General features: G+C 35.6%; 2 protein-coding genes across 2 annotated transcripts in view; both read right to left on the bottom strand.

Moving 5' to 3' along the window:
* Positions 1-5,250, bottom strand: part of EFCAB8 (EF-hand calcium binding domain 8) — a 122,846-nt gene extending 117,596 nt beyond the window's left edge. Inside the window, exons 1-2 of the mRNA XM_044659787.1 lie at positions 5,161-5,250; positions 2,659-2,775 (exon numbers count right to left, since the gene is read on the bottom strand). Coding sequence (XP_044515722.1) covers positions 2,659-2,775; positions 5,161-5,250 — 207 coding nt within the window. The remainder of the gene's footprint in view (positions 1-2,658; positions 2,776-5,160) is intronic.
* A 21,878-nt stretch (positions 5,251-27,128) lies between these two features.
* MAPRE1 (microtubule associated protein RP/EB family member 1) lies at positions 27,129-60,404 on the bottom strand. The gene is made up of 7 exons (XM_044664299.1): positions 60,305-60,404; positions 55,534-55,657; positions 46,969-47,114; positions 43,002-43,209; positions 39,577-39,698; positions 31,627-31,779; positions 27,129-29,160 (listed from the first exon to the last, which is right to left on the bottom strand). The coding sequence occupies exons 2-7, from the start codon at positions 55,652-55,654 to the stop codon at positions 29,104-29,106; spliced, it is 807 nt and encodes a 268-aa protein (XP_044520234.1). The 5' UTR covers positions 55,655-55,657; positions 60,305-60,404; the 3' UTR covers positions 27,129-29,103.
* Between the last annotated feature and the right edge of the window lie 11,685 nt (positions 60,405-72,089).

The raw sequence follows: 72,089 nt of genomic DNA, 5'->3' as shown, positions 1-72,089 counted from the left end.
ATATGCCTAGAAAAACATTGGTTTTGCTTTCTTTCTATCTCTTCTATTTCCCTCTTATCTCTAACTATTTTAGTTAGAAGATTTTTAGGGGTACAAGATGATTATGACATATGATCAATTGGGGAGATTAGTCTCACAAATGATCACAGTGGGGATTGTGATAATGATAAAGCCTACCCTGTCTGTCTTTAGATTTAATAACCGAAGGTGAAAACATCACTACTTAATTCACAAGTTGGAAAGTCACGTGTGCAAGAGTGGGCGATGAATCGGAATTAACTGACTGCCCCCTGGGCAGTCCTAAGCAAAGCGTCTGTTGTGATTGAACACATAAACTAGGAGGAAGGCACAGGAAGTGATGAAAAAGAAGCGCCTTTAAAAGGGAGTAACAACTTCCTGTGGGCCAGTTCTTGTTCATTTTCCTAGAGTTGGAGACACTGCTTGCTAGACCTGGGACCCTGAGACCTTGGTGAGACTGTTCTTAAATATTTCCCTTAGAACTCCACGTGGCAAGTGAAGAAGGCTGACTACTTTAGCCTCCCTGGAGGTACTAGCCTCACAGAGGCTCCCTTGATTAGGAGAAGCCCTCATGGCTCAACCCCTTGTTAATTGACTTTTTGGCTCTCTGGCAAGGACCTCTGGAGCCCTGCCAGAGTAAAGCCAGGGATTGAGTACATAGTCTAGTTCTTTAAGCTAGATCTCTTACTCTACCCTCTTCTCATCTCTCTACTTCTACTTTCTCAGTAAATTACTAAAATCATTTTAGAATTGTTATTTATTCAATTCTTGGTGACCACACCTTTAAATATTAATATCCAAACCAAAAACCCCCTTTTTCTCTTTTACAAGAGGCAGAGAAAAGAGCAATGGGTACATGTTGAAAAGATGCAAACTTAAGTCTTAGATGAAGGGAAAAAATCTTCTTCCTAAACATTTCCCAAAAGGAGCTAATGGTCCCCCCCCCATTCCTGAGGTCCTCAAGAAAATGCTGGATGACTCCACATAGGGCATGGTTTAATGACAATTCTTGTTCAGGTACAAGTTGGTCTAGATGACTAATTCTAATTTACAAGGATATTTATATAATTATAACTTATAACTTTGAGATGCTATAAACTATTCAAGTGCTACATCTCTTATGAAAACCTTCCTGGGGGGTAGCTGGGTGGCTCAGTGGATTGAGAACCAGGACTAGAGATGGGCAGTCCTGAGTTTAATTATGGCCTCAAACACTTCCTGTGTGACCCTGGGCAAGTCACTTAACCGCCATTGCCTAACCCTTACTACTCTTCTGCCTTGGAACAAATGCATAGTACTGATTCTAAGACAGAAGGTCAGGGGAAAGAGAGAAAGGCAGGGACAGACATGGATGGACAGAAGTGAAGGAAAGAAGGGAGGGAGGGAGGGAAGAAGGAAACCTTAATGATCTTCCCTAATTCAATGATTTCTCCCCTCTCTCAGCTCCTTTATCTCAACATTTTAAAAAACAGTAAAAAGATGCATTTTTAACTATTTCATGCCTGAATCTCATCTCCAAACTGAGGTTATAAACTTTAAGATCTAGTACATCTCTGGAAATATAGTAAACTCTTAGGAAATATTTAATCAAATAAACTTTTGCAGTATTCTCCATTTTCCTTTCCCTTTTTCTTAGAAAATTTTTTATTTAAATCTTCTGTTTTTCTTATTTGTGCCTGACTGTGTCCACATATTCGTGGGTGGACACCTGAGAAGAAGAATTGGAAACTGAGGGAAGATGAGTGAAGAAAGTAGAAAGAGAGAGAGAACACAACAAAGGAACAAAGAAAGACTCAGAGACAAAGGCTTCAGGAACATGGGATTCAGCATGCTTGCTCTTCTGGTGGTGGTGTAGAGAGAGCTGCACATGTTCCCAAACTTTTATTGGGGTGTCAAGGAATGTGAAATGGGAGGTAGCTAATGAACATGTGACATGGTATATAATTTAACATTGGCTCAATAGACAACCACATGATCAAAGAGGAGGAGTTTAGTCAAACATGTGAGCTGGAAAGGAATGTGTTCTGATAAGGTGTTAGCTAGGACCCTTTGGTCCTGCCCAGGAATTCTCCTGATCATTTGGTTTAGAGAGTGATCAGGATTAATAAAGTACCAATTACATATAATGATCAAGAAGTAAAATGACCATGAGTATGATACTTGAGCAGATAGGTTACAATAACCAGACATCAATAATACTTTCAATATAAGAATATATCTGGTATGCCACATTATTAATAGAATTTCTCCCAGGATCCTTCTGCTTTTCCCATTCCAAAGAGTCAATTCATATAATCAATCATTATAAAAGGTCCATCAGTTGGACTTATTTTAGCACATGCAATTCTCTTTGGCCAGAATGCCCACTCCATCTTCATTCCCTAAGGAGGCTCAGCTCAAATTATGTCCTCTAGGAAGCTTCCCCTGACATCCCCACCAGTAATGACCTTTTACCACTCAGTTCTGTTTGCATCTCTTCTATCCAGATATCATACCTCTTTTATATTAGTTAGTCATATATTTCTTCTATCCCCCTACTAGACTATAAGAGATTGTGCCTATTTTAAAGTTTCTTCCAAATATTAAGAAATGTTTTTTGCATAGAATCACACAGACATTTACCTACAATAATTTCCTTACCTTGAGGTATGAGGTGTCATATCCAGTTTTACCGTCCTCAGAGTCTTTAGATGTTCTAAAATTAAAAATCAAAATCAGTTTAACAATGAGTTTTATGTGAAAATACTGGGCCAATATCTTAAGCTCAAGTTAATCAGAACATAGTGAGAACAAGAACAGAATCACAAATTTCATCTTCTCATGGATCAGTTAGCTATGTTCCAGGTAAAGAAGCTGAACTCCATATTCTTGACAAGATGACTCAAAAACAGGCAGGTAATACGCTATTCATTTTAGAGAAGAGGTCACAGGACTGAAGTCAAGATACCTGGGTGTGAAGCCCAGCCGGAAAACTTACAAGCAGTGTGACCATGGGCAAGTCTTGAACTCTCGGTTTTCTCATCTATAAAAATGAGGTTAATGATCTCAACAGCCTATCTCACAGAGCTATTGGAAAGACAAAGAAATGTTCCTTCATCGTAAACATTAAAAGTACTGAATTCAAATATATGCTTTTGACCATATTGAAAAGCTTTTCTGCTTTTCTTTTTTTTTTTAAGGGTTTTTCAACATGAAAGCTATATTTCATCAAAGGCTTTTTCTTGAATCAGCTAGGTGTCATTAGAGCTCTAGGACTGGAGTCAGGAAGACCTGAATTCAAATCCAACTTTAGACACTTATCTGTGTGACCTGAACAAGTCACTTGACCACTATTTGCCTTAGTTCCCACAAGTATAAAACACAGATATCAAAAACACCTATTTCACTGCAATTGTTGTGAGGATCAGTTGAGATATTTGTAAAGCCCTTAACATAAGGTCTGATATGTAACAGACATTATGTAAATGCTTCCTCCTTCTCTTCCCATTGTACCATTTAGAACTATTCTTATTAATTCTGATAAATTCTAGATACTGAATTTTAGAAAGATCATTGATAAGCTGAAAAGAATTCAAAAAAAGCAGCCAGGATAATGAAGGGCCTTAAGATGGTACCATAAGAGGATCAGCTAAATGAACTGGGAATGTGGAATTTGTATGAAATTAGACTTGAAGAGACAAACATTTGGGAGGCCGAAGGAGTCAATTAATCCTACTTGCCTCAGTTTCCTCATTTGTAAAATGAGCTGAGAAACAAAATGGCAAACAATCCAGTATCTTTGCCAAGAAAAACCTAAATGGAGCTACAGTCATGACAGATGAATAAACAACAAAAAGAGAATGGAATAAATTCCTCCTTGTCCTTAGAGGCAGAGCAAAGAACAATGGGTACATGTTGAAAAAAAACAAACAAGTCTGAGATGAAGGAAAAATAATTTCCTCCTAGAACTTTCTAAAAGGAGCTAATAGGCTCCCCCCATGCCTGAGGTCCTCAAGAAAATGCTGGATGACTCCATGTAGAGCAGTGATGAGGAACCTTTTAGAGGTGGAGTGCCAGGCCCCACCCCCCAGACCACATTCTGTACTCTTCCCCTCCTGAGCACCCAGCATGCCCTGCCCCCCCACCTTACTACACCCAGAAAAGGGAGGAAGCACTCCCATTGGATTGCTGGGGGTGGGAGGGGCAGGTGATGTAGTCAGGTTTAGGGATAGGGAGAAGAGGCAAGAGCACTCTACTCTACTCCCCTCTAATTATGTGAGCTATGATCCCCTCTCTTCTCCAACCTATGTGAAGTAGAAATTGAGGGGATTTCAAATTTCAATTTCAAAGTACACCCTCTTTAGCCACTATTCAAGGAACCAGAAGCTATTTCAAATGCAAAACTTTATTGAGAGAGAAAGAAAACGGCAGCCAGAAAAAAAAAAGCCAAAATGCCCCAGCTTACAGGAAAACCCCTATTTGTAGCAAAAATATAATCCTCGGGTTAAATGACATCATCCTGACACATTCACTCCATCAACTTCGAGCCTTCCTGAAGCCAGTATCCTCCAAATTAACCTTTTCAGCAAATGGTCAAGGGTTGAAGTCAGGTTTCAATCTGGATGCAGGGATTATTGGTACTTCTAGAACTTCTAGCCTACCTGTTCTCCTTCAGGGCAGGCACCCCTTTGAATATAAACTGAACAGGCTAGTAAGAGGTGAGGGGACTAAGAATGCAAATTAAAGCAGCCCAAATTTACTTGTGAAAGAAACTGGGGAAGGGAGCTGTAGAACTGCAAAGAGGCTATTAGCCTAGCCTCAGGTTCATAAAACTTATTCCTAAATCACTAAACTACAGTTTTGAGCATTTTAAAAGAACAAACTCAAAAGACACATCCCAAAATCCCAAAAATACTTTGTATAGTAAAGACACTGATTGTTTCTGATAGTAAAGACCTAAGTTGTTTCTGTCTCACTCAGGCCAAGAGTAATTAAGAGGCCATTGTATTCTGGATGGGGTTGGGCAATCTTGTCCAGCCAGGGATGCTGTCTTGCTTACTATCTCCTACTGGGGAGAGGGGAAGGGGAGCAGTCCAGCTGCAACTCCCTCTGGCTTTCTTGTTAGGAACTCTGGTGAACTCTGTGCTGCAAGGACAAGCACACTGGGTCCTTGGCATTGATGCCCCCAAAGAGGTCTAGGCGTACCATCTGTGGCACATGTGCCATGGATTCGCCATCATGGATATAGGGCATGCTTTAATGACAATTCTTGTTCAGGTAAAAGTTGTCCAAGATGACTAATTAAGTCCTTTAAAACTCTGTGATGTTATAAACTACTCAAATGCTACTTCTCTTTATGAAAACCTTCCTGATCTTCCCTAATTCAGTGATTTCTCCCTTCTCTGAGCTCCTTTATCTCAACATTAAAAAAATAGTAAAAGGATACATATCATTAACTATTTCATGCCTGAATCTCATCTCTACACTGAGATTATAAACACTTTGAGGTCTAGCACACCTCTAGGAATATAGGAAACTCTTAGGAAATACTTGATGAATAAGCCTTTGCATTATCTCCATTTTCTCTTCTTTTTTTTTTTCTTAAAAAAATTAATGTTGTAACAAAAAACTCTGACAGGGGTCTAATTACTCAAATATACAAGGAGTTAAATCAATAGTATAAAAAATCAAGCCATTCCCCAATTGATAAATGGACAAGGGACATGAATAGGCAATTTTCAGATAAAGAAATAAAAAGTATCAATAAGCACATGAGAAAGTGTTCTAAATCTCTAATAATTAGAGAAATGCAAATCGAAACAAGTCTGAGATATCACCTCACACCTAGCAGATTGGCTAAAATGATAGAAAGGGAGAATAATGAATGTTGGAGGGGATGTAGCAAAATTAGGACATTAATGCATTGCTGGTGGAGTTGTGAATTGATCCAACCATTCTGGAAGGCAATTTGGAACTATGCTCAAAGGGCTATAAAAGAATGCCTGCCCTTTGATCCAGCCATACCATTGTTGGGTTTGTACCCCCAAAGAGATCATAGATAAACAGAATTGTACAAAAATATTTATAGCCGCACTTTTTGTGGTAACAAAAAACTGGAAAATGAGGGTATGTCCTTCAATTGGGGAATGGCTGAACAAATTGTGGTATCTGCTGGTGATGGAATACTATTGCACTCAAAGGAATAATAAACTGGAGGAATTCCATGTGAACTGGAAAGACCTCCAGGAACTGATGCAGAGTGAAAGGAACAGAGCCAGAAGAACATTGTACAGAGACCAATACACTGTGGTAAAATAGAACGTAATAGACGTCTGTACTAGCAGCAATGCAATGACCCAGGACAATTCTGAGGGATTTATGGAAAAGAACGCTACCCACATTCAGAGGAAGGACTGCAGGAGTGGAAACACAGAAGAAAAGCAACTGCTTGAACACATGGGTTGAGGCGGACATGATTGGGGATTTAGACTCAAAACTACCACACCAATGCAATTAACAACAATTTGGAAATAGGTCTTGATCAATGACACATGTTAAAACCAGTGGAAATGTGCATCGGCTATGGGGGGTGGGGGGAGGAGGTCAGAGGGTAAAGGGGAAAGTAAGAGCATGAATCATGTAACCATGTTAACTTTTCTAAAAAATAAATATTATTAAATGTTAAAAAAAATTACTGTTGAAATATTTTGGCTTTTTCATTAATAGAATTCCTCCAGGATTCTTCTGCTACCCCATTCCAGAAAGCCAGTCCATATAATTAATTTTTTTTTCATATAATTAATTTTTAAACCAGTTCAGTGAAATATGATTAAAGGTTCTCAGTTGAAAGGGTATAGTCAACATCCATCTAATGAACCCATGTTAGCACATACTATCCTCTGTGACCAGAACACCTACCTCCTGTCTTCTTCCCCCCTAAGTAGGATCAACTCAAATGGCCAACTCCTCTATGAAGTTTTCCTTGACATCTCCACCAGTAATAAACTGGTTTTATTTTATATTTATATTTTATTTTATAATAAGATGGTTTGGTTTGCCACTTAGGATATGAATCTAAGTCTCTATGCAAATCCCTCCTTCTATCTTTACTACCTGTATGAGTTTTGGTAAGTCGCTTAACTTGCCCAGGATCTGTTTCCTTGTCTTTAAAGCAAGAGAGATTGAACAACCTATTTCCACTAGACCAGGCTGCTTGTTGAATTAAATTGATTGGATTAATTTGAATAAGGGAATTATTTCATTGCTAAAAATGTTTAAAGTCTTCATTAAGAGGAGGTGACCCTTCTCTTCACATTCACCATGCCTGACAAAAACATGGAGTTAGCTGGGGATAGAGGGAACAAATCAGGAGGAAAGGATCTACATTAGATTGTACACACTCCATTCTAATTCCTGCCCACCAAGACTCATAGACTCTGCTGAGCCTAGTTAGAATATAATCAATAGTGAACAACATATTTCCAGCCTATACTTCAGTGACTTCCAAAAACATTTCATTTTGCCCCTTCAGCTACAATGACTTCCTTACCTTTTAAGATGTGATTCATTCTCTGGATTTTTCATCCCCAGATGTTTTAGATGACCTAAAATTAGGAATCAAAATCAGTTTAACAATATTTTGTGTAGAAAGGCTGGGCCAGGAGCTTAAGCTCAATCAATTAGAGCAGAAAGAATGAAACCAAAATCATGAATTCAATCCTTTCATGGATCATTTAGCTATGTTTGATTCCAAGTACAGAAGCTGAATTCCATATGCTTGGCAAGACAACTCAAAAACACAAGCCAGTAATAACTATTCATTTTAGAGAAGAGGTCACTGGACTGAAGTCAAGATACCTGAATGTGAAGCCCAGCCCCAAAACTAATAAGCAGTGTGACCATGGGCAAGTGTTGGACTCTCAGTTTTCTCAACTATAAAAATGAGGCTAATGATCTTTACCTATTCTCACAGAGGTACTGGAAACCCAAAGTAAATGTTCCTTTATTTTAAACATTAACAAATACTGAATTCAAATATATGATTTTGACCATATTAAAGACCTTTTCTGTACCTATGCTCTTTAGGGTTTTCAACATGAATGCTGTATTTTGTCAAAGGCTTGTTCTTGAATCAGCTAGGTGTCATCAGAACATTGGGCATGGAATCAAGAAGACTGGGGTTCAAGTCCAGCCTCAGACATTCAGCTATGTGAATGGGGGAAGTCATATAACCTTGTTTGCCTTAATTCCCTCAACTGTAAAATGCAGATAACAGCAAAACAGTTATTTTCAGGATCAAATGAAATGTTATTTTGTGAAGCCTTAGGACAAAAATATAATAGGTGTTATATGTATGTTTTATTCCCTTCCCCTCTCTATTGAAATAATCATATGGTTCTCATTTTTATTGTTTCTATGTAAGTGTACTAGTTGTTTTTCTAATGCTGAACCAACTTGCACTAATTCCTATAGAATCCAATTTAGTCCCAATGAATGGCTTTCTGGATAGATTATAGTCTCCTTGTGAGGATTTTAGGTAAAAATCTTGCACCAATGTTCATTAGTGATAAAGAGAAAGTTCTCTATGATTTTTCTCCCCTTGGTTTGGGTACCAGGATCATATCTCACATCAGGAGTTTGGTAAATTGTATTTTTGAGAATCATTTTTGTAGCTTAGCTATTGATTGCTCTGTAAATTGTAAATTCATCCAACCCAGAAAAAAGTTTTTCCTTTAGTAATTTCATGTACAATTTGCTCAATTTTCTGAGACTGCATTAAGATCTCTATTTCTTAGGGGGCTTTTTCAGTTTATTGTTGTATATTCCCATTAACTTCCTATGAATTCTGAGTTTTGTTTTATATTTTTATGTTGAATACCTACCTAATCTGTTTCACCAATCAACCTCTCAATTTTTTAACCAGAACCAAATTTTGATAGCCGTCTTATAATAGTTTTAATATGTAGTACTGCTAGCCCCTTTATTTCCCTTTTATTTTTCACTAAGTCCCTTGATATTCTGAACCTTTTGTTCATTCCAGTTGAATTTTATTATTTTTTTCTAGGTCTATAAAATGATTCTGTGAACTTTTGATTAGAATAGGACAGAACAAGTAAATTAATTTAGGTCTATCATTTTTACTATATTGCCACAAACTACTCATGAGTATGTCATATTCCTTCAATTCTTAAGTATTTCTGCTGAGTGTTTTGTGATTACATTCATGTAGTTTCTGGATGCTTTTTGGTTGACTCTCAAATATTTTATATATTCTGTAGCTTATATATTCTTTAGCTATTTTAAAAGGAATTTCTCTATCTCTTTTCTGGGTTTTATTGGCAACATTGAGGAATATTGATTTACATAAGATTTTTTATATCTTGCTACTTTGTTGAAATTGTTCTAAATAATTCTAAATTGACTTTCCTAGTGTTTTTTAAGTAAGCCATCATATCATCTGCAAAAGGCAATAATCGCATTTCTACTTTGCCTATGCTTATTCCCTAGATAACTCTTTCTTGTCTTAATCTAATGTTTCTAGGAGTATTTTAAGTAATAGTGATGGGGCTGCTGGGTAGCTCAATGGATTGAGGGCCAGGCCTAGAGACAGGAGGGCCTAGGTTCAAATCTGATCTCAGATACTTCCCAGCTGTGTGACCCTGGGCAAGTCACTTAACCCCCATTGCCTAGCCCTAGCCCTTGCCACTCTTCTGCCTTGGAGCCAATGAAAAAATTAAGTAATAGTGATGATAGCAGGCATCCCTGTTTTATCTAGAAAAGGCCTCTACCTACTCTCCATTATAAAATGTTTGCTCTTAGCTTTAAATAGATATTATTTACTATGGTGAGAAAAAATACATTTATCCCTATGCTTTTTAGTGTTTAACAGGAATAAGTGCTGGATTTTGTCAAAAGACTTGGAATATAATTACATTTATGTAACTAATAGTTTCAGTTTATAGTCATATTAAACCAAACCCACTTTCCTGGTATAAATCCAACATGGTCATGGTGTATAATCTTTTTTAAATGGTATTATTATATGATAAGCAAGATGATTTCAGAAATAGCTGGTAAGATCTAAATCAGTGATTCCCAAAGTGGGCACTACCACCCCCTGGTGGGTGCTGCAGCAATCCAGGGGTGTGGTGATGGCCACAGGTGTATATATCTTTCCTATTAATTGCTATTAAAATTTTAAAAAATTAATTTCCAGGGGGCTAAGTAATATTTTTTCTGGAAAGGGGTCGGTAGGCCAAAAAAGTTTGGGAACCACTGATCAACAGGAACTGATGCAGAGTAAAATAAGCAGAACCAGAAGAACAATGTACAAAGTAACAGCAATATTATACAATGATCAACTATGAATACTTAACTATTCTCAACAATGCAACAATCTGGGACAAATCCTGAAAAACATACAATAGGGAATGCTATCCACCTCCAGAGAAAGAACTGTTGAAGTCAGATGGATGAAGACCAAAGCATACTATCTTTTACATCAGTATATTTATGATTGTGTTTGGGGGTTTTGGTTATGTTTGAGTATGCTCTTATAACAATGATTAATATGGAAGTATTTTATAATGTAAAAATAAAACTTCATGATTACTAAGAAAAATGGTATTATCACCTATTTGTTACATTTTATTAAAAATTTTTGCATCAATATTCATTAGGAATGTTAGCCTACAGTTTTCTTTCTCTACTTTGTCTTTCTCTAGTTTAGGGATCAAAAATATATCTGCATCACAGAAAGTTTTGGTGAGAGCCCCTTCTTTTCCTGTTTGTCCAACAATTTTCATAATTAATTTTTCAATGTTTAAAAAAATTCACTAATAAGTTGACCTAGCCCTTGTGTTCCCTTGTCCCCAACCACAGTTTGGAATTTATCACTTGTTCAACTTCTTTTTCTGATACTGGATTACTTAAATAATCTGTTTCTTCTGTAAGTTGGAGTATTTTACATTTTTTTTAAAAAAATTTTACATTTCATTTATCATTTTGTTGGTGCATAATTCAAAAATAATTTTGAAGCTTTTATTTCCCCTTCAAATATTTTGAAATTTAAATTTTTATGATTGTGGTTTTCCTCTTTTTAAGAATTAGATTAGCTATTTATCTTTTTATTATTTTCAAAAAAACAACTTGTTTTATTTATTTCAATGGGCTTTTTTGCATTCAATTTTAACATCTTTGATTTTCAGAATTTTTTTTATTTGATTTTTAAATTTTTTTCCATGGTTACATGATTCGTGTTGTCTCCTTCCCCTCTTTCCTCCCCATCACAGAGTTAACAAGCAATTTCACTGGGTTATACATATATTATCACTCAAATCCTATTTCCATGTTATTCATTTTTGTAATAATCTTTTAAAACCAAAACTCCAAATCATCTACACATATAAACAAATGATAAATCATGTTTTCTTCTTGATTTCTACTCCCACAGTTCTTTCTCTAGCTGTAGATAGCATTCTTTCTCATAAGTCCCTCAGTCCTCATGGATTGCATTGCTTCTAGTAGCAAAGTCAATTACATCTGATCATTCCATAATGTTTCAGTTACTATGAATAATGTTCTCCTAGTTTTGCTTATTTCACTCTTTATCAGTTCACATAGGTCTTTCCAATTCTCATAGAAATAAAGCACTTCATCATTCCTTATAGCACAATAGTATTCCATCACCATCATATGCCACAATTTGTGCAGTCATTCCCCAATTGAGGAACATCCTCTCATTTTCCAATTTTTTGCCATTACAAAAAGCACAGCACGGGGGCAGCTGGGTAGCTCAGTGGAGTGAGAGTCAGGCCTAGAGACAGGAGGTCCTAGGTTCAAACCCGGCCTCAGCCACTTCCCAGCTGTGTGACCCTGGGCAAGTCACTTGACCCCCATTGCCCACCCTTACCAATCTTCCACCTATGAGACAATACACCGAAGTACAAGGGTTTTAAAAAAAGCACAGCAATTCTCAGAATTTTTATTTTCTTGTTTAGTTCAAATTTTTTGGCATGCTCTTTCTGAGGTTTTTGTTGCATGGGTATTTCATTGATTTGTTCTTTCTCTCTTTTACTGATAAAAGTGTTTAGAGATATGAATTTTCTCCTTTAAGGATTTCTTTAGCTGCATCCCATACGTTTTTATACGCCATTTCATTGTTATCATTTTCCTTGATTAAGTTTTCAATTCTTTCTATGTTATTTGATCCATTATTCTTTAGATTTGTTCATCTCCAATTAATTTTTCTTTAAAGCCTTTTATTGAAATTTTATTGCATTGTGATGAGTAATGATGTTTATAATTTTTATGAGGTTTTTATGCAACAATTCATGTTTAATTTTTATGAAGTTTCCATGAATGGTTGAAAAAGAATATGAACTTTTATGTTCTCATTTAGATATCACCAGAGGGGCAGGCTAGGTTGCTCAGTGGATTGAGAAGTAGGCTTAGAGACAGGAGAACCTGGGTTCATATCTGGCCTTAGTCACTTCCTAGTGACCCCGGGCAACTGATTTAACCCCCATTGCCTTGTCCTTACCACCCTCCTGCTTTGGAACTGATACAAGATGGAAGGTAAGAGTTTTAAAAAAGTTTTTTTTAAAGAAACCAACAGAGATCTATCATGTCTAATTTTTCTAAAGTCCTATTTGGATCTTTAGCTTCTTTCTTATTTAAGCTTTTTATTCGATTTCTCTAGGTCTGAAAGGGGTACCTCAGTGAGATCTCCCACTATTGTACTGAATTTTGGCTACTTTTCCCTACAATTTGATTAAACTTCCTTTTAAGTATTAAGATGCTATGTTTTTCAATGCATATAAATATTACTCTAAGTAGATACTGATTCGTTAGCAATACCTTTAAATAAAACGCACCTTCTCTGGTTATTATCTCATTTTATCATATCTATATTTAACTTTATCTGAAATGACTGCTACACCTGCCTTTTTTAAGTTCATATAAAGCAAAATATTCAGTTCTGGTCCCTCATTTTAGCTTTATATGAATCACTGTGTTTCAAGTATACTTTTTGTAAATAACATGGTTGATTACTTTCTAATCCTGGCTGTTATATACTTCCATTCTATGGATGAGTTCATCTCATTTACCTTCATAATGATCATTATGTATTTCCTTCATAGTTGTCCTTTTGCACTTTTCCTAAGCTTTCCTCCACTCTCAAAACTTAAAAATGTGGCAAAAGAATTTACCTAATACTTATGATCTATAAACAATGTTTTTATTCTATTATATACCTCTTCTCTTTCCTTCACCCCATCCCTGCTCCCAGGTTTTTACTCATTCTTCTTTTCCTTTTAATCTCTCCTCCATATTAGAATGTTTTAGGATTATTTCTTTACCTATCCTTTCTTCCCTCTTAGACTTTACCCTCTTCATCTTTTATTTCCTTGTTTGGGTTTACTGTATTTCTGTACCATGTATGTGTATAACTGTGTTCAAATCCCTTTGCTCAGGTCAAATGAAAATGAAATTCTCAGAAAGCCTACTCCCCCTCAAACACCTTGTCCATGTTTGAATACTTTTTATCTCATTCACTCATTATATGAGTGATTTCCTTCCCCAGTACTCTTCTATACATTCTATTTCTGTCATCTAAGTAATTCAAAACAGAACAAAAATCAAATACATACTCTGTTCTCTCTTACTTACCTTTCTTGGTTTTAATCTTTTGGTTTTTAGATTATTATATTCCAAGCTCTTCCTTCCTTTACTCTGAAAATCTGCCAAGTCTTGTGTGATCCAGTCTGAAACCTGTTGGTGTACTTGACCTTTTTCTTAGTATTTTGTACTATCTTTTCTTTGACCCAGAAGCTCTGGATATTGGCTTTGACATTAAGATTTTTCATTTGGGAGTTTCTTTCAGGAGGTGAACCCTAGATCCTATTTTCACTATACCCTTCAGTTCTAAGACATCTGGGCAGTTTGTACTTATGATTTCTTGAAATATGATATCCAAGCTTTTTGGGGGAAGAGGGCCAAATTTTTCAGATAGTGTGATGATTCTTACTTTCTCTTTTTCTATTTTCCATAAATTGCTTTTTATATTATATTCTATATATTTTCTTCTAAGAAAAACTTGTTTTAATATTTTTTGTTATTTTATTGGGTCATTTTCTATTTGGTTCATTCTAATTTACAGGACATTCTTGGATAAGGTTTCCCACTGTCTGTTCTAAGGTATTAATTCTTCTCATTTTTTCCTCCCTAACATACTGTATTGTTTGATTTCTTTAAGCATTCTTATAGTCCTTGTGTTCATACCATTTTTTTCTCAGAGATTCTAGGAAGACTTATGGAGTTACTATCTTCTGGATTTACTTGTTAAGCATCTATCTCAGTCCAAGATTATATCCTCATTGTTTGGCATTTTCTTTGGTTTATTCACATTAGCAGCTTCAGTGTCTAGATTGGGAGTGGGTCCAACTCTGCTCTTGTACTTATGGATGATGCCGGTAGGCCCTGCTTCATCCTGAGTATAGTGACTAAGACTGCAATAATTATCTGGCCTTGCCTCCTGTTGTGATTCAGGCACGAAGTGCCTGAAGGATACTGTTCAGGGCTTTTTTCCTATAGGGAGTCTAGGACTTCCCTATGTGGGGGACCAAGTTGTTTCCCATACACTTAATTGGCTTCTGTTTAAGGCCTCTGCAGGATTCTTGTCTTTTTTTTCTTTTTTAAGTACTTATCTGGGTAGAGGAGTTTATAGTTGATTCTCTTTATTATTTCTTTTTAGAGCTTTACTGGAAAAAGCAGTCTCCTAGAGGTTCTAGAATACCCTCTCTCTTTTCAAATTCTTAAGTTTTTCCAAAATACAATAGAGCAGTTTCTAATAATTATTTTTATTTCTTCTCTATTGCAAATTCACCTGGTTTGTTTTTTAGTTTGGTAATTTGGCTTTTCTTTTTCTTGATAAAGTTAGCTAATGGTTTATTATGTTAGTATTTTCAAAGAACCAGGTAACTGTGCTGATCAGTTCTATAAATTTTTAACATTTTTCTTCTCCCTTAACCTTTCAAGATTTTTTTAATCTGTTTCAAGGTTGCTAATTTTTTTCCCTGTCTTAAATTCATTGGTTTTTTTTCCTTTTTTATCCTTTTTTTATTAATGTTTTCAGAGGTTTAAATTTTCTCTGAGGACTACTTCAACAGCTTCTTTCCTAAGTTTTGATATGTTATTTCACTGTTTTAATATTATTATCTCAATGATTTGTTCTTTGACCTATTAATTTTCCAAATGTCATTAGTTAAATTTCCATTTAGGTCTGTAACTTTTACTTACTTTGGTCATTCAGATAGTAACATTATTCCACATATCATCCATCAGCTTATATTCAGGGAATTACCTTTTCTAACAGGAGCTTCTCAAGCAGTCAAGAGTTTTTGGTACTTCCTCTTACCTCATTCTTATGTATCCTGATCAAAGCCATGGAATAGACATGGTTCTAATCTAGGTTTTGTGGCTGCTACAGGTTCTCTTAAATACAGTTTTCTTAAAAGAGGTCAAACCTTTTCTCATGTCTGAATAGTTTTGAAACATTTGAAAATAAGTTTTTAGACAAAGATTCAGTGATTTCTTCATAGTATCTCTGTTTACAAGGATCATAGGATAAGAAATTGCAGTTTTATCAAAGGTTTAATATAACACCCTTGGTTTTATAGATGAGGAAACTGAGGACCAAAAGTAATTAAGTGACTTGTCCAAGTGGACACACCCAGGATTGTTAAAATCAGGAGCTGAACCCAGGTCCTGACTCGCCAGTTCTTATTCCTCTGTCCCATACTATACCAGAAGAGATCAAGTTCAGTAATAGTTAGATGAGGGGAGTTCATTCTCATTGTTAGGAAAAAAACAATCAAAACTTATGTAACCAATGGGCAAAAATGGCAACTTCAAATGATAGCTATTTTATTAGGATTATCAAATGAACAAACATTGAGCCTCTCCTATGTGTACTGTCTATAGAGAATACAATTAAGAATAGTGCCCAATCCCTAGCCTCCTAGAGTTTACAATCTTTCTGAGAAAACCAAATATGGGTTTAAGTAATCCAAGATTAAAATAATAGTTCCAACAAAAAAGTCTCAAGGCAGTATATTAAGGATGTAACAAGGATTCCTGAAAAGGATAGGATTTTAGCTGGGGTTTGAAGTTTGAATGGGATTAAAGTGAAAAGAAAGCAGACCAGGGAGGTGGTAACAGAACTGAGCAAAATACAAAGGCAAGAAAATAAAAGTATATTCAGGGCACAATCAATAAACTGCTTTGTTTCCTTTAGTGGCTTCTAATGAAAATAACAAGAAAGCAGATTAGAAAAGTTGCTAGAAGCCAGACTTTGAAGGATTTGAATGTCAAGTAAAATTTTTCAAAAAAAATTTATTTTGTAGATATTACAAGTTTTTGATAGGTTAATTTGACAGAACTATGCAGGACATATTTTAAAAGGGAAGAAGAAAGGAGAGATATCAGTTAGGCGATCCACTGATGTGCTCCAGGCATGAATTAAGATTTTGAATTGAGGTAGTAACAGTAGGAATGGTAAGGAAATGCATTCTAGATATTTATGTTTTAAGGAACAAATTAATAAACCTGACACTGGACTAACAGTGAAAGTTGGGAGCCTGGGCAAGCTGAGGTTTGGAATGGAACTACCAAACAGAAAAAGGTGGTCAAGAAGAACTAATTTTTTAGTGTTTTTTTTTTGTTTGTTTTTAAATTCTTTACCTTCTCTCTTAGAACGGATACGAAATATTAGTTCAAGGCAGAAGAATGGTAAGGGCTAGAAAATGGGGGTTAAGTGATTTGTCTGGGATCACAAAGCTAGGTTTGAATCCACAACCACAAGACTCCAGGGCCAGGCTCTCTATTCACTGAGCCACCTAGCTGCCCCAAGAACTAGTTTTGAGAAAAAATAAATCTGATTTTAGACACATCATGTTTGAGGTAACAGCGAGATATCCAAACAAAAAATATACAACAGATAGTGAAAAATATGGAACTGAATTGAAGCTTGAGAGAGAACTCATGGCTAGAAATATAGCTTTCAGACTTAATTCACTGAAATATTTGAGCACTTGTGGTGTAAAAGGCATTGTAGTCATCTCCATTAGATTCAATGAATATGAATTATGGCAAGATATGGTGCTAGGCTTCAAGTGAAATTCTGGTCCTACCTTCAAGGAGCTTTCAATTTAAGAGGGGCATGGTGGCTAAAAGCTAGTGGGACATGAGAAAGAAGAGAATCAGTACATGTTTATAAGTAAATCTGGTGGGGTTAGATATTAATGATATGGTCAAGAAGAAATAATTGAAGGAACAAGTCCTTGAGGAGATGAAAGGGAATAAAAAAGAAGGACAATTGTAGAAGGGATTAGCCCCAGGAAAAAATGAATACCAGTTCTTCTGATGTAGCTACTTAGGTAGAAAGGATAAGTATCCCTACAATAGTTTAAAAAAAGAAGAAAGGTCTCAAGATGAATACCACTTCTGATACAGCTAAAAAGGTAGAAAGAATAAGTATAGGTATAGAGGTAAAAGAAAAGAGAGATGAAAAAGGTCTCAATTTTATCATCAAAAAGAGCAATAGGACTAAAACTTCTGAGTGAGACAGTAACAGAAGTTTGGGCTGGGGATAAGAAATTAAAAAGTAGAGATCTGTAATGAAGAACAGAGAGGCATCATCCTGGGGCTACACAGGAGGAGGAAGTTAGCTTGGAGGCTTATTTAGTTCCCATTCAACCTTTGTTTCCTATTATGGTCAAACGCAAGTATTCAAACTACTATATTTCTCCCACTTTGAATATTTTCAGTCTAATTTCTCTACTCACCATGTGTTAATTGACTCTCACCAGCTAATCCTGCTGGATCCTGCAGAAAGAAGTTAGTTCATTTGAGTGTCAACTGTCCTCCTGAATAAAAGACATCATAGCAGCTCCCCCTCTTAATCCTAAGCAGCCCTTCTATGAGGTCACCATGGAACTCTGTTAGCTATCACTTGGCTGTAGCAGACTGGTTACATTTGGAGTAACATCAGGGAAAATATGAGGAGGATTCCATAGGCCAAAACTAGAAGAGAATGCTACAAAGCACACTCACAGAAACTTTTTAATTACATGTTAGCAATTTGCCTTTTATTGATGAAAGGAGAAGTGTGACCTTACAGATCATAAAGGATGATGATCAGAATTACAGGACATATCTCAAGGACAAAGGAATACAAATAATCCTATAAGACAGTATGGTACAAACAAAACACTCATGCAACAAGTAGAAAATGGCAGAATCCAAGTATGTAGAGCTTACCCAATTCAACCACCTGAAGCCAAGACAATACTTTTTCCTTTTATGTATGTCTCAGTCCTTCTTTTGAATAGGGAAGCTAACAGCACTTAGTGAAAGGAAGTGAAGTAGAAGTCAAGTTAATTTTAGAAATCTATGCTTTAGTTAGTACCATTAGTCCCTGGCAATCCAAAGTAGTGTAATTACTGAGATTTTCTCATTCTAACTCATGGTACTCTGTATCACTTCTATAAGAACAACTGAGTAAAAAAAAAAAATAGTGCTAAAGTAAATCATGAGTGAAATTACTTCTCGAATCAATGAAGAATCTAGCAAAACTATTTCATCCAAAATGTCTAAAACCCAAAACAGGGTGCGAATTTTTAAATTATAACATAGAAAACTAAACACTTCCATTTGTCAAGTGAAAAATAATAAGACAGGATTTGGGAGGAAGTTCTAGGCAACTGGGAACTCCCATTTTAAAACTCCTAACTCTAATATGGATCAGCAATTCCTATGTAACAACATGGGAGAGCAGCCTGGAACATTGAAATGTTCCTTGATTTGTCCATAGTCAAATAACTAATATATAGTAGAGGATTATATAAATCCAATTCTTTCTACTTCAAAGCCAGTCTTCTATACACCATATAATGCTACCTCTCCAAGTTAAGGAATATATACAATTTTCCTATACCCTGGGAAAAAAAAAGAGGAACCTAACTGCAACTTTATGAAAGAAGAGTTATTAGACTGGATACCTACAGAAGGATTTTAATCATTAGTCTTTAAACGATTAGGAAAAAAATCATCATGTTAAATATCTCTAATAAGACTCTGATGTCCAAGATATTTAGGGAATTAATACAAATATTTAACTTTTCCCAATTAAAAGGTATGAACAGTTCAAATGAAGAACTGAAAACTATTAATAACAATTTTAAAAAGATGGTTTGATTTCACATAGAGCAAGTTGGCAAAAATTACAAAAGATAGACTGATTTCATGTTGTAAGGACTATAAAATGGGCATAGTAATACACCGTTGGTAGAGCTGGGGACTGATCCAACTGTTCTAGGAAGCAATTTGGAATTGTAACAAGCAAAAGACATCAAGTGGTTAATTATGGAAATTAAGTGAATTACATGGACTTCATCTTGTGACAATTCTAAAACTAGCTTAGTTTCATATGTCTAGTCTAAATTCTGTCTTGTGCAAAGTTTATTGGGAACTGTGAGAAAATCACATCGCATTGTTTGAACCCATGGCTGGGAAACTATACCTGCTGTTTAGAGACCCTTAGCCAAGGAACCCAAAATGCAGTTATATCCTATGACTGATGAGAAAAATGTTTCTTATAATCTCAAGCAACCTATGTTTTATCTGAAAACTCACCCCATACTAATTAACCAATTAGTTTCCATGTTCTTGACTGTTTACATATACGTGGAGAGGAGTGGGCCATCTCTTTTTCTAACGTCAGGAAACTATACCTGTTCCCTCCCAATTAGAAAAGTGCCTAATCTTTTATCCAATTAGGAATCAGATTACTTAACATTGTCTTGTTTCCTTTTAACTAACTGGCCTTGTTTTTAATGTATGTATTTAACGTATGTAAGTCTGTCACCCTCTATATTCAAGGTTCAACCCTGAGCTGAGGAAGGGTTTTAGTTTCAACTTGTTAGGCAAATAGCATGCTTTGCTTTAAAAACAAATATGCTCAGAAGATAGAACCTTTCTTTCTTCAGTCATTTCATCTTTTCTCATGTATCATGCTAAAAAGTGACCAAAATGTTTATACTCATTAATCCAATGGGCTAAGAGACATAGACAAAAGGAAGTCAAACAGAGAAAGGTCCCATATACACTAAAACTATTCATAGGAGCATTGTTTGTGGTGGCACAGACCTGGAAACAAAAAAAGGTTCTATGAACTAGGGAATGGCTAAAAAAACTGGAGTACATGATGTAATGCAATATTACTGTACTTTTAAGAAATGATGAATATGAAGAATTCAGAGAAGCATGGGAAAATTTAAATGGACTAACTCTGAGTAATGAGAACCAGGAAAATATACAATGATTACAACATAAATGAAAATAACAACAACAAAAAAATAAACCTGAAGGTATAATAACAACAAAGGTCAATGATTTTCTTGGTCCTTAAGAGCTGAAAAAATATACCTCCCTTCCTTCTATCCAAGTGTGAGGAACTATAGGTTTTAGTACATAGCATATGCTGTCCAATTCAATAGATGACATGGCTAGTTATGCCAAAGTTCTTCCCCCATCTTTCTTTTATTATCTTCTGTTACCAAGGATGGCTTTCTGGGCAAATGAAGGGGTAGAGGATTGATGTGGAAAGTGATATATAAAAAAACAAAGATATCAATTTCATAAAATCTTCATCATGTAATGCAGTTTTATCATTGCTTCAATAAAAAATATTACTCTTATTCAGATGTTTTATAAAGATTCTCATAAAAACCTACCATCTCCATTAATTCATAATTTTATATTTCCTACGGAGAAGTATGTTCTCTCCTCCCAATTCCATGTTGCTGAGCAGGAAGGGGAGAAGGGGAGGGTGGGAGATCTGAACAAAATAAATCCTCATCAATTGCTCGGTCACAGGATGATGCAGAAAACATCACTACACACCCTAAAAAGCAACAAAGTAAATTAATATCTCAAAGCAATCTTGAAAAGTGTTTTTGATAAATTCAAGGAATAAAAATTATTGAAAAGTCACTGAAAAAAATCACATAATCTTAAGAGCTGAAAGGATCCTCAGTGGTCAACTAGTTAAACTCAAGCATGTTAAAATGTAAGGTCCTTTTGAGTAGATTGTTTTATTCAGTTTATCCCCAATATCTAACACAATGCAAATAAAGTACACAGTAGGTACTTAAAAAATGTTTCATTAATTGAACCACCTCAGTGGTAAATATCCCTGCCAAATGGTTATACAGTTTAAAACTACAGATTCCCATTAAGAGAACTTTTTCCCATTTCACTGCAGACCCAACTTAAAAGTAACAAAAAGAAATAGACACCAAAATATTTACACCAGCAATTTTGGAGTATCAAAGAACTGGAAACAAAGTAGATACCAATCAGAGAACAACAAAACAAGTTATGATGGGGGGGGGGGGGGGAGGAAGGGGAGAGAATTGATGCAAAGTAAACAAAACAAGGAAAACATTATCTACAACCATGTAAACAGAAACAAGAATAAAACAATCAAAACTGTTTCAAAATTGTGATGTTAGGTAAGCTTAGACCCAAAGAAGAGACAAGAAGTCATCTCCTCTCCAACCTCTTTAGGGGATATGGATGTGGAATGTAGTATATACCTTTTTAAATGTTGGTTCAGCTATTTTCTTTCCCTTTGTTTTATCCTTTGTTAAAAGGGATTGCTCTGTGTGAGGGTGAGAGGAGAATAGTACACACTGATAAATATAGCTGATGTAAGTTAATCAAAAAGGTTCTTTTTCTCCCCTCCCCCCTTCATTTTTGCCCATTGGACTGATCCCCTGGGACCAAGCAGAACACATCTAATTCTTCTTCCATAATTGTTGGATGGATATTTGAAGCATCATGTTTCCCCTGAGTCTTCTTCAACTCTTAAAAGAGATAGAAAGATGGGGCAGCTGGGTAGCTCAGTGGATTGAGAGCCAGGCCTAGAGACAGGGAGGTCCTAGGTTCAAATCTGGCCTCAGACACTTCCCAGCTGTGTGACCCTGGGCAAGTCACTTGACCCCCATTGCCTACCCTTACCACTCTTCCACCTATAAGTCAATACACAGAAGTTAAGTGTTTAAAAAAAAAAGAGATAGAAAGAACCTCAGTAATAAACTAGTCCAACCACAACCAGGAGTACCTTAAAATAGAAATTCCTTGATAACAGGGATTGTTTCATTCACTAGATTCCCAATACCAAACACAGAGCACTTAAAGGCACAATTTAGGTCATCCTTCAAAGCAGAATTTGAAATTTAGGCACTTAGTAGCTAACCCTGGGAGAAGATACTTAACCTATCTCAGACTACTTCTTAACCCACCTAAGGTTATGAGAAGCAAATGAGAAAATAGATGTAAAGCTCTTTTGCAAAGCTCAATATATTAGTTATGATCATTATTACCACTTATTCTGGTTCCTCCAATCACGACAAAAATATGAAGCCTAGAACTGAATACAACATTCTAGGTACATGTAGTAAAGAATGAAGAGGTACTTTAATTTCCCTCATTCTGGAGCTTCTGAGCTCAACAATTGAACTTCTAAGTCAACTTAAAATATTTGTCTTTTGCTCCTCAACTATGTATCATTCTGACTCTTAAGTACCATTATTCAGAGAAGTAATAAATGGAACAGAGCCTAAACCTGAAGATCTAACAAAATACTATTAATTATTCTTTTCAAATTAAGGATGGCAAACAAGGTTGTTAAAAGTCAGCTTAGACCCATCATCATTACTTTTAGTGTCAATCAGCACTGTTTAAGCTTTAACTTGTGACCTTTAAAACTTACTCACTGAAGTTTTTTAATCAATACTATATAACCTGTCAAGTTGCTAAAGTACACATTAGCAAAGAAATCATCCTTTTTCCTTTCAAACAAGGGAGTTTGAATCCATAAACCCACAATACTAGTTTGAAAAGGAATCCTAAGGAAACTAGCTCCTTTTTCAGAAACTGAGGCCCAGAAGTGGAAAATCCCTTTGCCAAGGTCACAAAAAAAAAAAAGTGAACTTATCAGTCATGTCCATACTCAAGTCCAAATCTCCTTGCCCATATCAAATATTCTTTTCCCACTGAACTGTCAAGGACCTAACTCAGAATCAAAGAATCCAAAACCCAGATGTACAAGAGAAAAGTGTGGTGCCATCTATCTTCTCCATTTTCCTTCCCTCTCCCACCCACCCCCAAAATACTTCTCTGGGAAAAATATCCTTTAATTCAATATAGTTCCTCAATTCATAGGCAATCTTCAAAGATATTTGCAGCAAGGAACAGGAATAGAAGTTAAAAATTTGAGTTAGTCAAGCACCTGGAGACCCAGGGGCCTAAAATCACTAACTTCCTTTGGGGTAAAGGATCAAAGAACAGTCAGAACTCTGAATGATCTACTACAAAAATGAATGTGAAAAAGCAACACACTTGTTTTAATATTAAATTTAATGTGTCAAAATGTAAATATAAATGTGAATGACAAATAACATGTTCTTTCAGGTGCTTTTACAAGTGTACTAGAAAGAATAAGGAGAAAGGTTAAATGGCATGTTTTTAGTTGAAAAAAATCCTAATGAGATGATCTGAGTTCAAATTATAGAATACTAAATCTTGGGTGACTCACTAGGGAATGGCCCCAGCTGCTAGAATGAAGGAACCTTAAAATACTATAATAAGGAACATCTATTCCACTCTCTTCTCATTTTTTAAATAAGAGAAACTGAGACCCAGCTTGGGAACATGATTTACACAGTCATATGGTGACTGTGACTACCTAGCAACCAGCTCTTTTCTCACTTTAATGTTTTCTACATAATTCACCTACTTGCTTAGCTCAATAAGGACTTTGGCAACACTCTGGTCATCTGTATTCTCTTCCTTTTCTACTCAGAAAGTTTGAACTAAGTCTCCTAGCTTTAATAACAATTATTATTCTATTATAATTACTAGTTTCATAAGTTTGGTGTTGTACTCCTAGCTTTGATAGCAACATTCTTCTCACTAAAGGTTTAGACTTTCCACTTTAATAATTAATTAAATTTATGTCTACTCTTATGTCTACTCTTAAGACTTAGATTCCACACTTTAATACTATTCATTTCAAATTGTTACTTGTCAATAAAATGACAGGAACAATACCATTCCAATCAAAACTGATCATCACAAATTTCATTTTGCAAACATATACTATTGTAATGATTTCCATCTATTAAAAACTTCCTTTATTTTGTTTTACAACTGAAATTCAAGAGTTAATGCCAGAAGATACTCAATATATTAAACTAACAACCTTTGTCCTCTCCATGGTAATCATAGTCAACCACCTGCCCAAGTCCTACAGTTGTCTTCCCCAACCATTTCTCTTCTGTTCCCATTTCCAGTACTCTCAGCAACTTTTAAATAGTTCATATAGTAACTTAAGAAAAAAGAGCAAACTTTTTGTTGAAAAAGTCATGTGCATTAATTTGAAGCAAAATTTTATTTGCCAAAACTGATAAGGAAAGATAAGTCCTTACAGATGCTCTTTTAATGTCAAGTTTGGGGCATAAAAGAAGAAAAAAACTAAAAGAAAAAAAAAAACAAATACAAAAAACCCTAGTATTTTGGTGAATAGCACATTCACTTCTGCTAATTCAGTAAAGAAAATATATGGATAGTATAGGAGAAATCATACTGGTCTGAGTATGAGAAATTCTGGTTTTCCAGCTTCCAACCAGTTCTCCATCAGTATGACTGATCATGGATGGAGAAATCACTTCTCTTATTATAAACCTGCTTCCTCATCTATATACTAAGGGGGTTGGACCAAAATATTATTAAGTCCTCTCTAGTTCTGATATTCTAAGATGGTCTACAGCTCGATACTCTACCAAAAAAATCTCTGAACTGTGACTAAGCATTCAAGTTTTCATATGCTAGTGTTAGGACATAGACTGTATATGTTTACAACTAATTATATATACACTATGTTCTTGGAAACTATGATAAGGTATCCATCCATCTTTAAAGTCTGTTTGCTATTTACCTTGCACAATCATAGTCCAACCATGAAGCTTATTATATGTAACTAAAATTGTGGTTTCTGACTCTTCATTGTCATACTGCAATTATCAGAGTTCAAGCTCTAGGAATATGGACTAGCTTACCCCCCCCCAAAAAAAATAAATCACAGACTTGGAGCTGGAAGAGACCTTAAAAAACATTTATTTAACTCAAACCCCTCACACTTTCTATAAAATAACCAACTCTGACCATACTATTACTTACTGAATGAACACTAATAGTACTGTGGTCAGGAGAATAAGACATTACATCCAAATTTAGATTAAGCCAAGAGCTTTCTTCCAAAGTTATATGTGTTTAACAAACTGGATGAAGTAATTTAACAGTTCTACAAATAGTCAAATAAAATATAGGGTAAACAGAAGGGAGGCAAATTTATTTGGGGCCCTTTTATGGAGGTTTTAAATATCTGTGATTTTTCAAAGAGAAATACATGAGGAAAAGCATTGCTAGCACTACAGAAACAGAAGTGGAACCTCTGAAATAGCAACAAATTAGGAAAAGTCCAATTTTACTCATTAAAGATCTTCACTCTTAACAGATGAGAACACAGAAAACAAATATAACAAATACTAAACCAAAAAAAAGATTCATCACATTATTACAGGTTCAGGCTCATCTGGTGATAATTAGTTTTCAGGAACAAACTATTGAAATTATTCTGCAATCACCCTGTTATCACAACAGTAATTTATTCTAATTTGGCTTTATGGACTGGGGCCTTTGACCTTTGCATTAGGTCTGTAGGATGAATTGCTTTGGAATGCACAAAATAAACTATATGTGTTAAATTGGTATGTTGGGAATTCATTCTATTAAAAAAAAGTGTTTTTCCAGACTTAGTCATTTTTGTTAAGAGTAAAATAACTTATTCCCTACCCAAGTCTGTTGAGCTCACATGCTAGAGGGTATAACAGAACAAAAGTTAAGTTTCTGATATCATGGACTTGGTATTTAAAAATAAAGTGTATAGAATCCTAAAACAAAATTTCACTGTACTTGACTTACATAACTTAAGAACAAATGCACAATGACTTAGGGAAAACAAAAATATAATTAGGAGATCATAGGCTTTCAGCTTGGAAAGACCTCAGTGGTTAGCTAATTCAGATTTTACCTTTGGTAAAGAAAAAGGAAGTGAATTCAGAAATAAAATTCTCCAAATTAAAATATGAAAAAAGCTGATAACTGAGCCAAGCATCTGAAGCCAAAGTCTTTTCTTGGAAAACATCCCACAAAATCTTAGCAATTTGAGACAATTTGAAAAACTGTGACTTAGAAAGTGCCTGATCATTAAACAGAGTCCAAGACACTGTATTTAAAGCAATTATGGTAAAGTCAAAGGTCATTCTTCACTAATCTGGTTAAGTCTGAAGAGTGAGTCTTGGTATGAAATTCAGTCACAACAGTGCAGTTTCCTATACTCCTCAGGTAGCATACAATATGCCAAGAGAACACAAACTACTTATTAAAGTTCACTTCATAATGACCTAAATACAAATTAGTTGGGTGAGATAGTATGAGCATCAACCATAAAAATTCAGTTTGATCAGCAGACTTCAAAGTCCTAAATGACTAGTTTTGCCCCTTACCAAAGCAACCATTTAGATTAAATGGCAATATTATTTTAGGGACATCACCCCAATGAATTCAGTGTGTTCCTGTATGAAGTTACTTATTTTGTTTATCAACATTCATGTTAAATTCCTTCTCAAGTAACATGACATATTTAGAAAGGTATTTCTTCATATATAAAGGTTTTCATGTTTATATACATCCTGGCTATAGTAGCAACAATCAGAATTTACATTCCATTAACAATTGTGCATGGTATTTAAATGAATATTCACAAGGCTGTCCTTGGTCCATTTAAGTTCACACCAAGCTTAATGTAACATTTTTCTTTGAAGCTACTTCTGAGAAATTCGTGGTATGAAGAAAATAGCCATATTTTATTTGTATTTAAGATAAATTTTTGTTTGCTACTTTAAATCATGCCCAAAAGTAGAAAAAAAAAATCTACTCTTGACTACCAGTGAGAGACCTATTTTATTCGTCTTTAGAATAAGGAAAAGGAATGTCTAGCCTAACAAAGACTCTAAGACAAACTGTGTGGTTAGGATGACAAAGAAAAAGAATATCTAGATAACAAAAGAATTCAAAACTGCAATAAATTAGTTTAAAGAAAGGATACAAAAGGAGTATCCACAATTTAATCATGTGAACAGACTTGGACTATCAGCATCTTGTGTTGAGCCTAATAGACCAGGGCATGACAAATTTCAGAAGACATGACACTTGAAATACAGAACTTTATTTAGAAACTGTTTAAAGTAGAAAAAAACCCTGTCAAGAAAGACCAGGTGGAATATGGTTTCCCAGTAAAATGGAATTTTTAGGGCAACAAAAGTCTAAAAGGCCACAAGAGAGAAATAGCACCACTGTATTTTAACAATGGCGAGTTACTTGCATTTTTGGCATTATTATTATTAATTAAATTTGGGTTTTCCTCAGAATTCCACACAGATTCATGCACTACACAACAATTTTATCATAAATGCTCGCCTTCTACACACATTTTAGGACACCAGAATCTACCACCAGAAACAAATTGATACAAGCACATCAGGACCGATCAATCTCAGTAGTAGGTGACTGAGAAATCTGGCAGGTTCCTACCAAACAAAAAGGATGAAACAGGCTGAGGTGCAAAGCAAAAGATGGGAGTGTTTAGGAATGAAATATTTTAAATATTAATATTTAAATTAGACATGGTACTGTATTTTCTGCAAAAAAATTAACATTTAGTAACACACTCTAATGAATTTTATCTCCAAGGAGATTAGTGCACTGGCAACTATTCAGATACAGTGAGAGCTGTGGACAGCAGGTACCAAAAAAAAGCCCAAGGCCTTATAGATCACAAGGTAATCTCAGCCTTTACAGATCACTCTCCCTCTACCAGAGGTCCAGAAAGAACATGGAGCATGATCACCTGCCCATGGTATGTCTTGTTCTCAGCAGCATGCTTTAAGGGGCAGAAAGAAGAGACCCCAAAAGGGGAACATAAGGGGAAAGGAAGAATAAAAAGTTAACTAAAAGAAAACAAGACAATCTGCTCCCAAGTAACATTCATTTCTGGGGAGGCATTTTTGCTTTCCAAAAGCTATCGTTAGGTAATATAAAACCAGACACATCTTGCTTTCTAGAAAATACAATGCACAGAAGATTTGGAGTAACATCGAAAAACTGATACAGAAATGCTCAACAAAAACAATTTGAGCTCTTCAACTCAATCATACATCTCAGAGCCAAAAGACTCCCTCTGATTGTTAGGCAAAAATCCAGCTTATTCTTTCATGGGGACTAACCACTTAGTAATACCAAAAAGCTCTAGAATAAATTTCTTTACTTTGCATTCTGATCAATTTCTATGCCTGCAAGTACTAAGAGCACCACAGGGCTTCCCAGAACGCCGTGTATAAGATTAGGCGCTTTCTAACCACAATATGAAGCACAAAGAATTCTGTCAAATTACATTTTATAATCTGACATATGGAAACATTTTTAAATACTCTTAAGGCATTATTTATTTAGTTCTCTGTTGAGATTTCACATTAGCTAATCCATTTTGTGAGTCGTCTTCACATTTCTCTATTCTGAGCCTCCATTTAGTATGTTATATAAAAACAATTTTTCAGGAATCAGTGTGTTTACCAGCAACCAAAAAGTGAGCTCTCAAGGTCTGCCTCTTTGTTCCCTAAGTGAACCAGCTAGATGTTAATACTGCTCTGCCACAAGATAAAAGTTCCTAACTCAAAACTCATTGGAAAAGGAGTGAAACTTCTGCAAAGTGCACTTTAAGAAGAGGTACTTTTTGCTTACGAAAAGAAACCAGTGAGTGAGTCCTCTAAAAATAATAAAAGGGAGTATTTTACAGTTAAGCACATGATTTGGGGTGAAGAATTCAGATGTTGCTGCTCTACTGGTACAGTACATGGGTTATTAATACTCTTCTTGCTCCTCTTGTGGACCCCCTTCATCAGGTATCACAAAGCCTTCCTAAAAGAGAAAGAGGGGAAAAGATGCTTTACTCAAGACTATTTTATAGCTCACATTAACCGTCACTTTACATGTTAATAGTTATTTTCTCACTCAATAACCCTGTGCAGTAAGTACTTCAAGAATTATTATTTTATCTGGGAAAATTCTGAAGGACTTATGACAAAGAATGCTCGCTATCTCTAGAAAAAGAAACGTTGGAGTCAGATATAGATCAAAGAACACCATCTTCCTCATTAGTTTATTTATGATTTTATTTTGGGGGACTTGGTTTTATATGAGTATTCTATTACACCAGTGACCAACATGGAAGTATGTTTTGTATGCTAATACATGTATAATCCAGATCAAATTGCTTATACCATTTCCAAGAGGGGGGAGGGGAAAGGAGGGAGGGATTTTGGATGTTATAATTTCTGAAAACATTTGCTAAAAATTGTTATTACATGTAGTTGGAAAAAATATCTTTGAATAAAAAGAGGGGGAAAAAGAATTGCCATTTTATCCATTTACAGAATTACTATTTTATCCAACTTACAGATTAACAAGAAAGGTTCAGAGATGGAGTACAATTTGCTAAAGAGGACAAAGCACTAAGATATATATATATTTTTTATTTTATTTTTTAAAACCCTTACCTTCTGTTTTAGAATCAATACTATGTATTGGCTCCAAGGCAGAAGAGTGGTAAGGGTAGGCAATAGGGGTCAAGTGACTTGCCCAGGGTCACACAGCTGGGAAGTGTCTGAGGTCATATTTGAACCTAGGACCTCCCATTTCTAGGCCTGGCTCTCAATCCACTGAGCTACCCAGCTGTCCCCCACTAAGATATATATGCAAGTCAGATCTGGAATTAAATTCTTCTGGATCAAAGTTCAAAATATGTATACCAACATTTAAGAATAGCACCAAGCCAACAGTTCTACTGGTAATCAATATTAACAATAATTACAGATCACAATGGGGCAGCAAGGTGGCTCAGTGAATAGAGCCAAGACTGGATTCAGGAGGACCTGAAATCCAATCTGACCTCAGACACTTCCTAACTGTAACCCTGGGCAAATAACTTAACTCCCAATTGCTTAGACTTTACTGCTCTTCTGCCTCAGAACTGAAATTTAATGTTAATTTTAAGACAGATGGTGAGGATTTTAAAAAAATTGTACAAAACAAGGTCCCAAGATAACTCCAAGGAACTCCAGATAATAAATGCTATTCATAGTCAAAGGAACTATTGGAATCTGATTGCAAATCCAAGTGTACTATCTTTCATTTTAATAATTTCATGAGTTTTTTATTGAATGTATGAAATGTGTTTTGCATTATGGCATGGGAAATATGTACTGCATGAAAAGCACTGGTATAATCTATATCAGACTATTCACCACCTCAGAGAAAAGGGGGAGGAAAAATCTGACATTGCAAAATGTCAGCAAACAATTGTCAAAAATTATTTCTACATCTAACTTTTAAAAAGTTTTAAAATTATAGATCACATTTGTATATCTATGTATAAAGAGAAAAACTTCAAAACTTGAAAAATTATTTACATCAATCATTTCACTTGAGCCTCAAAACAATCCTTTGAAGTAGGTGCTATTATCTATTTTACACAAAAAGAAACTGAAGCCTAAACTGAGCATGAGGGTGTCAAGCTTCTAAGTGTCAGAGATAAGATTTGAATCCCAGTCTTCCTATCTCTTAAGTCCTGGGTTCTATCTTTATCACAGTAGCAACCATTAAAGCATTCTTTGACTTCAACACCAAAAAACTGTTGGGATGAAGGAGGAGAAAGGCCTGAAGGAAAAATTTTTAAAAAAAGAATATGACTGCTAAATACAAAATTTATAGTCTTAGTTAGTATCTGTGCATAGAAGTTAAAAGAAAGGGCAAGAAATGGTGAGCTATGGTGTAGAAGGGTAAAAATGGCACTTTTTTGGCAAGTTGGTTAATTTTGCTTTATCTCTCTTTTTTTCTTTTTTAGAGACAGCTTTCTGAAAAGGAGAGAAGACAGGACATGTAGATGTAAATGCCCAATTTTCCTTGAATTTTTGTAAAAGAAAAAATTTAATTTTATACATTTTTTAAGTTTTAAGTCTTTTGAAGTATTACAGAAACAAATATTTTAACACACTATGCTAATAGTCTCCAAAAAATGTCTTAATCTGTTTTAAGTCCATCACCACTGTCAGTAGATAGCTAACATGTTTCATCATGAAGTCTTTTGGAATCACAGTTGGTCATTTTTTGACCAGTTTTTAGGTCTTTTGAAGTTGTCTGTTTTTAAAATATGGTCAGTTCCAATGTGGCATTTGCCTAACCCATTTTATATACTCAGTATGTCTTCCCTTTCTAAACTGGAAAAAAGGAAAAGAGACAGAAAAACCTAAGACAGCCAATGTCTAGAAAGAAGATGAGATAATTAAATCTTCCTTCTTCATTCAACAATCCAAAACTGAAACTCACATCTGTGGCATAGAGAATCTCCACAATCCTCTGCAACACTGGATCACTTTCTCCTTCATTTTCCTGACAAATCAATTCAATATTCCTTAGCTTTCCAAAGTAGAAGTCTCTCTCTTTCTCCAAGTCTTCAACAGTGAGTTTCAATACATTGATCTATATAAGAGATAAAACAAAATAAATATATGGCACTAGTGTGACAATACATCTGGTAAAAACCTAAGCCTCTTCCCATCTATTAGTATCCTCTCCTACAATTTTGGTATTGGATAGAGAAATGGACTTGAAATCAAGAAGAATAGGATTTTATTTTTTTCAATTAGCAAAAAACTACATTTTCTCTCACTCCCATCCTCTCCTTCTGAAAAAAAAAAAAAAGGAAAAACAAAGCCCCCGTAACAAATATGTATCATCAAGCAAAACAAATTCTAGCATTGGTTATAATGCAAAAAAAAAAAGTCTCAATTTGTTCTGAGTCTATCACCATTCTGTCAGTAGATGTTTCATCAGGAGACTTCTGGAATCAAGTTTGGTTATTTTGTTGATCTGAGTTATGTCCTTCAAAGTTGTCTGTTTTTATAATATTGTTATTGTATAAACTGTTCTCCTGATTCAGTTGTGAGGCAAGTTATACACAGGCTGTGATCTACACTGATGAAGGAATTCCCACTCCAATGCAATTAGAGGACCTTATATATTGACATATTATTTTTCTCTTTATATGTTCCTTCTCTTTAGAATGTAAGCTTTGTATTTCCAATGCATTCTTATATGCAGAGGATATTTTTTAATTTTATTTTTAATTTTATTTTGAATATTTTCCCAGTTACATATTTCATGTTCTTTCCCTCTCCCCCAAATCCCTCTAACCCCTCTTAGCCCATGCGCAATTCCACTGGGTTTTACATGTATCATTGATTAAGACCTAATTCCACATTATTGATAGTTGGACTAGAGTTATCGTTTAGTGTCTATATCCCCAATAATATCCCCATCAGTCCATGTGTTCAAGCAGTTGTTTTTCTTCTGTGTTTCTCCTCCCATAGTTCTTCCTCTGAATGTGGCTAGTTTTCTTTTTCATAAGTCCCTCAGCCTTGCTCTGGATTCTTGCATTGCTGCTAGTAGAGAAGTCTGTTATGTTCGATTGTACCATAGTGTACAATGTTCTCCTGGATCTGCTCCTTTCACTCTGCATCAATTCCTGGAGGTCATTCCAGTTCACATGGAATTCCTCCAGTTCTTTATTCCTTTGAGCACAATAGTATTCCATCACCAACAGATACCACAATTTGTTCAGCCATTCCCCAATCAAAGGACATTCTCTCATCTTCCAATTTTTTGCCACCACAAAGAGCATGACTATAAATATTCTTGTACATGTCTTTTTCCTTATTATCTCCGGAGGATATTTAGTAATATTTGTTGAATTTAGCTGAAATCAGACACTTCATAATAAATAAGTAAATAAAAGATAACACAAATTTGACAAGTATATAACTTTACTTCAAATTATTACATTGTCCTAGACTTGAACAATTATGTGAAAACACACAATCTTTCATCCAGCTTAAATATTCTCAGACCTATCCAAAGTCACAACAACAATAAGCCTCTACTTTAGGAGAGTGTACTACTTGCCTCTCTTCCTGCTTAATGAGTTTCATAACCTTCAGTAAAGATATTGAAGTAGAAAGTAGGAAAAGAGAAGCACTAATTCAATGAACAAATATTTATCCAATGCCAACAATATATAAAACTGTACAAAAATAATTAGAACATAATTCCTTCCTAATGCAGCTAATGAGATAGCACTTGTATATATAAATATTGAATAATTACAATGTAAAGTACTACAAAGCTATTAAGACATTAAGAAACAGTAAACACTGGTCAAATGTAGTGACCAATCCTAACTCAGAGTTTGATAATGAGGTATATTTTTCCTTTTTCTGAGTATAGAAATGGTAGACTATGGGTAAAGAATAAGGCATAGGCTGTCAGGTGTGATCAATTTATTATTTGCTTTTCTTAACTATACTACTTTGTTATAAGAGTCTAATTAGGGCAATGGAATTATGAGATGACAGCCATGTTAAAAAGTACCAATAAAACATTTTTAAAATTATGTTATAACTATTAAAAGTACACAATAAACACAATTCAGAATAGAATATAAAAAAAATAATAATGGCAATCTCACCTGTCTACTGCTGCTAAACTATCTTCCCTTCCTAATTCTTATTTAGGTTCCTGAATCCTCCAGGAGTTGCAACATGGTCAAAACTGAACTCATCTTACTCTCCCATGCTCTTTTCCTCTCAACCTTCTGCTGATAAGTCTTTCTCCTCATTCCTGTCCTTTTGCTCTCTGACTTCTGTTTCACCTCAAAAATTCAATCAGTTCCCAAGTTTCAAAAAAACCAGAATCTCCTCAATGCCTTTTTTCTATTCCCACTGCCACCACTCTCATAAGGCCCTCCCTCATTATTTATGAAATAGACTACTCCCAATAGCCTCCTAACTGTTCTCTCTATACCCAGTTTCTCCCCTCTCCAGTCTGAACATTTACCCTGCTGCCAAAATAATCCTCCTAATGCATCATTTTAACCATATCACTACCCTCCCTCCCTATTACCTACAATATGCAAGTCCCTAGAGCTTTTAAGATTCTCAATAATATGACTTTATTCCACAAACTCTCTGTTCCTGTCAAATGGCTACAACAGTTTCCTATTCTGACCTTGCCTCCCCTAGTCTTCATAAATTAGCAAAGGTTGATGCCAGTTCCTGGAATGTAATTCATCTTATAAAAAAAAAACCAATGAACTACAGGTGCTATTTGTAGAAATTTTCAATATATGAAAGCCAAATCAATCATTCCTACAAACTATTGTATGTTTTCTATTAAAAAAAAACTGGTCATCAAATCTTTTGACATCTCTCATTTTTTTAATTGAACTCCCCCCCCTACTGTTTGTCCTTTCTCTTCTTTCTCCCTCTATTCCTTATCCCACACCTTTGACTGTCCTATGCAGTGATTCAGTAAGAGAAATGGCCACCACCCAACCTCCCTTACCACATATCAAATTTTTTTTTTTCTGGTCCAAATTTGTTATTTCATCAATTAAAGGAAATACCCAGTTATACTTCCTATCAACTTTTTTGCAGCTTACAGTCTAGAATGATAACAACACTTAGGGTTAGCATTTAATTAGAGCCGGTACTTAAAACAAGCTCATTCTTTCATGAAATTGGGGGTTCCCATAGAACATCATTTCTCAAAACTTCCTTGTATCTAAGTAGACATAATAAATGTTTGCTGAATTGTAATGAGCATAACAATCTGAATGACAGAATATTTTTCATCCATTTGACTCTTTTCTGTGTGGATAGGCCAAAATCATTTACCTTATTATATATCTCACTTGGGCAATTCTACCAGAATTTGAAGAAATAAACTCTAATGAATAGGAGCACCTACAAAACACCATCTATAGGGAATCCCTCTTCCATCTGCATTCTACACTGAACATTTTCCATGGCAGTGGAAAACAACTTTGCCAAGTATACATATCTGTGTTAGGCCTTACTTGATATTAATAACAACTAGTATTTACATAGCACTTTAAGATTTGCGAAGTACTTTACATATATTTTCTCATTTGATCTTCTCAAAACCCCTGCAAAGAAGGTGTCAGTCAACGGTACAGATCTTGGCATTGATTTTAAGACACAAATTAAAAGTTTTATTAAAAAATAGTACAGGAATGTTCAAGAGATACCTAAGCATTTAAAGCATTTATTCATGGTATTCATAAATCTAAGAGAGAAAAAAGCTTCTACCCTAGAGTGAAGGGTCCAGAGAGGAAGAATAAATTTCAATTCAAAAAGGTGGGGGTATGTATATTTGCACTTTGTCTCCTGACTTCAGGATAGTACTCTTTCCATAATTTCATGCTACAAACACTTCTTAACATAGTTAAAAAACTCAAAAGCACATTCTTTTGTCACTAACGTCTATATCCTATAGAAACCTTTTAGAGATTGCATGCCTAAACTGCACCTTCAAGCTGCCTATGAGCCGCCCTGCATTAACTCAGAGAGAGGAGGGAGGAAGTGCTCGCATTGGGCTTTTGGGCAGAGGGGAGAGGCATGCAAAAATGTCCTCAAGCTGTGGTGGAGAGGGGGAACAGAGAAGTCCCATCCTGCTTGCCAGGGCACCTGTACCACATCTTAGCCAACATGCTATAGTAATGATCACAGTGCAAAGTATGTAAAAGGCACTGAATACATACTGTGATAAAGGTGGGAATTACCATGACCATTGGTGTCCAATATCTTTGACATTCAGGTTTAGCCATGGGGCTCTGTAAAGTACTGGACACAACTTATTCTGGGAGGTCCGAGGTACAACTAAAGCCACCCTTGCCCCTCAGAAACAAAAGACAAAAAAAAAGGGAAAAAAAGACAAATCTATCAAAAAGATAAGAATACAGTCTAGAAAAAAATACTTTCCCCCCACCCATTCCAGTACTCCAACGGGAGCTGGAAACATCTGGGTCTCAAATCCCTATGACCCCAAAACTTGGGGTTTAAGCTGGGAATAACATTGAAGTTTCACTATACCAGGTAGCAAATAGAAGATATTTTGAAAAACACTGAAAAGAACATTGTTTTGTAGATATATAGTTAACCTTGCTAGAAACCTAGGAACAATGCCCTAAGCTACTTTTTGGAGGTAGAATTAATGATCCTCTTTCATGTTTTCAGTTTCTGAGAACATGATTTCTGTTCCCTTCTTTACTTGTACTTTATTACTGCAGGGTTCTTAACCTGAGGTCCATGGACTCCCCAGTAGTCCATGAATAGACTTGACGGGGGAGGATATCATGAACCTAGATAGGAAAGAAGTTGCACCTCTATTTCCACTAACCCAGTGATGGCAAACCTATGACACAAATGTCAGCACTGACATGCATAGCCATTTTCAATGAATAAGGCCACATATAGAGAAGTATGGGGCCACATGCCAAGGATAAAACATCTGCTGTAGGTAGTGTAGTGTAGACACTCTGTGCACTATAGATGACAATTCTACCTATATTAATTTACCTATTTTGGTTTATTAAATATAGTTATATATTACAATTAAACATTTTTATTATTTAAACTATAAATATTGCAAAGTTATGGTTTTTTTCTCAAAGTGACACACCACCCGAGTTATGCTTGTTTTTTTGGCGAATTTTGACACACCAAGCTCAAAAGGTTGCCTATCACTGCACTAACCTCTAACTGAACTTAAGCTTTACCTTCAATTATTGAAAGACATTCTGAAAAGGAATCCGTATGCTTCACCAGTCTGCCAGGGTTAACAATCTTTAATTATACATTTGTACCCTAAATGTGATCAAGGACCAGAAAGCAAAAACTACTGATGCATAGCTTCCTTAAAGTTCTCTTTACACAATATCATACTCTAGGGTCTTAGTGCTTCCAAGAATCACTGCATCTATTCTCTTTTTCATGAAAATGAAGTTTAATTATGGAGGGAGCCAGGTAGCACAGACACCGAGCCAGGCCTGGAATTGAGAGTACCTGGGTTCAAATGTGGCCTCTGATACTTTCTAGCTGTCTGACTCTGAGCAAGTCACTTAACCCTGATTGCCTGGCCCCTGTCACTCTTCTGTCTTAGAACTAATATTAAAAAATAAGGTGTTTTAGGAAACAAAAAGAAATTTAGTTATGGTACATGTAGGTAAAATAATTACAGTGCTGCAAGAAATGCTCAATATAAAAAATTCAGAGAAGCAAGGAAAAGCTTAAAAGAACTTATGGTCATATATTGGAACTCACCATTACACACATGTACTCTGGCATTCCTCTATACATCCACTGCCTCCTGTAATTTCATCTCTCTGTATGCCTCACCCTTCCTAAACCCATTATTTCAGACCAATTAGCCCTTTTCTTATTTCAATTTTTCCCTCTCTCCAATCTTGACTCAATAGTTAATCTAAATTCAATTCTACACTACCATAATTTAAACCTTGCCAAACCTCAGCTCTCAATTATTCCCCAACATCCACTACCTACACCCCTACTCACATGCTAGTGAATCCAGCTGGAGGAAAGTCACTCAACCATGCTGACTGGATACATAATAAATTCATGTTATTCAACTTAAACTGGATTCTCACCTTTTATTATCTATCTTAACTTACAACCCACAAAATACTGTATCAATGCTTATTCTCTTCTCTCAAGCCTTCCAAATCTCCCACCCTACCCCCCATCCATTAAGAACCTCACCTTTTACTTTAATGAGGCAATTGAGTTATTCAATGTGAGTTCCATCCTCTCCCCTTCTCATCTCAGAATACCTTGACATCCTCCTCCATTCTCTTCCTTTCCCCAAGACTCAGCAGAGAAGTGGCCCTTCTCCTTGCCATAATCTGACTACATGTGCCCTTGGTCCTCTTCTCTCCCACCCTTTCCAGCAACCTCAATCAATTTCCTCCCTCATCTTTAACATCTCCAGGCTACTTGTTCATTCTCCTACCACCTTCAGACAAGATCAGGTCTCCTTCCTTCTTAAAAAACCTTTCAGAGGCCCATACCATCCTTTCCAGCTGTTGCCCTTTATCTCTCTATTCTTTCTCAACCAAACTCCAAGAAAAAAAAGCTGTCTATACTCAGGGCTTCCACTTTCTCTCTTTTCACTCACTACTCAATCTTTTTCAAAATTAGCTTTGACAATACCAGATCTAAATTGCTCTCTCCAAAGTTACCACTAATCTCCAAATTGCCAAAGCTTATGATCTTTATCATTCTTGACTCCTCTGCTGCCTTCAACAATATCAATCATTCTTTCCCCTCCTGAACATACTCTCCTATCTACACTCTGATCACTTTCTCTCAATTTTCTTCTTTCTGTGTAACCACTAATTTTCAGTCTCCTTTGTTGATTTATCATAATCCCTTGCTATAGGTGTTTCCCAAAGTGTTTCCCTAGGCTCCCTACATTCCACTCTCTACATTCTCCCTTAATGACCTCATCATTCCCATGGATTTAATTATCATGTTTATGTCAATGACTCATAGAGACAAAGATAAGAGAGCTATCTCCAACCTCAATCTCACTTCCATATCCCCATTTGCCCAAACTCATTCCCATCTTCCAAATTTCCCTATTCCTGTCAAAGACACCATCTTTCTTTCCCTAAAATTAAAAATCTCTCAGCATTATCCTCAATTCCTCCTTTTCCTTTCATTCATATATCTAATTCGTGGTTAACATCTCTTGCATCCGACCCCTTCCCTCTATTCAGACAGCTACAACCTTAACTGAGACTCTCTATCAGCACTTGCCTAAATTATTACTGGTTTCCCAGCCACTTACCATTCTACACACTGCCACCCAAGAATTTTCCTTAAGCACAAATCAGACAGATCATAAGCTACACCCCACCCCATTTCCCCACCCCACTCAATCAATTCCAGTGGCTGCCAACTCTCTCTAGGACCAAATGTAAACTCCTATAAGGTAAAAAACCTTCACAAACTTTAGGGACTGAAGTAATAATTTTATTTATATCCCAAGCACCTAGTCTAAACTACATAGGAGGTGCTTAAATACTTGTTGAAGTATTGAACCAATGATTATACAAAAATATAAATAGGAAAAACAAAGCTGAATCTTGTGTAGTTATAATGACCAAAACATATGATCCTAGAGAAGACTTGAGAAAATATTTCTCCTTTCTTACAGAGTTCAGGAACAAAGAAAGAATACTGCACAAACTGTCACATTTGATTAATGTGTAGATTGATTTTGCTATAAGGCATGGTTTATCCAGGGCAAAAGGGGAAAGAGTTCAGATGTTAATCTTTATTTTTCTTAAACCAAAAAAAATAAAATGAATACTAAGTTTAGTTTTAGAAGACACCTTACCTGCTGGATCAATTCTGCTGATTCATCATCTCCATTTCCCATACCTGGATTCTTTCTGACCATACCAGGGGCTGTCTTAGAAGGTGCTGTAGTTCTCTGTGTAGAAATGGGCCTCTGTGGAGCTGAGAAAAAAACTTAACTTTTAAATGGAATGAAAGAAAAATAAAATCAGAACAATAATTAATGGGGGCAGTTAGGTAGCTCAGTGGTTTGAGAGCCAGGCCTAGAGACAAGAGTCCTGGGTTCAAATCTAGCCTCAGACACTTCCTAGCTATTGTGATAATAAGATTAAGTCTACACTGCCCATCTTTAGATTTAATCATAAAAAGTGAGAGCACCTCCAATTCTGGGAGGTCCTAACCACACTTGTGCTAGAGTGAGTGACAAATCAGAATCGACTGACCGCCCCCTAGGCGTTCTATGAGAAGAACTTCTCTTAAGAAATTTCTTTTAGTAGACTCTGTGAATAAAGTTTTGCTCCATTCACCTCCGGGCCTCTGGCACTCTAACTCTCAGCTGAAAGTTAAGATCTACTTAGATTAATTAGAGGATCATAATAAATTACCTACTGGGTTAGATTCATAAATAAACTTCCATAAAAGTCAATTTTGACTTCAGATTATTCTTAATTGAGGATTGATAATAGTTCAATCCTCTGGTGACCATCTTTTAATATATTGAACCCATAAAACCCCTTTTTCCAAAACGCTTACATTTTTGGCAGACCACTTAGGTTGTGCTGATTACCCTTAATCTTCTGATATTTTCTTGCCTCTTCTTTCACTCTGTAACCTCAACTCAACATAGCTGAAGAGGTAAGTTCAAAAAAAAATTTTTTTTCTACTTTTACCCTAGAATAAATAGCACAAAGCTGTTTGAATTTTAGCGCCTGGGTCCTAAAACCCCACCTGGGGAATTGGTTCCCAAACCACCCCCTTCCATGCCAGGAAAAACCCCAGAGAGAGTATAGGCCTCACCTGAGGAACTGGTTCAAATTAGCCGACCCTCAGATTTTGGGAAGGAATATATCTTTCAGCTGGCTAGTTTGCCTTACTGACAACAAACATGCCCCTCATTTCTTAATTAACTGTGGGCCACACCTAGAGAAAGGCTTTTAAAACCCTCTCAGAGGGAAAGCATCTCTGCTCTGTGCCCCAAATAATTTCATCTTGTAAAAAATCTCATAAAAAACTGGAGAAAAATCACTGAGCTTAACTTAGCATTTATTAGAGTGATTGTTAAAGTTGAAATTAACCATTTTTACCTTGCTTTACTCCTAAAAAAAAAAAAATTCTTTTTACCTCAGAAAAGCTGCATTTTGCCCCAAAGAGAAAATATATGCTTAGGAAGCACTGTGGATTCTATCAGGTTTTTTTGTTTTTGTTTTTGTTGTTTGTTGTTTTTTTCCCTTTGTTTTTGTTTTTACCTTTAGCAGCTACTTAATCTATACTTATGTATATTTAGCTGAGGGAAGCCAATAAGAGAATAGATTAAAAATCTGAGACTCCACTTTTGATGCCTTTTGTGATCCTTGTGATTTCTTGTTGAAAAGTATTGTGGCTTTATTGAAAAGCTTTAAGTTCCTAGAAAACCTGAATTTAAGAGGTTAACACTCTTCCCCTTTGGCCAGGAATGCAGCTGCCTGGTACAGCCAAGGCCAAAACCTTAGCAGGGGTAATTCAACCCTGAGAAAATATTCCCCGACTTGGTTTTCTGATAAGAACCCAGCCAAAATTCAGCTTGGCCTTGTTCTATTCTGAAGTCAAATGAGACCGTTTGTGTTTTGATATGACATAATTTTTAACTTCTGCACATCTGCAAAGTTTGGGGGGTGGGGGGTCCTTTTGTGTGAATTGAGTCTTGAAATATATACAATAAACTCCATGCTCCTGGCGACAGAGCTGGAAGCATGAGCTAATAATCTGTTGAAAGCAAATTTTTTCTTGTAAAATACTCATCATGGATAATGGAAGTGGTCATCTGAAAAGTACAGCATAGAATTTATATCTGGAAAAGACCTTAAAGATCTCATTTAGCCCAAACTGTGCATTTTGTAGAGTGGAGAAAGGGCAAATGACCAAACCACAGCCTCACAGCAATAACGGCAGAACTAGAATTTGAATACAAGCTCTTGAACTTCAAATCCAGTGTTCTTGTCACTACCCATTGACACTCCCCCAGATCTGAGGCATATATATCTGAACTTGAAACAATTATTCAGCTAACTATACAAATCAGAAGCAGTTCCAAGGAATTAATGCAACAAAGTCAAATGGAGAAAATACACTTCTAGAAGCATCTCATGCAAGAGAATTGGTATCAGTTACCCTGCCAAAATTCTTAATTAGCCTCCTGGTTCATAATCAGTCTCTTTAAGAATGGCTGGGGCATATTATTTTCCTACAGCTGAGAACATAAAGTCTTGCGTCTATAAAGCTGAGGATCAGAAACTGGGCCAGAAATGAACTTCACCTAGGTAGATACCAGAGAGGCCCAACTTGAGAAATCAACCAGCCTCTCTTACATTACCATCTTTTAACTGCAATATAAAGTAGCATAGCCAGCTCTGAGTTATATCAAGTGGACTCCTTGACAATTTAGCTATATGAAGTTCAAAGTTCATTCCAAAACTTATGTCCATCAATAATTTCCTTCTCATTCCTCTCCAAGCCTTTTAAGTGATGTTTTAGTCTTATCAAATCTCCTTATTTAAGTATTCCCTAATCTTGCTATCTGGTCTGCTCTCTGTGAAGACATCAAATACAATGAAAAGAAATAGGAACAAAATGAGAAAGGTAAACGAATCAGATTATTTGACATATAATGATCAAAATAACTGCATATAAATTCAGCATTATCTAAGATACTAATTTAGAAGAATCCAGTCTTTTGCTTCATATAAAACTGCTTGATCAGATGTAAAAATAGGCAATGACTACCCTATAACATGTACACTTAAACTCAGAACAAGGAAGAGTTAGGTGCTTTTTTAAATCCACAATAAGTAAATGTGTTTTCACTCAACTACTTTACCCACTATATATACTTATCCTAAATATGCTAGATTTTTCCCCCAAATTTCAAAGTTAATATCTGAGAATTATTGGAATGTTAAGGACTAGATGAACTTGTATAAATTTCCTATTCTACCAATCACGAGCATGAGAGCACAAAATAATTTTAAGGAACAAGAGAGAGCTCGAAATCCTTTATTACCAGACCATTCTTACTGGAGTCCCACCTAGAGAAGACTTGCCATAATGATAACTGTACAGCCTTTAATATCTCCAAGAGTTACAAACTTGAACTAAAGAGCCCTATTTTATAACTGATATTCCAAAGATTAGTAAAGTACAGTAACTTTGCTGACTCAAAGCAGCATCAACAGAATATAGGTCATCTTTTGTTTAGAACTCTACTCTTACCTGCACCACTAGAACCAAGAGGTTTTTTTGGCTTATTCAAAACTGGAGTCATGAGGGAGGGGGCTACTGCCGTTTCTTGGCCTTGTCGAGCTGCTACAGGATCATAGTCTTTCCCATCATAGTTTGCATCAAAAAATTTCTTGAACCATTGAACAAATTCAAAATTATCTTGAAATTTTCCTTTCACTAATTTGTCCACAGGAATTATCTAAGAAAAAGAAAAAAAATCAAGATAGTTTAGCCCAAAGTCAGAGATGTTAAAGAATCAGTATACAGAATCTACAAAGAAAAAAAGTCTTTTGGTGAGATTGACTGCAGGTAGATCTTACCATATGACTTGCTAATAACTATTACCTCCAGACCCCTAGGCACTATTATCAAATTTGATGATCTACATAAACCTTAAGGACTCCAAAGACCCTGCCAGCCATCCCACCATTGCCCTCACAACTTCTACACATTTATTCCATCTGCCCTTGAGCTGAATGACTTCTTTTTTTTTTAATGTATTAATTACCCCCAATTAGAACGTGAACTGGAGGACAGGGGGATATTAGTTTCTTTCTACTTGTATCAGTGTTTCAAATACTACTAAAAACATGGTAAATTCTTTATAAATGTGTTATATTCATTCATTCATTCATTCATTATAGAAATTAAGGGTTAAAGCCCTAGTATTATAAAACAAGTAATTTATCAAAAAAGTCAAATCCCATTAAAGTAAACTCCAAGGCAGAGGTTATTTCATTAAGCTGAAATTTGATATATCAAAAAATGCTTGAATTAAATAGTACTTTTGCTGGAGTTCATTAATTTTTTTGCCCCATAAAGAATTTTATAAAAACTCAGCAGAAAAGGAGCTCAAAGATCATTTAGTTCAGCACCTGCTAGAAGCATACTCATGCCTAAGTGTTCATCTAGCCTTTTCCTTAATTATCTTAGTGAAAGAGAACACATTATCTTCCCCAAGGGCCATCCTATTGTTAAAAAGCTCTAAATATTATCAATTCCTTTCTAATATTGAAAGGTATTTCTAGTACCTTTCACTCACTGGTCCTCGTTCTGACCTATGGAGTTAAGCAAAGTAATCCTACCCAATCTGTATTTTAAATCTGAGCACATCAGAAATTTTAAGACCATAAACTTGTCCCCTCTCTGAGTTCTCTCAATGTGTTAAACACTGCTTTTATGATATGTAATAAATAGAATCTGACCTATATCTGAATTAGAGGCAAGTTGTTAATGATTTTAAATAATCTTCCTTCCCTGGCAATTAATTGGTATCTTCACTGATGCTGAATTGATTGGTAATAGTTTTACAAAAAGAATTTTAAGATTCCTTAAAGAAGCAGGCTTTCCTGACCATGTTTATAATATTATTCTACAAAAACTAAATTAAATTTACAATCAACTTTAGAGGTAATAACTCAACCCATATTTTTCCATCTTCTTTGTCCTATGTTTCCATATGCAAACATCATCCCACTGATCCACATCCTACCCATTCTCTAAGATACAATTCAAGTGAAAGCTCTTCCATGTCATCTTCCCCATTTGCCAGTCATCTCTAATCATCAACAGTATATGAACTAACCTTATTGCACTTACCTGAAACACAGACAGAATGTGGTATCTGAACTGTGCTTTACCTTTCCTATTAAATATTAAGCTTCTCAAGACCAAGAATATCATTCATCTTTATAGACAGAAAGTACAATGGTGTAGCTGATTAACAGTAAACATTCACTATATTCACTCTTCTTAGTGCTTACCGAATGGACAAACCCATTGCATAAGAGGGAGATATTTGTCCTATACAATTTATAAGGAGTTCTAATCCTGGGTACCAGGAACTTGGGTTTTTGTTGGGATGTTTTTTCCTTGTTATTTTGATCACTGTTATTTCAATATATTTTGCTTCCTTTGTAACGCCACATATTTCACTTTATGCACTTAAAAACATTATTCTGGAGCAGTTGAGTAGCACAATGGATAAGTGCCAGACCTGGAGTCAGAAGGACCTAGGTTCAAATCTGACCTCAGACACTTCCTAGCTGTGTGACCCTGAGCAAAGCACTAAACCATAATTGCCTAGCCTTTGCTGATCTTCTGTCTTAGAATCAATATTTGATATCTTGGTACTTGGTATTCTAAGATAGAAGGTAAAAGCTTTTAATTAAAATAAGAATTATTCTGACAAGTCCATTGATTTCATCAGACTGTCATGAAATGCATGATCTATCTAGAGAAACAATAGCAAGGGCCAGTCTTATAATCATCTACCCTGAAACATATTAAGATATGTGACCACAGGTAGGTCACATGGCCTATTAGGAAGTTATGCAACTCTTTTAGCACTAACTTATAGACTTGCAAATACACATTAGAAGTTTCTCATACTTGAAATTATAGGTCAGGACCATAAAAATTATATACCTAGGAGAATCTGTCTCTGACAAATTCAAATATACTAGCAAAAAAGTAGTCTGAGAACAGCTAGGTGGCTCAATGGATTGAGAGTCAGGCCCAGATATGGGAAATCCTAGGTTAAATCTGGCCTCAGAGGCTTCCTAGCTATTGTGAAAGAGAATTCTTTATTAATGTCTATCCTGAGTTAACACTAACTTAAATACCTCACTAGGTTATGAAGACAGGATTAACTCTCCTCTGTCCACCTTTTGATTGAATCAACACAAGCCTGAACTAGGTGGAAGAGCTGCAAACTACTTAGTGAATTCATACCCTCAGAAACTCAATCAGTAAGGATGAGTATTCACCTCTCCAGAAGATGAATTTTAGAAAATTCACACCCCTTAGATAAGAACTTAACCTTCAGAAGGTGAGAAGTCAATTCCACAGACACTGACCCCCCAAGCAGTGCTAGACAATTTGGAAATTGTGATTGGCCTCTGTGAAGAGGGTAAGGGACAAGGGGTCACCATAAAAGCCATGAAATCTTTCAGCTTGAGGCAGATTGTCTTTGAGAAGATAGTCTCAAAAAAGTGTCTTCTGGAAATAGTCTTCAAAGAAGCTTCACTGGAGACCGTGGCTTGGATTGTCAGCTTGGAGTTCGGCTTTAACTTAAGACTCTGACTCTTGGACTACTTCGTTGGGTAAGTGAAAGGGCTGATTCTTTCCTAGTTTCTGGAGAGACTAGTTTCCATCTTGGAGGAGGCCACAGTGGTTACTCACCACCAGCCCTCCTGGATGAGGACTAGTATAGGTATATTCTCTAACCTCTTTCATATTTCTCTACTTTATTTTTTCCCCTCTATTTTGTAAATAAATTTCTGTCTCAAGATATAATAAATTGGCAACTACATAATTTCATAAATTTATTGTCCAACCATTAATTTCCACCTTTACACTATGTAACCCTAGGCAAGTCATTTAGCCCCTATTGCCTTGTCCTTACACTCCTTTGTCTTGAAACCTGATACTTAGTGTAGATTCTAAGATGGAAGATAAAGGTTTGAAAGGAAAAAAGTAATCTGCATACATACTATTCTATAGAAGCTATTACATTTAATGATTCTTATTAGGTTCCCTGGTCTCCATTACCTCTTAGAAAGGCATCTATGACAGCAGGGATGAGGAAAATAATATACACACCAGCTGGGCAGCCTTTTCCAACATTCCTAGAAACAATATGACCCATCTAACTTAAGTAAACTGGGAATCTGTCAGATTTAGGAACAATCACATAATTAAAGCCAATAATTTTTTAATATCACAATGACTTATGTGAATTTGCTGAATTACATGTCTGCCAAATTTCACTTCTGGGATGAATATTTACAATGAAGTTGATAAACCCATTCTGCATAAAATAATGAACCTGGGCAGCACGGAAAATTCTTCTACATTTCCATAGCTAGCTTACCTCCAGTAAATCCAGATTAATATAGACAGTGCTAATAAAAATAAAAAGCACACATTCAAATGAAAAAATATAATTCCAACTTACTTTGTCCACACCCATTCTCTTAAAACCTGCTTGTAAGATCTTGAAGTTCTGAATATATTCATGTTCCAGTTTTGCTTGAAACTTCACTTTCTTCAGAGCAATGGAACCAGGGAAAAGCATATCCATAAACTGACAATAAGCAGCACCTGACCCAAAAGAAGAGTACAATCATCACTCAGTCATGTTAGTCCCTTCATAAAGCTTATAAAATTTTAAAGTTGAAAGAAACTGTAAAGATTATTGAATGGCACTCTTTCTCTTACCATTTTCAACAACCAATCTCTCAATTTCTTTTTGAGCCCTTTCAGTAATGAGAGGCTAATTACCTGATAACAGTCTATTTCATTTTTGGATAGTACTGTGGATAGAAATTTCTTTCTTATATTTGCCTCTATGAAGCTTTCACTAATTATTCTTAATTTTTCCATTAACAAAATAACAAAATAAAGCCCAGAGAAACAATTTTCCTCACAATACAGGATAATTAAATTTCTTCCATAAATCAGCTAATTTAACTTATTAACTACCCTCCAAGTTATTCTGGAGTTACCAAGTATTACAAGAAAATAAAATCCAAGAGTAAAGTAAAAAGCTGGCTGGAAAAGGAAATATGTAACAAAGTAAAAGTTTATTAAAAAAGAACATTCCTCTGAGAAGACTGGAGAAAAATCAATTCAGAAATCATGAACTGACTATTCCACTTCTATTATTTTTCAAAGGACAATGACAAAAGGAAACCAAAAGAATTTCAGTGGCAAGAGTGAACTCTTGAAATGAGAGATCCAAGAAATGAAAGGTATAGAAATGTCATATGAAGAGATGTCACAGCACAAGAGAACAACCCAATTCTGTCTAAGATTTTTGCTGTATGTTAAGGAACATTAAAAGCTATCTTCATTAGCCTCTTTGGAAATAAAGTAGTTGTTGTTCAGTTGTTTGTTATGTCTGACCCTTCATGACCCCTTGGGGCTTTCTTGGCAAAGATACTGGAGTGATTTCCCATAACCTACTCTAGCTCATTTTACAAATGTGGAAATTGAAGAAAATAGGTTAAGTGACTTGCCCAGGATCACATAGCTAGTAAATGTCTGAGGTCAAATTTGAACTCAGAAAGATGAGTCTTGGAGTCACCTTTCCCATCAGTATATTTATGATTTTATTGTGGGGTTTTGTTCTTACAACAATGACCAATATGGAAGTGTCTTGAATGACAATTTAAAAAAAATTTTTAAGAGAAAGAAAGATGAGTCTTCTTGACTTCAGACACAGAACTCTATCCGCTGTCCCACATAGCTGCCCTTTGGAAATAATAATAGCAGCTAGCATTTAGATAATGTCTACTATGTTTCAGGCACTGAGCTAAGCTTTTATAATTATGCAAATATGAGACACTTAGGTAGTGAAGTGAATAGAGTGGTGAGCCCAAAGTCAGGAAGATCTGAGTTCAAATTTGCCCTTAGACACTTACTAGGGAAAGTCACTCAAGCTCTGTTCACCTCTGTTTCTTCAATTGTAAAATGGGGATAATGATAGCACCAACCTCCCAGAATTGTTGTAAGGATCAAATGAGATAATTGTAAATCACTTCACAGAGTGCTTGGCACATAATAAGCAATATGTAAATGTTAGCTATTCTTATTATCATCTTGTTTTAAAATTTTTCTGACCACCTCCCCCAATGCTAAGAGTTGTAATTATATTAGTTGTATCTGATGGCTGAGCAAATACATGACAAAAACTATGAATTCTTTAAAATATATGTGGATTTTATTAATCATAATATTAAACATATCAAAAAATATTAATACATACGAATGCATTTATTCAGTCTCCAAAATGGCAAGGTTTCCCAAAAGGATTCATAGTAACTCCACAGTCCACAGGTTGGAAACCATTGAATTAAACTGTTTACCCTTCTAAGAAGGAGATAACTAGTTCCAATGGAAGAACTGAAACTTGAGCTGGTCCTTAATAGGTGGACAGAATTTAAATAAAGAGGTTATTCCAAATGAGGGGATGTCCCTCGATTGGGGAATGGCTGAACAAATTGTGGCATTTGATGGTGATGAAATACTATTGTGCTATAAGGAATGATAAACTGCTTGATTTCTATAAGAATTGGAAAGACCTACATGAACTGATACAGAATGAAATAAACAGAACCAGGAGAACATTATACACAGTAGTACCTGAAACAACTGTGGAACAATCAAATGTAATTGACTTTGCTACCAAAAGCAATGCAATGATCCAGGAGACTCTGAGGGACTTATGAGAAAGAATGCTATCCTCATCTAGAGAAAGAACTATGGTAGTAGAAACACAGAAGAAAAGCATATGATTTATCTCTTGTTTTATGTGGGTATTTGATTTGGGGTTTTGATTTTAAAAGATTACTCTATTACAAAAATTAATAATATGGAAATAGAATGAGTGATAACATATGTAACAACCCAGTGAAATTGCTTGTCAACTCCAGGAAGGGGGGAGTGAAGAAGGGAGGGAGATAAGAATCATGTAAACGTGGAAAAAAAATTAAAAAATAAAATAAAAATTGTAAAGTGTTACTGAGCTCACACAAAAAGAGGTCATTCCATAGTGAATAAAAATGTATACAAAGGCATCAAGGTAACAATATATGCACTATTTCCAGAAAGATTTGCCTAAATGAAGTTTGACTTCTCATTGTTGTTAGCAGAGTTGAGTGAAACCATGTTGTCTTGAAAGCCAAACAAAGGAATTTAACCTTAATGAAATTGGCATTCAAGTCACTAATGATCGTTGAAGAGGGAGTGACATGATGATAGTATTTTAAGAAAACTCTTATGATTCCACCACCAAATGAGAACATAAAGAGGGGAAAACTTAAAAGACAGAGACCATTAGAGGATTTAGTAATCCAGATGTAGGAAATGACTGAATTAGAGTATTACCAATGAAAATGGAAACAAAATAATGGATAAGAGAAACTTCACAAGACTTCAAAAGAATCATTGACAGGAAATAAAAGAGAAGGAAGAAAAAATAACTTGAGTTTTTTCTACCCTGGAAAGGCAGAAAGAGGAGCCAGTTAGGAAAGAAGATGCTGTTAAGATTTTGTTATATTTATGATTCCTGAAGAGGAGGGGCAGGTACACAGACATGGAAATAAAAAGCAGGAGACTAGATTAAAGGTTGAAAATATTCTTGGTACTCAAACACACACACACACACACAATCCAGACCCACCTAACAATCTAGCAAATCTAACAGAAAAGGAACTAATTAATACATAAATAAAAATAGAACTGACTCTCTAAAGATGGATATTAACAAAGCCAAGTCTTTTTCTGAAATCAAGTGTGACCAGAAATTCCTTATCTGCCTAGAAATAACAGCACCTTCCTCCATGGCATATGATCATGAAGTAAGCCAGATCTTGTTGCTAATCATTTGAAAAGAAATAGAAATTTCCCAGAACCAACAAAATAAAGAGCAGAGAGTAGAAAGATTTATTGGAGGTAGAAGATCAAGATCTATAAAAAGCAACTAGAACCCAACATCTAAAATTTGGTGCCAAGCAAATATTTATGATTTTGTACAATCATTTTTTATTCTTGCTTTTATAAAATTACAGACACACACACACACACACACACACGGAGGGGGGAGGGGGGAATGGACACACACACGTATATATGAGACATATTTTTGTTCATGGTAACTAAGTTTAGAATAAAGCAAACAAGTAAAACTTGGTGTTAGAAATCAATTTTACCTAGCCTTTGTCCTTCAAGTTCCTCATAAAAATCCATTTGGATAATAGTATTCTAGGATGGCACTCTGCAAACTATCCCAATAGGGAAACTCTAAAATGTAATAATGAATATTAAGCTTGACAACTTTGTTACAGCAACTTATCCTCTCTTCCTTCCCTCTTCATATCTTATCTGGTTAGAAGAAATGAATAGAAGTTATCTACGTTCATTGGTGTTTTCAGAACTAACCAGAGTTGAGTTTAGAGCTGTCCACAATCAGAAAATGCTGACTCACCAAAGGTGGTCACCTGTCATTCATGCTTTTCTATACCCAATATTGAAAGTTGTTATTTGAGAAAAGGATCTAGTTTCCTTGAATATATACTTATCTTTGAAATGTTAAAGGTATATATAACAGTGTGATCCAACAGTAATATTACTGAGGCTCTAGAAAGCATTTAATTAACACTAGTGTTCCCTATTTTTTTCTCTTATGCCTATTTATAAGCAAATCTACCAGACCTTTAGCAGAATGCTTCCTTTATGGAAATACTGTCATTCTTGTTTGGTACCATACTGGTAGCAAGCGTCTCATTTTCTAAAAACTACCAAAAAACATAGAAAAATGAAAACAAGGTATTCCAAAACAGAGAATGCATCTCAACCTTCATGAAATAAAATAACTACTTATAAATGAATTAAAAACTATCTATAAACTTCAATTGAAGACACAAATGTTAACATTTGCATATATAGAAAAATTTCCAATTTAAACAATTAAAAGTGTAAAGAATTATTACCACTTTCAATGTATTTCACAGATCTAAAATAACAAAATACTTGCAATTCATTACTAATACTAATAATCCTATATATGCAATCTGTAACATGTTTTTATATATATTTTATATATATATAACACACACACACACACAGGCCTTGAAAAGTCCCTGCTACTTGGGGAAGAGGCTTGAATCTTAAGAGTTGAAAGCCCATCAAGGCTAAATTGCATAACATGCACTAAATCCGGCAGTCTTATGGTGAGCACCTAGGAGCAGAGGGTTACTAAGCTACCTATGGAGAGTTAAACCAATTCAGGTCAGGAAAAACAGATCAAGCTAAAGTCTCCATAATCATCAGCATTGGGATTGAGCCTAAGAGTGACCAATGCATTCCCAGCCAGGTCAAGAAAGAGAGTAGTAATATCCAAAACAAAAGTATAATCCTATTAGATATTCAACAATCCTGAGAATTAAGCATGACAGGTATTACTAACCTCATTTTTAAGAGGAGGAAGCAAAGGCCTAGAGCAACAAAGTAAATAGCTTACAAAAGCAGTTAGGTGCAGAAACCAAACTAGAACCTAGATCTCCAAAATCCTGAGGTCCAGTATTCTATCTACTATACTACTGCCATCATGCTACAAATTCAACTACCCCAAAATGACCTCACAACCAAATGTTTTGACATTTCATTTTCAATTAGAAAAAAAAAATTTTTTTTAATTAAAATTGAACCATTTCTACAGTATCAGTCTCAGCTCTGTGTTTCAAGATATATAGAACATCTCAAAAGAAGTGTTATGGAAACATGAAGTACTCACATGTACAGACAAATGGCATTCTTGAGTCAAGTAAGGAAAATCTGGGTTCAAATTCTGCCACTAGGTTTGTTGTCTTTTGTTGATAAGTTGTCTCAGTCATCATGTCCAATTCCTTATGACCCCATTTTGGAATTTTCTTGGCAAAGATACTAGAGGGGTTTGCCATTTCCTTCTCCAGGTCATTTTACAGATGAGGGACAGATGCAAACACAGTAAAGTCACTTGTCCACTGCTTAGAGTGATACAACTAGTAAGGGTCTGAGGCTAGATTTGAATTCGTGAAGATGAGTCTTCCTGATTCTAAGCCCCATGCTCTAACCCATTGCACAACTAGTTGCCCCTGGTCTAATTCTAGGCAAATAACTCAACATTCTAGGTTTCAGAATATCTCATCTGTAAAAAGAGAGGCCTGGACTTGACCTTTAAAGCCTCTTTTAGCTCCAAATCTATGATCCTGTAAAAACAGAGTTACTTTCATTCAATGTTTTAGGCAGCCTTGGTTTCAAACAAACAATCACCCTAAAAGACCTGTACTCTAGCTACTTAAATGTTTCTTGGAATCAAAGACAGAATAGAGGAAGGGCTGATGAACTCCAAAGTCTCTTCTAATACTAAGTCTAAGGAAGGAAAGAACCATGTCAGTATCTGTAAAACTTGAGATAAAAGGACAGTAATAGGATCAATTAATGAAAATGAGGCATAGGTACTACTGACAATAATAAGAAGTTAAAAATGTATTGCCCTCAGAAAATTACTCTCAAATTTACCATGGAGATGATTTCAAAATAGTTAAGAGTCCTCTAAAAGATAAGCAGTTAAAGAATATTAATAATTTTCAAAATAACTGCAAACTTATGTTACTATATTGAAAATTGCTCTAAGTCACTGATAAGAGAAAAACAAAAGAAAAATAACTGTGTCATTGTACATTCCCAAACTGATAAAAATGATAAAATAAGGAAATAGTCAATATCAGAGGGTTTTTTTTAGAAAGACAGGAAAAGTTGTGAATTGGTCCAACCATTCTTGAAGACAATTTGGAATTGTTTGTAAAGAGACTAAAGTGAACATACCCTTTGACCAAGAGATTCCACTGCTGGGGAAAAACCCAATTATAAAAAAGTCCCATATATACCAAAAAACTTACAACAGCATTTTCTCGTGGAAGTACAGAAATTTAGAGGGAAAAATAGCTACACAAATTGTGGTAAATTTGGGTAGCATAGTGGAAATATAGGGTAGTAGAGTCAGGAAGACTCCAAATGTGGCCTCAAACTCTTGCTAAATTGTGACCATGAGCAAGTCATCTATCTTCTCAGTCTGCCTCAGTTTCCTGATCAATAAAAATGGGGATAATAACAGCACCTACCATGTAGGATTATTGTGAAAATCAAATAGGTAAGATCAAAAAAGAGGTAACATGCAAAGAGCTTTGCAAACCTGAAAGTGTTATATAAATACGAGTGATGATTACAACTAAGACGTGACAAAATATTACTACTTCATAAGAAACACTGACTATAAAGAATACAAGGTGGCATAGGAAAATTTATATGAACCAATGCAAAGTAAAGTAAGTAGAACCAGGGAGATAGTATCAATAATGACCAAAACAGTGTAAACAAGGAGAACAAAAAAAAAATTTAACTAAATGCTGTATAAATATAAAGATCAAGCTTGACCCTGAAAAGGAGCTAAGAAAACACCTCTTCATCATAAGGGTAGCAATAAGATACTACATATACACTTTTACTATCAGATGTGGCCAACATATTTTCTCCTTTCTTTTTAATCTTTGTTACAAGAGATAAAATTGCTGGGTAAGAGAAGAGAAAGAGACAAGTTCTGAAATAAGGTGATACAAAAACAAAAGGTATCAATTTTTAAAAAAAGAAAAAATGCATATTTGAAAAGACAGTCCCTGCTCATGATTTGGCCCTAACGTGTAATAGAAACACATACAAATTAATGACTATAGAGAATTAAGAAAGTTAAAGTTAGGGAAAACCTCTCCTCCAGGATTCACATGGAAGAAGCTTTGAGGAAAAGCAAAAGTCCAAAAATGAAACTACTGATGCCTCTCTGAAAGGCAAACAAGAGGAATTACTTGGCTATGGGAATGGAGCATTTTAAAATACAACTGAAGTGAAATGACAAATCTGGTAGATACTTGTCACAATTAACTTAAGAAATAGGAACAAAGATTTCCAATAGGCTATTACCTAGGTGTTTAGATATATGGCCTGACCGTGACTCTGAATATTTCACTGTTCCATGATAAACAAGGTAATTGTGTCAAGATTTTGCAGCATGGTAGGCAATTCATTTCAGAGTACTAACAAAATTAAGTATATAATAGATCAAATTTTATTCATGTTTTATATTGCCTTGACTAAAAACAATCTATTATTCTGGAAGTAATGTAGTCTAGACATCTCTCTAGTTAGAGGATCTATCATGAGATTCCATAAGACAGGAAGATGAATTAAGTCATCTTCAAACTCAAGGACATTACCCTATTTAAACCAAACTGAGAGATGGCAAGGAAATTAAAGAGAAATTGAGGGGTTTTGAGCCCACTTCACAGAATAAAGGTAATATAAGGGAAAAGATATTTACTATTTCTTATATCTCAAAAGCATTAGAGCCTTGAATATTATAACACTAATACTTTCTATACCACTGACAGGCATAAACTCAAATTTCCAAATGATGGTTATTAAACCCATTCACATGCTTAAGTAAGATCTTATAGTGTCCTTTAATCAAAAAAAGGGAGAAATCTAAACTTTGGAGTTTGAATTAATGTAAAACTAGTAGTACAATCAACTTTAAGTAAAATAAACCAAATAGAAAAAAATTTTAATGACTTATTTTATTTGGGGAGTCAAAGAGTATACAAATAGCCTTAGAATGTCACCACTTCATTCTTTGGGGGAATATATAATCACCACCAAGACTAAAAGAGTCTATTTAAGAAAGTATATTTCAGAACTTGTCTCAAAGAGAAAGCCTAACAGAAATGAGGGAGAAAATATCATGGGATCATAGACTTACATTGGGAAACTTCTTATAGGATATAAACACTTAAGAACTACTACAAACAAAAAGAATCTTTATTACATTTTTAATGTTGGCAGCAAATACGAATTAAGCTACTTGCACCATACTAATTAAGATTTGTTCAAGTGATCTACAAAACTATTCTATTAATGTCTTTCTTACCTGAACATAAGTGTTCAATCTTTGTCAAAGTCAACTGCAGAGATTCATTGATCCAGGCCAGCATATCATGTCGACTCAAATTATCGCTAGTTACTGAAGTTGAATACACGTTGACTGCCATCTTCTATAATATGGGGAAGAAAAAAGAAAGTTTTACAATAATAGTAAACACACTAGTTGGAAAATTTGCTGAAAAATGTCTCACACTTTAGCTTGCATATAATAAAGATTGACTAAACCACTGAATGAAGACATAACTGGGTCCCAATGAACACCTGGCTTTGCTTTACTTCTTAAGATTCCAACTAATAAGTTCATATTCCTACAACTCATATGTACCTAATTTAGAGCATGAGAATCGGACTCACGAATTTAAAGTTTTATCTAGTTCAAACTCCTTATTTTACAAATGAAGAGACTGAGACCCAGAAAGGTGAAATAACTTGCTCAAGTCCACACAAGTGAGTGACAAAGCCGCAATCTGAACCCAGGTGTTCTGACATCAAATATAGAAATCTTTCTACTATACCAGTCTGATTCAAATTGCTTTTATAACCTGAAATGAATCACATACAACCAATCAATTTGAAGAAGTTACATTTTGATGTGGTCAATTAAAAACCCTAAACTTAAAAGAGACAGTGAAAAAAGGGATGATTAAAGGTTTCATGAACTGAAATTGACTAATATCCAAGAATAACTAACATTCTCTACTTAAAAAGTAACAACCAGAAGAAAAATATCCGTCCAGACTTCCTATCTATGAAAGAGCTAATAGCATTTTTGCAACTAAAGACCCAGAACACTATGTCCATATTGACATATCTAAGCAAAGCATCACCAACATGAGCATTTACTGAAAACTCAAACCAAAATTTCACTTATTATAGCAAGGAAGTAACATTAAGTTTTTGTAGGTTACAGCACTGCAGCCTAAATTATCAGACTGAACCATGCTGGAAAGACTTTGTGTATAGTTTTTGGATTAGACTGCATGAGCTTTCTGAATATGGGTCTAAAGAAGTACAAAAAGTTTTTCATCAGTAAGCTAACACAAGTGATATATTTTTTTAGCCACAGCAATCCATAGAAATCAAATTTAATTTAGGCTATCCAAATTATCATGGTCACTATCCTACTATCAGCTACCTGTAATGTAAACAGTATGACAGTCAGCTAGTTAATTAGAACTAGTCACTTAGCAGTCACCATTGAGAGGACAATTATAAACCAGATTATAATCTGAAATGGCAATTTATGAAAACAAATAATCTAAGAAGCAATTCTGTAGAGTATAAATAATGCTGAATTTAGAGTAAAAATGCCTGGATTTAGTCTTGCCTTACATACTTAACAGCTGTGACCACAAGCAACTAACTCACTTCTCTTCTCCGGAACCTCAATTTCCTTATCTATAAAATACACATAATATATTTTGTCCTACCTATTCTGGGTTTCTGTGAAGGAGGGCTTTTTATACATTCACATATACTAGAAATGTTACTAATTCATTTTTTTGAATTTTTATTAGTTATTACTAAATCGAAATAATCATTTCCTTCCTCAATAATGTAAGTTGTCATTCCAGGCAAAACTAATTAACAAAGAAACAACAAAGATAAGGAATGCTTTTTTTTGTTTATCATATTCCATCCCAATTTCTGTTAGGTGTATCTTTGCCCACATCTGATCACCTTTATTACACATGTTCCTTCCTTAAAAGCAAGAAGTGGGAGCAGTTCAGGGTACAAAGTGCTAGGCCTAGAGACATGAGAGGTTCTAGGTTCAAATCTGGAGTTAAATACTTCCTAGTTGTATGACCCTGAAAGAGTCACTTAATCTCTACTGCCTATTCCTTACTACCTTTCTACCTTGGAACCAATATACAATAGTGATTCTAAGGTAAAAGGTATGGATAGCCTGGAGGATATACTCTTATTTACAAATTTATGCCTCAAGTATACAAGATGTGTGATTCATAACATCATGCAAGCTTAAAATTTAAGCAGATGGAATCCTTGTCATATGTCTAATATGTAATTTAAGTACATTTTAAATAGCCTTCCATCTTCTTATTTCAGCTCCTTTCATCAGTAGTTTAGTAATAATTAAGTGACCTGCAGTACAGAGAACAAACAGTCCCTAAATGTAGACTATTATATTCCATGTATACAAATTCAAAATATATTCCAGTAGTCAATCAATATCTCAAATATGCTAAAGAGAAGGCTCAAGGTGACTGATGACCTGGATTTCTGCCTTGCCTCTGCCTGCTACAGGAATTTGTAATTTCTATTAGGTTCACTTTCCTTACCTATAAAGTGGAGAGAACTATTCGTAGTTGTTCATATTAATAACACTTTATGGTCTACAGAGTACTTTCCTAACAAGTGACAGTTTTAGTATTACCATCATCATTTTACATCAGAAAAGTTTATAAAACGCGGAATAGTGCAATGAGTGCTTACTTAGAGGACCTGGGATTAAAGTCTAGCATTGTCACCGTTAAGACCTTGAACAAAGAACTTCATCTCTCTGGGTCTCAGTTTCCTCATATGTAAAATAAAGGGGTCAAAATTAAACTACTTCTGTGATTCATTCAAGCTCTAAATCTGTAATCCAAAGAACAACCCTGTGAGGTTAAGTAATACAAACATTATCCCTGCTCTATAAAATGGGAAACAGGCAAAGAGGTTAAATGATTTGTCCAAGGTCACAAAGAAGTTAGTTTTAAGAGTGAACAAACTATCTCTTTGACTACAAAATCAATACTTTTCTCCACTATATCTGGTTTACTTATTATAGAAGAAAATCATAAAGCTCAAACATGTAATCTTTTGATCATGATTTTGGGGTATGGCTAGAAAAATGTTTCCTTACCTCTGAAATGTAGTATAGTTATTAGGAGATAGTCATTCAAGTCCAGATCCTTCCCCATATTAAATTCCAATCATCTGTCCTTTCTTGGACAGTCCCTACAGAGCCTATCCCTTGACTTTCACCTCCTGACCCTCATTCCAAGCCTCAAGGTTGCCATGTGGCTGAAAAAGCAGTGTGAAAATTTGGAGTCAGGGCACCACAAAAAAAATAACTTTTGTTCCATTACCAGTATGGCCTTGGTCAAGTCCTTAATACTTCCTGGGTTCCACTTTTCTAAAACGTAAAATGAGATAATTTGTTTAAATCAGGAGTTCTTAATTTTTGTGTATGTCATGTATTCCTCTGGCAGTCCGGTGAAGCCAGACTATGGACTTTTTCTCAGAATGTTTTAAAATTTATAAAATATAGCATTACAATGAAAACCACATTGAAAGTTATCAATATATTATTTCAACAACTCCAAGTTAAGAATCTGTAGACTAAGTCACTATTTAAATACCTTCCACTTTAAATCATTACGTGTACAACAGCCCAGCCCCTCACCCCCACAAGTAATTCCAACCATTTAGCCTCCCAGGGGCAGTCCCCTACCCACCCAAACTGAGCACAGCAAAACAAGATCATGTCTCATGCTTCCTGTTTCAATTCTAACCTCCAGCAGTGATTCCCTACACCCGGAAAGAAAACTCCCTTTCACCAGAACATCAGCCTAGAGTCTATTCCATACGTACTGCAAATTCAATGAGACAACAATATGGAGTCAGACAAAAACATTACTTAAGAGCTCAGCGTACAAAACTAAGGTGGTGATAGTCCCTCTGTATGATGCCCTTGTAAGATCAGATTTGAAGTTTTGCATTCATTTCAATGCACCACGTTTTAGGAATACTATCGATAAGGTAAATATTGAGAAGGGTAGTAACGGATCCATGCCAAAGGGGGCTCGATTGCAGGAAATGTGAATCTTTGGTCTGGAAAAGAGAACACTTGGAGAAGCCACAATAACCGTCTTTGAACATCTAAAAAGCCGAAAGTTTGATCTCACCGGGCAAAATTAGATGATTAGCTGGTAAAAGTTGTTGAGGCAGGTTTAGGATTCATAAAAGAAAATGCTTCCCAATAACTAAATCCATCTAAATATGGAATGGGCTGCCTCCCAAGGTAGGGCGTTCTCCCTCAACAATTGTCTTCAAGCAAAAACTGGCTGACCACTCCTCAGATATTTAAGAGGTTATGCTTGTCCAGGTGTGGCCTCTAAGGTCATTACAACTCTGATAGTCGCTGACTAAAATTCCAATCATGTGATCTAATAGGAGTATTTCCTACCATCCTACATAGCACAGCTCATCAGCACATGCTTCCTACTGCTATGCTACAGAGGCTGCCTCACTGCAGGGAAAATCCCTTCTCGGATTCCCTTCTCATCCTTCCCCCACCCTCTTCCCCGCCATTTCCCCCATTTCTCGAAGCCATTCTACTCTGGCTTCAGTGGCACTCACTCCACTTCTACACAATCCACCCAAGTCTCCTACACCCGAATACATCTCTTTCTCACAATTATCCTTCCTTTCTAAAATTCAACCCTGCTACCACCCCCTCGCACACCGCAGTGCGACCCCAACTTCCGGCCAAAAGATCTTCCTCACCTTCAACCCCTCCCCATTCACGAGGCCCGCACAGACTCCCCCGCGCACGCGCAAGAGAAGGGTCAAGGCCCGGCCCCTCCCCCACTTCCCCCTTCACTGGCTCCTCCGGCGGAACCGCCCGGAGCCCCCACAGGCCGCGGCTCCTGCCTTCTCTTGCTCCGCAGCCCGGGCACCCGCTCTCCTCGGCTTCCCCTAACCGACCCAGACGGCGCCCCCGCCCCGCATCCTCATCACCCACTTCTCACCGGCTTCTCGAGGCGCCGCGTATCCTCTCTCGCCAGCCCCCCAGTTCCGTCTAGGTCTTGTTCAAACCGGCCGACCCCGCCCGCGCGATGACCTTATACGCATCCCTCTTTTCCCCGACGCTGCGACGTAACGGTGCGTCACCCCGCCCGGCCGGCTTCGGGGAGCGGGAGAAGGGGAACAGGAGAAAGAGAGCCACTAAAGGGGGTGGAGCCTCAGGGCTCTCCCAGCAGAAGCAAAGGCGCAGAGGGCGGGAATAAGATTGTAGAGCAGTGAAGACACGTGACCCATGACAGCCAATTAAATCCCAACTTCAGTGCAGCTGTGGACCTGCCCAGAATTCTCACCCTGGAGCACAAGGTGTGGCACTGACCGCCGAATCAAAAGAATCCCATGACAACCTTAAAACAATGCCACCACACTGAAGCTCAGAACTAGAAGGATGCTTGAATAATATCAAATTCAACAAATTTAATATAATGATATAATGTTGATATAATAGAGAAGCAACTAGGTGGTGAAAAGAAATATTGTTCAACCTGGGTCCAGAAGACCGGAGTTCAAATATGACCTCAGACATTTACTAGCTATAACCTGGGCAAATTACTTAATAGTTTACCTCAGTTTCCTCATCTCTCAAATGAGCTGGAAAAGGAACTAGCAAACCATTCAATATATTTGTCAAGAAAACCTCAAATGAGGCAACAAGGAATTGGAACTGGGAGAAAGATATTAAAAAATGATGTGCTATGATAACATGATTTATTGTGGATTATGCTGTTTTATCACATCAAATTGTAAAACAAGGAAAGCCAAGTAAGTTGATTAGAGATCAATGACAATAAATTTTAAGCCAAGCCCTGGGCTAGGTGCTATAATTAAGAAACCAAAACTTAAACAATCCCTGCCCTCAACAAAATTACATTTTATAGGAGTAAATGACTTAGATATCTCAAAATATATACAGAATAAATGCAAGCTAATTTTGGAAGGAGAAAGCACTAGCAGCTGGGAGAATAAAGGCCTACTCTAGAACAAAGCTTAAGCTGGCCTTGTAAGGAAACTAATATTAAGAGGTGGTGACAAAGAATGAGAAAGTTCTAGGACAGTGATGGCAAGCCTATGACACGTGTGTCACACTTAGCTATTTTCCATGACACATGGCTGCATACAGAGAAGTATGGGGCCACATGCCAAAGTATAAAACATTTGTTGTAGTGTAGACACTCTGAGCACTATAGATGACAATTCTACCTATATTAATTTACCTATTTTGGTTTATTAAATACAGTTATATATTACAATTATACATTTTTGTTATTTAAACTATAAATATCACAAAATTATGCTTTTTTTCTTGAAGTGACACACCACCCGAGTTATGCTTGTTTTTGGGGGGAATTTTGACACCAAGCTCAAAAGGTTGCCCATCACTATTCTAGAAACTAAAAGCTTACAAGGGAAAAGTGTCTTGTGTGAAGAACAGAAAGAAATCATATAATAATACAACAACAGCATATTGTAATATAGGAAACTGAGACCTAGAGAGAAGTTACTTGCCCAAAGTCACTCAGCTAGGAACCAGAAGATCTTTATGAGGGCCCAAAGAAGCTGGTCTTTAAATCATACCATCTCCTCAATAACACCAAGGAAGAGAATGAGCACCTTTTCTTCTGGGTATTGGAGGTTGTGGTGGCCATAAAGGTGAATGTCAACAGTATCACATATTGCTTGCCTCCTCTAAAGGTAGGGGAGAGGTGGGAGGGAGAAAAAATTTGGAATTCAAAATTTCAAAAACTGAATGTTAAAAAATGTTTTGCATGTAATTGGGATTTTTAAAAACCTGACTATACGGGTTTTTCCTTTTTTTTCAATATTTTTCAAATTGCATGTGAAAATAATTTTTAATATTCATTTTTAAAAATGTTGTTTCAGGGGGGTTGAAGGGAAAAAAAAATGTTTCAAATTCTCTCTCCTCCCCTATCCTCCATCCGTAAGTTTGAAACCAATTGATGTAGGTTATCTATATGCAGTCATTCAAAATTAATTAGCAAATATTTAACAAAATAAATCAAAATTTTTTTAAAGAAGGATATCTGAAGGTAGGAAGTTCCTAGAATTGGAAGTCAACCTAAAGAGATTCTTTGTTAATCAAAAGGTAAAGTGACCTGAAAAACCACCTGCATCTAAGGATTTGGGTTTAGGAATTTGTGTGAACAATAAAAGAAATGATACAATTGCAGCTCGGCCTCTTGCTACTTGTGCCACCATTAATGTCATTTAAATTTTCTAACATTCATCTGGCAAATGAAACTACTTGCTGCCAAATATAAAGGAGCAGTGCTTTGGCATCCTAGAAACCTGGCGTTCAGATCTCTGTAATTTATTAAATGTGTAATTTAGCAAATCACTGGACCTTTCTTTTTCCTCTTTTCCAATTTATAAAATGTCCCTCCTCACTAGACCACATAACCTCGTCTCTTTTCTACCCTGCCCTTGAATTTTTCCAAATCCCAAACTAACATCAAATGAATACTATCATCACTACTGGAAAGAGTGGAAATTTTCTCCTCTAAATCTGCATTCCCAATTCCAGTAACTTTCCAAAATGTGCTTTATTGGCCCATCATTCTGCTATAGGTTATCTTCCCCTACTGGAATAAAAGTTGCTTTTGCTTTTACGCCTATATCCCTGGCATATTACATAGTAGTTTAATAAGCATGAAATAAATATTTTTTAATTCATCCAAATAATTAGAAATTATCTTACTCAGCCCCTCCTAAATGCAAAAGGCCCTGATCTTAGAATTTTTTCATAAAAACTCTGAACCCATTCTTTCCTTTCTCACTATCAACTTGTCAAATTCTTTTGGGGTTTTCTTTATTCCCAAGATTCCCTGTCTTTGTGAGCTAAAAAGTAACCTCCCCTATGACTGAAAAAAAAGGGGGGGAGGGGAAGAGGAGCTTACTCTCCAAGTAATTTATCAATCAGCTAGGAACTTTTTTAACCTTGAGTACCTCTGTTTAGGAATTGTGTTGGAATGCTAAGGATGAAATAAACAAATCCTGTTCTTTAAGAACTTACATTCTATATATAAATACCTTAACATATACAGAATGTAAAATATACTTTTGCTCTCATATTTGTTGAACACTGATATATCAAAAGTAAATCATTCTGAATCAACTTTTCTATTTTTAACTAGCATACGAAATAGCTTTGGCCATCCCAAAACAAGTCATAAATAAAACTTTCACCCACAACTATCCTTCTTCCCTACTTTTGTAAAGGTATCAATATCATTAGTAAAGAAACATCATCCAGAATTCTTCACTCTCCTTCATCTCTCCCTTATACATTCTTCTCACTTCTACCTGCAAATTATCCGGACCATCCATCCCCTTCTCTCTACTAACAGAATATAAACCCTACTGATTCACACCTTCAACATAAGAAGTTGAAGAAGAAAAAAAAAGTCTAATTGTAATCACTGCATGCCTCCTCTCCTCTCTACAATATAACTTCCTCACAGTTGTCTTACATTCCCAAAATAATATTTCTGTTTGAGGAAAGGTAGTTGTTTCATTTTGTCTCTGGGGTAAAAAACAACTTCTTGTGTGTCTTTAGAACACACCACAGAGGGAAGCTGGGTAGCTCAGTGGATTGAGAGCCAGGCCTAGAGAGCGGAGGTCCTAGGTTCAAATCTGGCCTCAGACACTTCCCAGCTGTGTGACCCTGAGCAAGTCACTTGACCCCCATTGCCTACCCCTTAACACCCTTCAGCCTTGGAGAAAATACACAGTATTGACTCCAAGACAGAAGGTAAGGGTTTAAAAAAAAAAAAAATAGAACAATCTAATTCTAAATTATCCTACCAGGCTTAGAGTATTTTGATCTTCTTCCCACAGGATAATCCAGGAACTTCGTCTACATGCTATTTCCAATACATTCCATCTCGTAGCTCTGTTTTTGGACAGGCTCATTCCCACATTTGGAATGAAATCCTACATCATACACACCTGTTTGAATTCCTTCTAGGTTCAAGTGTTATCAAGTTTAACTTGCTTCTACCCTCCGTATTTAAAATGCTTTGTATTAGGGTGGCTCAGTAAATAGAGGGCCATGCCTAGAAACCAAGGCCTAGAAATGGGATATGCTGGGTTCAAATCAAGCCTCACACTTCTGTGCAGGACACAGGCAAGTCACTTAACCCCAACTACATAGCCTCTACCACCCTTCTGCCTTAGAACAAATACTTAGTATCCATTCTAAGAAAAAAAGGGTTTTTTCCTAAATGCTTTGAATTAACTTTGTATAGATTTCATTGCCAACAGTGGAAACATTTTGTTTCTTAATGAAATGTAAGCCCTTTGAGCATAGAAATGACTTCATTTTCATTTATTTATTCCCAGAGCATAACTTACATTACCCATCATATAGCAAACTATTCATAGCCTTGCTGTATGACCATTAAATGGGTTAAGACCATATCTAGGGTTTCCTAAGCATTAATCCCCTGAAAAAATATTAATAAACTTGCTTCTCCCATCATACTTATCTTGATTTTTTGGAGGGGTCTCATTGTGATCACTAATATTTCTGACACTATTATGAATGTTATAAAAATGGATCTTATTGGATCCATTTTTTTGTCTGTAATCTTATTGGAAAGGTTGATGGAATAGCCTCTGATGTTATTGGACAGATTGATGGCATATCTTCATTAAATATCTTGGTTGTTGGTTTTAGATAGGAAATACTTACCATATTAAAGAAGGTTCCATTTATTCTATTGTCTATTAATAGGATAATTTTTTTATTGTTCATTTTATATTGGTCAATTATGTTGATACTTTTAGTAATATTAAACAAATTGCATTCCTAGTAGAAATTCAATGTGGTCAAATTATACCAATATATAAAAAATATTGTATATCTTTGCATTGTATATTGTATATATTGTATATGTTTTATTTGAAATTTGTCAAGTCTTCAAAAGGAATATATTCAGAGAAACCAGGGAAAACTTGAATAAATTGATACAGTAATGCAATTGTTTATGTAAAATCTGAATTCTGATCAATGCAAAGATTGAGGGAAACTGATGAAGAACGGTAGACTCAAGATGCACAATGAACAAACATTTTTGTGTGGGAGACTGGTTTGGTTGAGTTGGCATATATGCTAAAGGGCTTTTTTTTAATTGGGGAAAGGTAGAAAAAATATGAATTGAAGAATAAAGTAAAATGGAATGAAAGGGTCTTTCTTCCCCCTCTTATCAAAATCCTTCTTATCCTTTAATATTCAATTAATTTCCATAAAATCAAAAGGGCCCTCAGAGAAAATGTAGTCCAAAGCTGAATTTGTATCTAAATAGAGATACTATCTTTAATACACCAGCAAATGGCTCTACAACCTCTGCTTTAAAGAAGAGAAAAAAACCTATATATAGTGTTATTTCAATCATGGCCAACTCTTCATTTCCCCAATTGGGATTTTCTTGGCAAAGATATTAGCTGTGAACAATTTCCTTCAACAGTTCATTTTACCTTCATTTGAGGTTTTCTTGGCAAAGATGCTAGAATGGTTTGCCATTTATTTTTCTAGTTCATTTTACATCTGAGGAAACTGAGGCAAACAGAAGGAGCTTATGCCAGTCACACAACTAATTAGCATCTCAAGGCAGATTTGAAATCAGGAAGATACATCTGACTCCAGGGTGGGCATTGTATCATGCTGAGCTACATTGCTTGCCAGTTATGATAAACTCACAATCAAGAGTTCATTATCCTTAGGGAAACCTAATTTTATTACATTGATATCTTGATCAATTTCTGCCCATACCTCTGCCCCCTAGAAGTTAAATTGCTCAAAATACTTTCAGCTTTAAGACACCATCCTACCCTAGTAATCTTCTCTCCCCTTACCACCTGTTGCACTGCCTACACCACACATAAGCTAATTGCCTACATTATTTTCTTGAGTATGGCCTCTTTATGAACAATTTGAGGATGAAGGCCTACTTTGGAATTCCTTTACTTCTTTCTTTAAAATCAAATCTATTGTTACCTTTCAATGTCTCCATAGAACCATCCCTAATGGCAGATATTTGTACATTACAACAGGAGGAATGAGTGTTTTTTTTTTCTTTCATCTTTTTTTGGGGAATATGTTTGTTAATGGTATTCAGGGACCAAAAAATGTGACCTTTGTAGCATAGTTCCAAATTGATTGGCAAAATGGATGGACCAACTTAGAAACCAACCAATTTATGTTCCCATTTCTGACCCGATACTGCACCAACAAGTCAATTCAGTGGTTTGGGAGCCAAAAACCCATATTTGCTTTAAAATGAATCCTCTAAAAGTAATAATCTGAGACAGTTTTGTTTCATATGACTGTTAGCTTACATTTCTGACTTTCCATTCCTAAGAAACTTTCTTTAAACATACATAAACTGGGAGATGGCTCTTGTTCTTATACATTTGAATTAGCACTTAAATCTCTTGGAAATGGAAGGTTTTTAATGAATGTAATGACTAATGAATATTCTAAAGGATAAAAAGAGCAGTTTACCACCAAATCCTGAAAAAAGAGAACACAAATCATGACAGCAAATGCAGCATACCAATTTGGACATGATTTAATTCAGGAATATGCCTTGGTTGTCTGGTCATATTATTATGGTTCTCTCCATTTTTGTTGTCCAGTTGGAGAATTCAATTGAACTTCAAAAGAAACATGCCACTGAGATTCCTTTCATTAAAATGTAATCTTCTAATTTTAGTTGAGTCGATTTTACATCCTTTGTTCATAAACTCTTTCTCTAGTTATACAAGCAAAAGACAATCACCAATTTGGTCCTTTATTTACAAGACAATTAATATCCAATCTTAATATCACTTTGGAGCTAACTATAATATATGGTAGGAGTTATTGATCTAAAAAGTTTTGCCAAAATGCTTCCAAGTTTTAGTCAAATATTGACTCCTTAATTATATGGCTTTATCAGACTCTAGGCTGTTAAATTTGTTCGCTTCTGTATTTTGTAGCTGATCTATTCCACCTATGTTTTTGCACTGCTGAGGTTTTTTTACTTTGGGTGGGAAGGATATGGTTTTAGAATCAACATGTAGGGAACTGGATACCCATTGATATTCCAGAGACCAGTGACACACATGAACAAAAATATTTACAATTATTTAAGTGATTAAGAAACAAGTGGGCAAAGATGAACAAGTTGTGGTATATGAATTTACCAGGATACCATCATGTTGTGAGGAATGATAAAAGAAATAGTTGTAAAAAAGACTAATACAGAGTATACTGATCAGAACTCAGGAAAACATACAACAAATGACAAAAACAAAAACTGAAAGGCAAGGATCCTGATGCATCCAAGAACCATTATTACAGCTATTCAATTCCTGACAGAGGTGTTGGGCTCAAAGCATAGTGGCATATCTGTGGACATTAACAATGTGAATTTCTTTTTTCCTTAAACATGCATAATTGCCGGATAAGTTTGGATTTCTGTTTTCACTAAATAAATTGGGGAAGGAAGTATGTAAGATGGGGAAAGTATTTATTAACTGAAAAAATAAGTGTGGCATAGATTTGTTTTTGTTTTTAAATAAATTTTGCCTTCCATCTTGAAAAGAGAATCCTTACTATCATTTCAAATGCAGAAGAGGAGTAAAGGGTTCCACGAAGAGGGTTAAGTGACTTACCTAACCTTCGGATACCTAGAAAGTGTATGAGTATATATGAACCCAAAGGCTTCCCATTTCTAGGCCTGCCTTTATCCCCAGAGCCACCTAGCTGCCCTGGCAAATATCGTTAATGTACTAAAGAACTGGAACTTTCACGAAAAGATCCAATAACCCCTCCATCAACATAACATTCGAAGACTGGTAATGCCAGGAGGATTCAGATTGTCCGGTAGGCCACCATATTCCTGGATTTAAAGGGAATCAGGAAGCTCATTTTCAAAGTATCATTTTTCAAAGTATCATATCTAGAATACTAGAAACAGGACCAAAAGCAAGTTAATGAGAATACTAGAAAAACAGGACCAAAAGCAAGTTAAAGTAAGACAAATCAAAGAAAGTAGGGAAAAAAAAGTATTTCAAACAGACTGGAAACAGCAGAATTTTAAAAGAATTCGAGAATGCTCAATCTGGTTTCAAAATCTGTGGGAAGGGGGCAGTTGGTGGCTCAGTGGATTGAGAGCCAGCCCTAGAGATGATGAGTTTGGATTTCTGTTTTCACTAAATAAATTTTATTTATAAAGGTCCTGGGTTCAAATCTGGCCTCAGACATTTCCTAGCTATATGAACCTGGGCAAGTCACTTAACACCCATTGCCTATCCCTTAACACTCTTCTGCCTTAGAACCAATGTAGTATTGATTTTAAGTTGGAAGGAAAGGGTTTCAAAAAAAAACAAAACAACCTGGCTAAATGACTTAAATAACAGGTATTACATATTACTACAAGATGTAGCACTACATAAGTGAAAATTATAAATAGCATAAAAATTACTAGATTGCAGGATTTCAGTTCCTCTAATCTACAGCTCTTCATTTAAAAGAAACTGAAACAGAACAAAGCCAATATTCAAGGGATCTTAATCTGCAGTTTGTAGGGACATTAGAAATCAAGTAATTCAACATCTCCTTTTATAGTTGAAGAAAATCAAGGCCACAGTCAAAGTATATATAAAAAGATATTCTGATTTCAATGGAATAGAGAACAGTAGATAAAATTCCTCTATTTGACTCAAGAGTGCATAGTACTGCTTAAAGACATGACCACTGTACAATTTCTTCCACTAACTATACATGTTTACTAGGAGATTGTTTGCTTTTTTCTTTTTTCATGGTGGAGTATATATTTATAGGAAAGTGACAAGGAGGTGGTAACTTGAAAATAAGCAAACAGAAAATTTTTTTGATTAAAAATAAAGGCAAATTTTTAAAAATTCTTCTGCCAGGGCAAGTCAATATCTTCTCTGAAATTAAATATCAAGTTTACCAATAGTTGACCAATATCACCTCACTTGCCTAGAATTATAAGTGACCATTAGTAGAGGTTGTATAAAGACAACAGGTCCTGGAGCAGGGTGCTCATCAAGACATCAGCACCCTCCTATAAGATAGGCAATGATTACTAGGTGTTAAAAGCAAAGTCAAAAGCTACAGGAGGGGCTGTGAGGTGGCTCAAAGCACTAAGCCTAGATAGCAGAGGTCCTGGATCCAAATCCAACCTTAGAAATTTCTGTGTTGCATGATCCTGGGAAAGTCATTTAAAATCCATTGCCTTACCACTTTCAGCACATAGAATTGGTATAAGTGCTGGCTCCAAGCCAGAAGGCAAGATTTAAAAACAAAGAAAGAAAAAGAAAAAACCAACAGGAGCAAAAATAAAACATTTCTAGAGACACTGTGAAAACCATGTCCAATGTCTCTAGAGCAATCAGACCACAAAAATTTCACACATTTGTCTGAAGGATATAATCCAAGCATTAAAAACAAAACTGGGAACAATTCTGAGCAGGAACAAGGGTATTTTAAAAAAAAATTTTTTTTTAAGGGCAAAAGTCTTTCCCTGGAGGCAGAGTATATTATAAATAAAATACCTTTTCCCAAAGATATTACAATGAGAATTTTAATTTTGTATCAATAATTAAATGCAATTTAGTTGCTATCCAATAATTTTTTCCTCATCCTTGTATCATTGTTGCATACCCATTAGACCTTAACCTCTCACCTCCAAAGTTTGTCCATGTTCCTTTTTGGGCTTTCGAGATCGGGTTTGTTTTATCTGTTTCATTTTTCTTGGCCTTGAAAAGAGTATAGTATATCGTGTGCACTTGGTGTCCAAAGGCAGTAAACATTTCTGATGAGCTAAGTTTGAGGAACAGAGGGAGGCACCTTTTTAATTGAGCTAAAGAGGTCATTTACCTCATTAGAAAAGAGGTATTTGCTCAGCATCTCTCAGCAACCTAGAGCTGTCAGGGATTCTAACTCCTAAAGGAGTCCTGACATTACAAGGCAGACGATCTATAGTATTTTTCCACTGGCAGAATTAAGACTCTGGAGGACTCAGCTCTACTAGTTATTCTCTTGGGCAACTATCTTCTCTTCAGAACTCAAAATAAGAGGACTGGATCAATCGGGTCAGTAGATATCTAGCAGTTTTGAGGTGTCTAAATTTGTGTCCCCCTCCTTAAATAATGGCCCGTACACTGCATGGTGGTAGTTGGTTGCAACCTCTTGAAGATCTTCAGTGAAGATGTCACTTATATTGATTTAAAAAAAAAAAAGGCAACTTGGCATGTTCATTCATCTGTGATAGATGTATGTACCTTCAGTTTTCAAATCATTTGCTTTTGGAGAGGGGAGATCAAAAACAGAAAAATACAAATCAGATGCCATTCCTTCCCATTAGGGACAGACATCCCATAAAAATGTGTCTATGAAGCTTAGTGTATTAGTGTCCCACTGATAAACCTCTTTCACTCTCATTTGCCCTAACTGAAAATCACATCCATGCATCTTCCCTTCTTTTGACAGAAAGAACAAAAGGAGGCCATAGAGAAATACTGATTTTAATTAAACCATTATAATAAGGTAAACTCTAGACATTCATCAATTTCCATTCTAAAAATTGAGAAAACTGTTTAAACAAGGCAGTTTTTCATTTGTTATTGTGCTACTGTTACCAAAAAAATTATGAAACACAAACAAAAAAAAGGATAGAAAACTGTCAACAGTAATGTCCATATTCTACAAAATAGCACCAGTAAAAGGCCTTAAAACCATTACAATAGCATTTCTGAAATGCTGTTTCCCCAATCGCTTCCTCCCCTTAAAAAGGTCCCCTGAAATGGAATTAAAAGACAGGTGTCATGGCAGATAAAAATTTTCTGGAGGAAGCCTCAGGGTTATTAAACTTTCCATCTTTTAGATGAAAAATAAAAGCAAAAGAAAAATGTGCATCTGAACCCTAAATATGACCACTGTCCAGAAAAAGGCGATACAATATAGGACAATGGGATATCATGCAATTAACCTCAAGAGACTACAGACAATGCACCTGGCAGTTACAAAGCAAAGTGCCACCTGAGTAAGGAGATTTTTTTTCTTCCTCTACATTTTGGGAGAATGAGTGGTGAGAGAGCAGAAGTGACAAGGAGATTAATGACCTGGAGAGCTATAACATACACTTTATTTCGCTGCCTCCTCAACTTGGGACACATGAGACAATGGACCCAAAATCCTGATGAAGAATAAATTTGTCTGCATACTTTTCCAGACCCTTATCCCCCCTATTTAGGGCTATCTTGCAGTAGGAGGACAATAAATAATTTGAGTTTAGTTTGTGTCAATGATTTTCTTTTAAAAGCACTGGAGATGTGTCGGGACCAGCCCTGCTGGATTCATCACTTTCCAAAATGCCTGGAGGTATTTCACGGGCTTTGACTTGTACCCAAAGCTTTTCAAAATCATTAGTTCTTGGTTGGTTTTTCTTTTTTTACATTCTTAGGGTGAGGGGAGTTTTTATTTTTTTTTATTTTAACAAAGTATAAAATATTTGACTAAAGAAGGACATACAAATTATTCTTAATAATTAGAAAAACCATCATATGCTGCTGACAGTACTTTGAGCTCCCATCTTACATAAGTCTGTCAATAGTTTCAATAACCTACATTTGCATCTTTCTCACCAGAATTATATATCACTGAACAAGGAGCAACAAACAAAGATTTTTTTTTAATGAAAA

This window comes from Gracilinanus agilis, chromosome 2 (genome assembly GCF_016433145.1).
Source record: "Gracilinanus agilis isolate LMUSP501 chromosome 2, AgileGrace, whole genome shotgun sequence".
Taxonomy (NCBI): domain Eukaryota; kingdom Metazoa; phylum Chordata; class Mammalia; order Didelphimorphia; family Didelphidae; genus Gracilinanus; species Gracilinanus agilis.
This window is presented reverse-complemented; position numbering and strand designations above follow the sequence as displayed.

Bases quoted from the DNA above. Each gene is read 5' to 3' on its own strand.
- MAPRE1 (XM_044664299.1), bottom strand. From the start codon at position 55,654: ATGGCAGTCAACGTGTATTCAACTTCAGTAACTAGCGATAATTTGAGT. The intron at 43,210-46,968 runs GTAAGTTGGAAT...TCTTTTTCTTAG, and splicing joins AGAGAATGGGTGTGGACAAA to ATAATTCCTGTGGACAAATT. The intron at 31,780-39,576 runs GTAAGGTGTCTT...TCTCTTATATAG, and splicing joins CAGCAGAATTGATCCAGCAG to ATCAATGTATTGAAACTCAC.